Source organism: Peromyscus eremicus, chromosome X, assembly GCF_949786415.1.
Source record: "Peromyscus eremicus chromosome X, PerEre_H2_v1, whole genome shotgun sequence".
Lineage (NCBI taxonomy): Eukaryota > Metazoa > Chordata > Mammalia > Rodentia > Cricetidae > Peromyscus > Peromyscus eremicus.
The window spans coordinates 19027775-19097511 of NC_081439.1; the positions used below are offsets into that span (position 1 = coordinate 19027775).

Genomic DNA, 69737 nt, shown 5'->3' on the forward strand with positions numbered 1-69737 from the left:
AATTGTCCTCCAAAGGTCCTGGCATGACACTCTGACAGGGAAAGAGGAGAAATACAAACAGTGTAAGATCGTAGCCACCATGACCCTTAAAGATAGCTAAGTGATAACTTATTGCAAATAAAAACTACTCTTGTTTATCTTCTGACATAAAGTTATTCATCATTAAAAAAAGGTACTGGGGCCGAGCGGTGGTGGCGCACGCCTTTAATCCCAGCACTCGGGAGGCAGATCCAGGCAGATCTCTGTGAGTTCGAGGCCAGCCTGGGCTACCAAGTGAGTTCCAGGAGAGGCACAAAGCTACACAGAGAAACCCTGTCTCAAAAACAAAACAAAACAAAACAACAACAAAAAAGGTACTAGGATGATTATCTGTGGAGAAGGCATAGAGGGCCTTCAACCTTGAAGTTTCTCAGTCAGTAAATACAGAAGACTAATTTTAATTAGAATTATTTGTTGTTACTTTCTCCAGGAGGTTATAGGCATAGATTAAAGGAGGTTTTGCTATGTATCTGCTAAATCTCTATTTTTGCTGCTCATACTCATTCAAAACCAAGCACAAGGCTAATGTACATCTTCCACTCTACAAACTGTAAAACAAAGGGAAAAGGTACCAGAATTGAGCCCCTGAGGAATCTAATTGTGAAGAGTGATGGGGGTAAAAATATGACAAGTCTAACTATGCATTCAGCTCCTTTATGGGTCCCAGAGAGGAAAAGTGTAATGTAAAAGCAGAATAGAGATTGATGATCTCAAGAGTGGATAAAAGGCCTCTTGGTGAAAGGCCTACTTTTGTTAGTCTTGAGTTACTTACCAGGGAAGGGTAGAGGAGAAAATATACCCGAGTTCTGAATAAATTCAGCCTGTACAAACATCCACTCTCCTAGACTGTCAAGCAATTGAGGGCTTTCCTTATGGTGATGGTTTCTTCAGAATCTGGAGTCCTAGATTTTCAGAACTGGTAGTCCCCTCTACCGACATCTTTTAAATAACAATAAATGTTCTCCCAGTCACTCTGGAATGGGAGCAGAGCCTTAAATTTCTTCATATCGACTCACAAAAGTACTCACTCAGGCACCTTCCCTGCATTGGGGCTGCCAATTCAACCTCAATTTTTGTTCATGGAATTCAGAGTATAGTGCTTGATGTTCGTTGTCCTAACACAAACAATAGGGTCAACACCACAGTTGATGAGACATTTTGTCAAAGAGCTACATTTGACATCTTAGTGTAGATAAAATACTGGAATGGAATTGCAGCAGCAGGAAATCTGATCTTTGAAGCATACACATTGATTCTAGGAAAGCATTTGAATGTTTAACTTCTCCATGATATCAATCGTGTGGGCGTATGTTCATCTATGGAAATTTATAGCTGTCAGACAACAGGATGAATAAAATTTCAACTTGACTTGGGAGATGAGGAGGTTTTTACCTCTTGAATCAAACCCGTGCTCTCTTCCTCATGCACATCTTGAAACAGATGAAATCCACAAGGAAATCTTCAAAGTCATCATTGATTTCTGTGAAACATTTGGAGCAGTGGCTCTAAACCTCTAAACCTATTTTAACCTTCCTAACACTATGACCCTTTAATAAATTTTTTCATATTCTGGTGACCACCATCCATAAAATTATGCCATTGCTACTTCATCACTGTCATTGTTCTACTTTTATGAATCATAACATAAATATCTGATATGCAGCACCCAAGGGGTGTCACAACTCCCAGGTTGTGAACCACTGCTGTAGAGGGTTTTGGATGATTTTCTAGCCTGTATTCTTCCTCTAATGAAGATAAAACTGGTTTTTTTTTGTAATCACGGAACTTATAGTTATTCTAATGCTTGTACTATTTCTAGGTGAGAACTGTTACATAAATCAAATAAGGCACTGTCATCAAATGATTATCTGGTGCCATGGATCTATGCAAACCGGAGAACTTTACTGTATCCCTCTGGATTGTAAATAAGAACTATCGTTGGAGGGCCTTCCTTTCTCTGGTCTATGCTTTAAACTTCATCTCCTATCAGGAGGAAATATCTAGAAAAGCATTGCCCCCATAATGACACTCAATCTTCATGTCTAACAGAGATGTTATGAGAGGGTTCAGGGGAACTTGTGATGGTTAAAAAAGGAGAAAGATTCCATTAATAAGGGCTGTTGCTTGCCCTTGATGTTGTTCTCCTTCCACAGGAGGCTTTCACACTCAGAAAGTGCTAGTGGATAACAAAGGGGGAAAACAGCTTCTTTGTTCTTCCAGGAGAAGGACCAACCCTGGAGGAGGTGACTTCCTGAGGAGAAGAGCCTGGAGAGCCTATAAAAAGTCTTATCCAGAGCCTTAGGGCAGCCTTCAACCCCTGGGGTGACTTCCTATCCCCTTGATTGAAGCTGTTTGTCTGTTCTTATAAAGTTTGTGCTATTGTAATTTATCTTTGTGATTACTGCTTCTCTGCTCCTATATCAATCTGTCATTTACTTTCACTCTCAGCTGCCCTTAGGGTCTTCCACTGTCAGGTTCTGTCAGAGAGCCTTAGGATATCCCTCTTCTCTCTCCTGTGGCTGTTGTATTCCCGTTCTCAATCTCATATCTTCAACTCTGCCTGTCAATGGCCATGTCAGCCAATACCTGTCTGAGTGTGTCTTCTTCCAATATGTACATCTTTTTGTATGTCTCATGAAACAACTTTGTTGGTAGCTCTGGACTACTGCTCCTCCAAAAAAACCCATAACAACAGTCTGTGCCCTCTTTGAGGAAGAGGCCATTAGAAGATTCACATACGCTCTCTGTGTTCTTCACTACCTTAATGTGTGGTTGTATGGATGCTCCCTGGAAAGAGAGACTAACAAATGAGAAAATGGCTCCATAAGACTGAACTGTAAGGAAGACTGTGGGGCATTATCTTAAGTAAGGATGGATATAGAAGTGTCCAAATCATTGTGCATAATTTTACCCCTTGGCAGGTGGTCCTGGTGTGTATAATGCAGCAGGATAAGCAAGTCATGAGGCACAATCCAGTAGCAGCTTTAGTCCATGGCTTCTGTTTCTGCTGCTGCCTCTAGGTTTCTGCCCTTCTTGAGTTCCTGCTCAGATTTCCAACAGTGATAGACTGTTAGCCAGACATGTAATATCAAACAAATCCTGTAATCTCAAAGTTTCTTTTGTTTATGGTTTTATATCACTACAGCAATTGATATCCAAACAAAGACAGAAAATGGTACCAGCACACTGTGTTGCTGAGGTAGACCACACTGTTTCTATTTGGGAAGACTATGGTGACCTTTGAATTTGGTGCTGAAAAGGTGTTCAATGCTAAGAGTTCAGTGGGCTGTTTTATGGGATCTTGGAAGATTATCTTGGTAAGAGCAACACAGATAATGGAGGCCTGGCCTTTGATGTTTAGCCAGGAAGGAAAGATTCTAACAGGACAATTTGAACAATTTTTGAGTTAGCATTCTGTTTCTACTTGGCTGGGGCTAAGTAATCATCTGTAATTGAAAGAGATCAGCATCTCTGAAGGAAAATCTCCTGGGAAGTGTTTTCTGAGGATAATCACACATGTGCTATGTTCAAGAGGGGGGCATCGCTATACCTTGTGCTGGCAAACAAACTTAAAAATATATATTATCCTCCTAGAATGTGCTGTTTTGGAAAGCATGAAGGGGACATGTATAGCATCAGAGGCTTACAACTGTGCGGGGCATAAGAATCCTTTGTTGAATGTGGAGACTTAATGAAGGTACAAATTCCAGGATTAAATGAGTATTAAGAAGATTGCAATCTAGGCACAATCTGGCAGCGTGAAAGTCTCTGAAAAGGGCCCAAGAGAGGCTATTGGTAAAAGTGCAGCCCACTTGCATTGGAGACCTCAAATTAGTGGACATGCCACTACAATGGTATGACCAGCAAATACAAAAACAGGTGTGCGGTAGAGCCAGCCTGAGCCTACGAGATATAAGGTACATGCTATGGATTGCAAATCTGGAGAACAGGAACTTACTAGGTCCTTTGGAGCCCAGGAGTTCCTGGATGAATACCAGATGCAGGGTATTCAGCTATTTGTTTGGCTTTGATTTTATTATAACTGTATCCTAATGCCCTCCCTCCATTTGGGAAAAGAAATTATTCAACTTACTTTTTTTTTAATTTTACAGAAACCCATAGTTATGAGACACTGAATATTTTATAAAGATTTTGAACAAAGATTTTGGATGTTTTCTAGAGCCTTTTGTTACTTAGAGAGAATCTAGTCTTTCCATATCAAGTGTCAACAATCATGAAGTTCTAGTCTATCAGTGTCCATTGGAGGATCTTTATTAGAGCCCTGACTTGCTTCCTGGGAACTTCAGTTCCAATTCTTCCACATGGTCAGCTTCTACGTGTATGATTTCACATGGATATTTTTCTCTCAGTGTATCATGCTCTTCCACCCTCGTAACCAAGATCCACCATGTTAGATACTTGACACATCTCTGGGACAAAAGTCCTGACATAAGCAACTCAGGAAGGACAGGTTTATTTTGGCTGTCAGTGTGAGGGAATATGCCATCATGCCCAAGAAGTCATGAGGATAAGAGCACGAAGTTGCTTGTAGTAAGTATTATATCAGCAGTTAGGAAGCAGCAAGCAATGACTGCTGGTGCTCAGCTTTCTTCTTTATATGCAGTCTGGGTTCATAGTCCATGGAATGATGCCATCTACATTTAGAGCTGATTTTCTCACACCAAATCTAAAAAACTTTGACATTAACCAGAAGCTCTTATCTTTTCATCATTCAGTATTAACCGTCTTAAGCCCACTTCTTGCCAATTTCACTTCATAATATTACAACATTATATTCATTTACTTGTGTGCAAGTATTTGGAGTGTTGATGTGTTATCTTCTAACATGAGACCATGTGCACCTGCATTCATATGGAGGTCAAGAGTCAAGTTTTAGGTGTGTTACATGGGTCTTGAGTGAGGGGTCAAAGCTTGAAGGTATCATCCAGTTACAATGAGGTTAAGAACTTAGGTCCTGGAATGAAAACTCAGAAAGACAGGAAAGGGAAATAACAATTGAGTAGAGAAGGGTACTAGACAGTGCAGGACAATTCCAGACCTGAGGTAGGAAAAGCATGCACTAGCTGCCTGCCAAAAGTGACATTGACAGAGATGTGAAGGCTTCTGATAGAAAGTAATAGGTATGGATTTGAGAAAGACACAAAGAGAGCTCCCCACAGGATTGAACAATTGTGAGAGTCCCTAACAGTTGCAAATTGACAGAGAAATAGATAGTCTCTGGGCATAGGGAAAGAAAAAGTAGCAAAACCACATAAACTTTATTAAAACCGTCACACAGTATCCTATAGACTAGTGTTTCTCAATCTTTCTAATGCTGCAACCATCTAATAGAATTCCTCATGTGGTAGTGTCCCCTAACTGTAGCTAGATTTTTCCTGCCTGGCCCACAATCAGGACAAATCTCTATCACTCACCAGTCCCACAGCCGCTCAGACCCAACCAAGTAAACACAGAGACTTGTATTGCTTACAAACTGTATGGACGTACCAGGCTTCTTGCTAACTGTTCTTATATCTTAAATTAATCCATTTCTATAAATCTATACCTTGCCAGTGTCTCATGGCTTACCGGGATCTTCCCATGCTGTTTGTCATGGCAGCGGCTGGCAGTGTCTCTGCATCAGCATTCCACTTCCCAGAATTCTTCTCCTCTTTGTCCTGCCTATACTTCCTCCTGCCTGACTACTGGCCAATCAGTGTTTTAGTTACTAACCAATCAGAGCAACACATTTGCCATACAGAAAATCCCACAGCACCTAACCATAAAATTTTACATGGCTACTTCATCACTGTAATATTGTTAATTTAATGAATTGTATTGTAAATATTTTTGGAGATAGAGGGTTGTCAAACGGGTCTCAAACCACAGGTTGTGAACTAGTGCACAAGGGGATGGGAGGTGCACTCTAGATGGGAATCTGCTCTGAAGCTGAGGTCATATTGTTTTGACAGGCAACGCCACCTCCTGAGTCCCTCTCCTTCAAGATTGGTCCTAAGCAAGTGTTCCTTGAACAGTTTCTGTTGTCTCTGGTTCCTGCCTGTTAGCAGATTTTATCAGTTCCAATCTCCTGGTTGGTGTGAGAAATGAGCATCTTTTCTTAAAGGAGACAGGCGTAATTTTTTAGTATAAACAATTTTACTCACCTTCCCTCCATTGCCCTTTCTCAGAGATTAACATTGGATGGCACCAGACTGTGTGCAAATGGAGTTCTGGCTAATTCTTGCTGAGAAGACATGATGTTTCCAGGTATTGACCAGAAAGAAAGGAGCCCTTGGTTGGAAAGCAGAGTCTTCATGCCAGTCAAGAAGGCTGCATTAGGACACACTTGTCTGTGTTAATATAGGATCTGGAACAGCCAGTTGATAACTGTGTTGTGCTGGTGAGGTACCATCTATCATAGAGTGAATCTATGAAAACAATTACAACCCCAAATGATCATGTGATTTAAGAAAAATCATAAAAGCCACATTGTGATAGTTTTGAGCTTTGTACTTATGAGAGGAGGAATACAGGCAAGAAACACCCCAAACCCCTCTGCAGGCATTAGAGTAACCATAAGTGAGGGTAATGAGTTCCTTGTAGATTTTCTTTATGGCAGCTTCTGTGTGCTGACCACAGGGAGGTACATCCCTAGGTGAGTGAATCCCTGCTGTGGGATGTATGGCAAATGTGTTGTTGATTAATCAATAAAACACTGATTGGCCGTTGGCTAGGCAGGAAGTATAGGCGGGACAAGGAGGAGAATAAAGCTGGGAAGTGGAAGGCTGAGTCAGAGTGACACTGCCAGCCACCACGATGAGAAACAGAGTGTGAAGATGCCGGTAAGCCATGAGCCATGTGGCAACGTATAGATTAATGGAAATGGATTAATTTAAGCTGTAAGAACAGTTAGCAAGAGGCCTGCCATGGCCATACAGTTTGTAACCAATATAAGTCTCTGTGTTTACTTGGTCGGGTCTGAGGCTGTGGGACTGGCAGGTGATAGAGATTTGTCCTGACTGTGGGCCAGGCAGGAAAACTCTAGCCAGAAATCCCAGCTGCAAAGAACTTTTCAAACAGGGTTTCAATTAGGACTCTTTGTTTTCAAATGACTGTGGTTTTAGTCCCAATTGCTAATTTTTTTTATATTATAAACGTGTGTAAGTATCCTGATCATTTCCTGTGCCACAACCTGAAGGCAATCCTGCTTTGTAATGTCCTCCACAAGACAAATTATTCTACAAATTTAAGTTCAGCCATATTCAGGTTTTCAAGACACAGGTACAATGAAGCCAGCTTTGTGCCAGCATAGAACATGAATGAAAACCGGCCCCTTTCACATTACAATCCTTGATCCTCTTTGAATACTCATGAGCAGCTTCCAACTCTCCACATCCTTCTAGAATTGGACACTCCCCATGGAATGGCCAATTAAACTCTTTTATATCTGAGTGCATTTCAAGGCATAGGTCCAAATATTTCCACATTACCCAAGTACTGATTCCAAAAGATTAATAAGTTCGTGGTTACGTTTATAACATTAACTTGAACAATTCTATTCCAAGGACCACTATTCTACATTACTTACCTGTCTCATTGTTGTGAAAATATCTGACATGATGAAAGAAAGGAAAGAGTGGATATTTGAACATTATTTTCTCACAGTTTGAGGGCACTGTAACAGCAGAGAGTGTATAGTGTAGGAATTATAATGCTTCTGGTCACTCTGTGCCTGTCACCAGGGAACAGAGAGCTATGAATGTTTCTGATCTTCTAGATGTCTTCTTTTTTATGCAGTCTGAGTCCACTGCTCATGAAATGATGCCACCCATAATTATCATATATCATCCACCTCACTTATCCTAGCCTAAATAATCTCACATACATGTTTAGAAGTCTTTTTGTTCTATGATTCTATATCCTGTCATCAGCCACACATTGCTCATAATCAAAACAATTATTGACATTCGATCTTTCTTCTGCCCTCAGTTGAGTCTGGGTATATTGAGTTTATAATAGTTACTTTCTATCAGGAACACTCATATCTCTGTTACTTTCAATCCCAGTGGCTTCCAGTTTAAAATTCCTTGACACAGATCTATATTTGTGAATCTACCATCTTCACCCATCACTCTATTTCTGTCCTGTGTGGGTTTAATTTCCAACACACACATAATTTGTCCACTTGAATTAATGAGATTTATATACCCCTAGATGGCTACAGCTTACCAAGTCCCCTATAACGTCTCCACAAGCCATGGAACAAAGGTTTCTGTACAACACACACACACACACACACACACACACACACACACACACACACAAACACAGACACACACACACACACAACTACAACAACAACAACAAAAACAACAACAAATTAATGTAATAAAAATGATATATTTGGACCATAAATTGTCAAGAAGAGGATTAGGAATGGTTAATATTGAATGTTGAGTGAACAGTATCTAAAATCAAGAAATACAGAAGCCTATGGTAATGTCTCAAAGAGATTAAGATGAGGTTAATTGGGCTCGGAAGAACCATCTGAAATGGAGTAGCATTATTCCTTGGACTGTGGTCCCTGACTGTATAACAAGGAGAGAGCTAGGTGAGCATATGCAGCGCACTAACTGCTCTCCCTGCTCTCTAACTACTAATGCAATGTAGCAAGCATCTTGGGACTCTTGCCCCCATGATCTCTCAGTCATGATGTGTATTTTCTCAAATTAAGAGCCAATATAAACTTTTCTTCCTTTCCTTGCCCATGTTATGTATTTTGTCAGAGAAATGAATCAGGTATGTGATATGGTGGGTGATGGTGATGGAGATGGAAGATCTAGGTGAGTTGTTCTCAAACTTCCTAATGCTGTGGTCCTCTAATACACTTCCCCATGTTGGAGTGATCCCCAACCATAAAATTATTTTCATTACTACTTTATAACTGCAATTTTCTATTGTTATTAATCATTATATAAATATCTGTGTTTTCCAATGGTCTTAGGCAATCCCGGTGAAAGGGTCATTTAACTCCGAAAAGGGGCCACAGACTACAGGTTGAGAACCACTGATCTAGATCCATTGAGAGAAATTATTCACACAGTATAACACACACTCAGGAAGCTGACCTGATAAAGAATAGGGACTAATGTTCCCAGAAAGAAAACTAGGATTTTTTTAAGGTCCTGAGGGAGGGCTGATAGATTAGAATGGCCCTGTGCTACCCACCACATGGACCATCAGAGCACACTGGAAATGCCTGGGCATTTGTGGCATTTATTCACAACTGGGGAAATAGGAGATGGCTACTGCCTTCTAATAGCAACAGAAGACAGATGGCACTAGCATACTCATTGAACAGCATTGCCTTCTTTCTCCAAGAGAGCATCCTACTCTCCCAGCAGTGCCAAGGCTAAAACATCCTGCTCTACCTCTCAGAGATATGAATACTTAAGTGTCTCCACACAAGAATGTGGTTTCTTTTTTATGTTGAGGTGTCTGCTTTCTTGCAAACCATATTTCTCATGGGATTCACTAGGTTTACTTAGGAAACATGCCTTTATACTGTACTGTTTCTTGCTATTGCTTGATGGCAGTATCAAATGAGATCATGAACTACAGTTTAGTATGTGAAAACATTTAAAGAATGGAATGCATTTGACAGCAAGGAAGGAATAAAACTTAGACACACTCCCAGAAATCAAGTTGATATTTTATATAGAATGAATTGGTGATTACACAGTACTGTGTACAAATGGGCAATTTCTTCAAGGATTCTCCTGACAGATGTTAAAATACGAGTGCCCTCACTTCAGACCTTTTGCGCAGCCAGGTTGGAAGCACACTGGGCCTTCACCTGACTCTGCACTCTCAAAGAGATCATCTCATAGAGAAACATAATCACTCCAAAGAGTGACATTGTGGCTATCAGGACACCCATTGGGAACACACTTGTGCAGTGTTTCTTTATAATGTCTTCCTTTTTAACGGGAAAGTCAGGTGAAAAGTCAAGAGTGATTTGCCCATAGATATCTACCAGGTGGTTCAAGGTCACAGTAACAAGCGTGAAAAGGCTGCTCACAGCCAAAGTTATGGCAGACATCTTGTAGCAAAACAGCTGGATCTCAATGAGTGGATCTTCCAGACAGCTGATCTTAATGGCCACTGAAGTGAAAATCACGACTAGGAGTTTCATCAAAATGGCCCAAGCTATCAGGACTTGTAAATACTGAAATTCCGATGACTTGTTCCAGGTTGAATTGAGAGGGGTGTGAACCAACATCCTGGTCATAGACCCAGAGATGTTAAATTCCTGAGCGTAATAAGCTTTTCAGAGTCCAATTGACACAAATTGCACACCCTCGTTGTTAAACTCCCACAGGCGCCAGCATTGGCTGTTTGCAAGGATGATTTCGAACACCAAAGCTGCTGTACTGCAAATCAGGCCACTGAACTTGAAGATGAACTCCCTCATTTTGGCAAATCTGAAGAAGGCATCAAAGAAGAATAGAGTCAGTGGGACTACAAGGGAAGGCAGGAAAACAGAGGGAGTCATGGCTTGTACAGCACTGAGCTCTCATACCTTGTCCCTGTTGTCACATAGAGATGTTTCAGTTGTCTATGTACAGATTATTATTCTTCACAGAGTAAATAATAATATTTGTTGACTAGGAATTTCAGTGCTTAGAACTGACAATGAGAAGAGAGTTTGCAATATCATATGTAATGACATGCTTATTTTACCTGTATTTGCAATTTGTAAATATTTTAATACTATAAAGAGAGGAAAAAGCAGGGGAATGCTCAAATTTATTGTCATTTCTAAAATATAGTACTATAACATTTCATGACTGTTACAAACTGAAATCATCTATGAAAGAAAATGAAAATAATTCACATAGTAAACTCATTTATGTAAAAATAATAACACACTTGACATAAATTTTTGTATACATATATGTGTATACAAATTGATCTGTACATAATGATACACCTCATAAATGATAGTGTGCAATACTATTCCTCCTTGTGAATTTTACAGAAATGTACACTTCTCTAAAGAAGGCTATACCTATTTTATAATTGAAACCAGAAGAGTATGCTCATCAACGTCTATCTGTAATATAGCCGGGGATAGAGCTCAGTGGTAAAGTGATTATCTAACATGCACAAAACCCTGAATTCTTCTTTGGTATCTGTAAAGCAAAATCTATGTGTAAAATTGTCCAGAGAGTGAGTCAGAGGAATAGGGGAAATGGATAATTAACACATAAATTCATATAAATCCATAAAAGTGGATATTTCCAATTATAGCCCATCTCTTACTTAGAATTTCATCTTTAGATAATTAGCTTCATTTCAGTGAAACAAAAAGAATCCTGACATATTTTTTGTGAGCAAATATCTTCTTTCACAGAAAATTTACACTCTGTATTATAACTTTGATCTAACTTCTTTGCACCCTTTCTCAATTCCAATCTTAGGATGAAGGAAGGAGGTGAGTCATTTACTCACTAGGCATTTGGATAATGTCACTGCTAACTGTGCATGCAGAAGGTTGAAGGGGCCTACACACTGAATCTCCTTGCCAGGAAACCTTCCCTAAACAGCTACCCCCTGCTCTAAAGTCTCTGTAGAATGGGCTTCCTGACTGAGAGAAGGCAGGAGCTTTTCTACTAGGAAGGTTTCATCAGCAAGATGAGTTCACAATTCATGGTGGCTTGGGTAACACCTTGCCCACATCATCTTCCTTTCCAAGGCAGGCCCGAGGCAATGGACTACAAGAACAGTGTGCTGTGAGGTAGTACTGAAAACACAATGAAGATTGCTGTTGTTCCAGAAAAAAAAATGAGCTAGCTTGGCAGTATCTGTTTCTTCCTGTGTTTGAAACACATGGAGTAGATGCATTTGATTCATAAGACCATATTTGCAAGCTCCCATATATAATATAAAGGTTTTATACCTTTGTGTATTATGGATAAGAAGATTCATTTAGAAGGTGGCAGGATCACAGACGTTCTTCCTATTAACAGTAAATGCCCATATCTCCAGTCAGAAGAAGAATGGGAAAACCTTCAGGACAAGAAATTCTATTAGGCAGACATTTCAGCTCAGAGCAGTGTCTCTCCAACCCCTAGATCCCACAATCCTTTCCATTCACTCTTGTCCTTGGCTTAAGAAGAACCTCATTTAAACACTTCAGGAGTATTCATACATCTGACTATCTAAGGACATCCATCTAGTCATTTCCCAAATTTTGTAGGTAAGGATACAACAGAGAGAGGTTAATTCATAAACTCAACATCAGGGACCTACATAATTAAAACCTGCAGCGCAGCTCAATGATTACCTGCAGTCCCACGTGGGGCTTCTAGATACGATATTCAGTAGCATTTACATACACTTACCCACATGTCAATGGCCCTTTCTGGCATTCTTTGTCCTGTGAAAAAGAATGTGATTAATAAAAACACCCGGGAATGTAAAATACTTGCCTCTTTTTCCCTTGTAGTAAGACGAAATGTTAGTGACTTGCAGTAGACAGAGTATTCACTCACTTTAAAAATTCTTGTTTCCATGGCTACTAAGGCTGAATGGTGGATTATGAGCAAAGAACACAACTTCCTAGCCATATTTGGCCGTAAAGGACCAGTGTGCTTAACTTCCTTTTGTATGTGAATAGTCTTCAAAAGAGGAATTTACTTTTTGAAATCACGCATCAAATAAGTACTGCAATGCCTGATGGGCATAGCAGATATAGTTATTTGAAAAAAAATAAGCTCTCATCCCCCATTCCTTGTCCTTCAGTGTGTTTGTATTGGAAGGATAGACATTTCACTTTGAGCAAAGTGTCTTCATTGGAGAGAGACTTTGTGAACATCTTACCTTCTAGAAACATCTTAGATAGAGACACAAAGTAAATATTGTCAGTAATAACAGATTATATGTAAATAAAATCATGGGGTTTTTTGTTTGGAATAGAAAAATGTCCTCCTTTTCTCTTTCTGTGTTTTACCTCAAACTCTGTTACTTTGATGATACTAGTTAGGGTTTCTATTGCTGTGATAAAAGCACCATGACCAAATTCAACTTGGAGAGGCAATGGTTCATGTGGCTCACATTGCCACATCATAGTGCATCATCTCAACAGACTAGGGCAGGCACTCAAGGAAGAAACCAAAGACAGAAAATGAATCAAGCAGGAGCCATGGAAAAACACTGCTTACTGAGTTGACCCCCATAGCTTGTTCAATGTGCATTTTTATATCATCCCTTACCAGAGGCCCAGGTTTTGTACTGCCCACCTTCTGCCAGGACATCCTACATAAGATACTAATCAAGACAATTACTAACCAAGAAAATGTCCTATAGACTTGACTATAGGCAATTTGATGGAAAGGATCCCTTAATTGAGCTTCTTCTTTCCAGGTAACTCTTAAGTTCTTACAAACTGATATAAAGCTATGTAAATTACACAATGTTATTTCTTACTGTGGTCACATCTTGAGAACATACCATACTGTAAGCATATAGTTAAAAATATCCAAAGTGTGTAAATGAGTGGTAAAAAGAGAAGGAAAGTTTGACTTTCTTTTTAAACCTTATCTCTTTGTACTTCATCATGTATCTGTGGTATAGTAAGCAATGAAGAAAACCTGCACTTTCTGCTACATGACAGTTTCCAAAACATACTAATATCAAAATCAGGATGAATTTCTTAGAGTGAGCTGTGGAGATCAATGGGAAGTGCATAAACATCCTGTTACAGGAAATGGGAAGACAAGAATGTTTCATAAAAAGCATGGTGTAGCCTTACTGTATAAATGTGCATGTTGTTGTTTTTATGTATGAGCCCAACATGGAAGATTGCACAGCGTTCCATCTTAGACAGAAGAATTCAAACAGCATTTTCTAGCAAGTGATATACCCCAGATTCTGCTGGAAATAAATATGGCCTGAAAAGCATCATCCAGGTGCTCAAGAGCTTGGCAAAAATGTCAGCTGATCATCTGGGTGTGGTGAACCATAACTTTAATCTCAGCAACGGGAGGGAGACGCAGCCCGATGTCTGTGAGTTCTAGGTGTGATTGTCTACATAGTGAGCTCCCAGAAAGCCAGAGGTACTCTGAAACCAGGTGTCATGAAAATAAAGAAAAGAAGAATTTTGATGACATGCACAACATGCCTTTGTTTGAGACCTCTGCTACAACCTCCATTTGATGATTGTGCCCTCTACTCTTGATCAACTTGAAACACAGAGTTTCTTTGAAAGATGGAAGCTCAAATGAGGGATTACCTCCAACAGACTGGATTAATGATTGATGTGATATAGACCAGCCTTGCATAATGGTTTCCTTTAACAGAACACTTAGTTCTGATAGGTTGACCTTCTGAACTCTAATTGTCACTGCTTTATACTCCCATGGACTTTTGCTACCAGTGGCTCTCAATACCAAGGAGTGAAAAAATATACTACTTAGAACACACTTGCTGTTAGGTAAGTCAGAGCTGAAGGTGAAGGTAATACTTAATGTGGTGTCTTATATTTACTGTGTTATCATTAAGGACTAAACTAATTGAAAAAATCCATGAATTGAAAATTGGAAGAATTTATTTTAACTAGGACTTTTATTTTAAATATGTGATGTTTTAAAAAATTTTAGAGACTACTGAAGGAAACTACTCCCTAGTCTGAACCAGTTATTAAGCATATGTTCCTACTGTCCCTAGTTTTCTCCTCATTCCCAGTCATGTTTTAGACTCAATGTTACATTAAATCTGCACCCACGTGGCTTAAAGCTCTGAAGGCATGCCTCACCCTCACAATGTTGAAAGATTACACGGATATCTGTAATGCCATTATTTAGCCATTTTTTTTCAAATGCTTGGATTTTATTGCCACCACAGACTATTCTTTTTCAGGAGGAAAGATAAGTAAAGTGTATAAAACCATCTTATCTGCTCCTTCTTGAAGAAAGGAATATTTTTTAAATTACCCAAAATATGTCATCATGAATTTCAGATTTTCCATAAAGAAAATAGCACCCTTTCATATGAAGTTAATTACAGAAATGGAATGTAAGCCATGTTCTTCAGCTAAAGTGTCCATATTGAGCATTACCTACAGCTTACAATCCTTGGCAGGCTTAAAGGAAATCAATCCAAAAGACATTTTATGTAAATATTTTCAGAATGTGGGAAACATGTGTAATCTAACTCAAATTAGCATTATTGCTACTGAGGGAAATTAATCTGTTTTTCTTCCTCTTAAACTAAAGACTAAATTGTTTTGTTACTGTTTTATAGTAAACACATGACTGTCCTTGGATGGTTTGTTTGTTTGGTTTGTTGAGTGGTTGGTTGGTTAGTTTGAATCATAGTCTCATAGTATAACTTTGGACTGAACATTACTATGTATATGAGATTGGCCTCAAACTCACAGATATCGGCATGCTTTTTGAGTGTGGAGATTAAATGCATGTATTACTATGCCTCTCGAGTGTAACAGTTTCTCAAAGAATGGAATTTGTCATTTTTCAAAGCATTTTACAACGTGGGAAATTAATACCTGCCAAGCACAAGTATTTTTTCACTGCTATTATTAACTTTTTTCAAAAGCAATGGAAACATTTATTGTTTTGGTCTTATTAGTATGTTTGTTTTGTTTGGGGAGTTTTTATTTGTTTGTTTTTTTGTTCTCCTTTCTCTATACTCTGAGTTACGTTTATTCCTCTCGTTTTTTTTTTGTAAGAAATTTTCTATTCATTTTACATACCAACCACAGATTCCCCTCTCCTCCCTCCTCCCACCAACCCGTTTTCCTCTCTCCCCCATTCCTTCTTCCTCCCATGGGAGGCAATGTCTCCCATGGGGAGAAGGCAGTGCCTGGTATATTCAGTTGAGGCAGGTCCAAACCCCTTCTCCCTGCACCAAGGTTGTGCAAAGTGTCTCACCAATGGCCCTAGACTCTACAAAGCCGGCTAATGCACTAGGGACAGGTCCCGATCCCACTGCCTGGGGGCCCCCTAAACAGTTCAATCTAAACTACTGTCTCGATTACCCAGAGCGACTAGTCCAGTACCATGGGGGCTCCTCAGCTGTTGGTCCACAGTTCATGTGTTTCCACTAGTTTGGCTAATTGTCTCTGTACATTTTCTAATCATGATCTCAATATCTCTTGCTCATAGCATCCATCCTCTCTTTCTCTCTGATTGGAATCCTGGAGCTGCACCTGGGACGTGGCTGTGGATCTCTCCATCTGCTTCCATCAGTCACTGGATGAGGATTCTATCAAGACAGGATATTCAGCCATCCCATCACCAGAGTAGGTCACCTCAGGCACCCTCTCGACTATTGCCAGTAGTCTATGGTGGAGTCCTGGGAATTACTGGGAATCTCCCTAGCACTCTGCTTCTCCCAATTCCCATGGTCTCTTCAATTATCATGGTATCTCTTTCCTTGCTCTCCCAATCTGTTCCAATTCCAGGTCGAACCTCTCTATCCCCTAAGTTCTCATTTCCCATCCCTTGTCCTCCATTACCTCTCCTCATCCCATTTGCTCATGTAGATCTCATCCATTTCTTCATTGCTGGTTGATCCATACTTCCTTCCTAGGGTCATCCATACTATCTAGCCTCCCTGGAGCTGTGGGTTGCAGTCTGGTTATCCTTTGCTTTACATCTAGTATCCACTTATGAGTGAGTACATACCATGTTTGTCTTTCTGAGTCTGGGTTACCTCACTCACGATGACATTTTCTAGTTCCCTTCATTTGCCTGCAAACCTCATGATGCCATGTTTTTCTCTGCTGTGAAGTACTCCATTGTGATGTGTACCACATTTTCTTTATCCATTCTTCGGTTGAGGGGCACGTAGGTAGAACAGGCTTGCCTCAGACTTACAGAGATCCACCTGCCTCTGCCCCCTGAACCTGGGATTAAAGGCATGTGCCACCACTGCCCGGCTTGTAGCCTCTTTCTTGAGCTCTCTACAACATATACATGTAGCTTTCTATGGCAAGCACATCAAGGTCCTGTCTTCCCACATTCTACTGTCTCCATTGAAGCATCAAGTTCATATGCCGTTTCACAAAGGTGTCTTCTAGACTTCCTAGACGGAATTCATGGGTCTCAGGCATGATATACATTACATGATCTTAAGGGATTTGAAACTGTGCATCAAGAATCTATTTACCATATAATCGTGTGTTTGTGCTTACTGAAAATTCAGTACCCCATGGAATATGCTCCCCAGCTCTTTGGCAGGTTGTGATGGAATGTGATGGAACCTGGCTATGCCAGATAGGTTTTTTATTTTTTCTGTCATCTTGATGCAATCTTGATTCATCTGAAAGAGTAAACTTTAGTTGAGTAAATGCCTTCAGGAAACTGGCCTTTAAGAGAGTGTGTAGAAGCACAATGTGGTGGTGCATGCCTTTGATCTCAGCACTTAGAAGGCAGAGGCAGGTGGTTCTCTCTGGATTCAAGTCCAGCTTATTCTACAGAGTGCGTTCCATGACAGGCAGGGTACACAGAGAAAACCTTTCTCAAAAAGCAAAACAAAGCAAAATAGAAATTGTGTGGATCATTCTCTTGAGTAATGATTAACCTGCGAGGATCTAGTACACTGTGTGTGATACAGGTGTTTGTGAGTTGCATAAGGAAGCAAGCTTAGGTAGCCATGGAGAGCAAGGCAGTGTTCCTTCATGGTCTGTGCTTCAGTTCCTTGTCTCCAAGTTTCTGCCTTGATTCCTTACCTATGTGTTCTGTCAGTGATGTACTATGAAGCACTTGTTCTGGCTTTCTCTAAGGTGAACTTCCCCAGAATCAAGTCCAACCGCAGTATCTCTGCCCTCAAAGGCCTAGTCACATGGATCCTTCATTTAACTGTAGCTGGTGAATTCCCTAAGAGCCAGTGCCACCCCCACACTCTAGATGAAGCCTATACATCAGCTTTGCTCATAGAATTTTCCTCTACTTCTCCTGCCGGCACCATCTATGAAATTCCAGGCCTAAGTCCCAAAATGTAGCTCCTGCACTTGCTATATTTGTTTAGTTCCCCTACATCCCAGCCTGCCTATGCCATCTATACACACCAGGCCTATCTCCTGTGCACAGATCTTGTACCAACTTTGCTTGAAAGGTCCACAGATATTCCCCTGCTTGTGCAATGTTTACCCTTTAAGCCTGGTCCTAATCAGACAGCTCTTTCACCAAATTTCCTGGTGAGTTCCCCCAGTAGTAAGCCCAGATGTGCAATATGCCTACTAAGAGGCCTAGATAGCTAAGTATGTGTAGATCAAGCGAAGTCTTTCCTTTGAGAGAAAATCTGAGCCTCCCCTGTCAGCACTATACCCAACTCCCCAGACCTTGAACAGGTCACACTGGATATTCCCTATTGTACTCCCAGAACCAAGCTCACTCCTACTGTCTGCCCTCTCCTAGGCCTAACTCTGCATGTCAACACTGTGCACCTCCTTTTTCTGGTCATCTCCCCATAGCCTGTCCTGCAATCAACATCACTTCATGTCCAGGACCAGCTCTGGCCAAACAAATGCCATACCAGATTTCACTGGTGAGTTCTCTCTTGAGCAAGCCCATGTGTGAATTCTTGATTTGAACATACAGGTCTTACACTGACCTTACCTGGTAAAGTCACTGGAACCATCCACCAGTGATATCACCAAACTCCAGTGGCTATCTCTGATGTTATAGTTCCTGAACCATCTTTTCCTGGTTGGTTCTTCAAGAAGCATGCCAACCTGAGTGATGACCATACTCCTGGCCAAGGTCTGTATGCACCCAGATTTGGCTTTTTGAGTTCTCCAATATCTCACCTCCCAGAGACATCTACTTTTTCCAATATCTACCTTGTGTCATGAAGCTCTGGTAATAGCTTTCCCTGATAGTTATTTCACAACCAAGCACTCATACACCATCTGCAGATTGTTAAGGCATAGATCTGGTTGCATAGATCAAAGATTGGGTGTGCCTGGTGGCATTCCCTGGAAGCTTGCTTAACAGAGTCATCTGCTCACTCAGCTAGCTCAGGTCATGCGGCTCTTGCAACAGCTCTCTGTGGTGATGTTTTATTTGTGCTCTAATAAATAAAGCTTACATGGAGATCAGAGGAAAAAGCCAGCCACTATATTAAACATAGAAGTCTGGCCTTTAAGCCTAGCATTTGGAAGGCAGAGAGTCATCCAGATCTCTGTGAGTTCAAGGCCACACTAGGAGCAGAGCCAGGCATGGTGGCACACACCTTTAAATTCCAAAGCTTGTTAGCTATAAAGTTGTGGAGGTCTATACAGACAGGAAGTGACAGAGCTGGGCAGAAAGAGGAAGTGATGTAGCTTGGTGGAGAGAGGCAGTAAGATGGCAGGGACACAAAGGATATAGGCATGAGTAAACAGGAATTGGCTCTCTCTGGAAGTTGGTGAGATGAGGTTGGCTGTGGCTTGTACTATTCCTCTGTTTTTTTGGTTTTTTGTTTTGTTTTTTTCCGTTTTTCGAGACAGGGTTTCTCTGTGTAGCTTTGTGACTTTCCTGGAACTCACTTGGTAGCCCAGGCTGGCCTCAAACTCACAAAGATCCGCCTGCCTCTGCATCCCAAGTGCTGGGATTAAAGGCATGCGCCACCACACCCCGGCTGTACTATTCCTCTGATCTCAGTTTTCCCCCCACTGTCTGGCCACAGGCTTTTTTATTAATAAGACCAGTTAGCAATTCATGTTAAACATCTTTCCCAAGTGAGTTCTCCCAGAACCAAGAACACTGGCACAATCTCTACTATCCAAGGCCAAGAGCTGGATTCAAAGATTGCACAGCAGTGTTGGCTGATGATGCTACCCAGATCCTCTTCCTCAGGCTTCACGCTGGCACACCCAGGTTTAGTGATCTAGTTACAGATGGGCAGATCTCATATCAGCTTTGCCTTGGTAGGTTCAAAGAACCTCTCCCATCAGCACCATCCATCCAGTTCCTAGCCTAGCTGTTTTTGTAGATTTCCCTCACTTCTCTGTTCTATTGAATACCAACTGAACTGAACAGGCCTGTACCATTTCTTTATTCCCCAGACCTATTTATGGATGTTCATATTGCTTGTCAGATTTGCCACGTGAATTTAAAAGCACATGGCCAGAGCCTTCTCCACACTCACAGACCTAGTCCAGGTCACAGTCAAACAGTTAATGAAGCTTCATTTCCTGGAGAGTTCACCCAGAACCAAGAATACCTGCATCATTTCCACAGTTCAGTGTTAACTCTGAATGCGCACATGTACATCAGCTTTGCCCGATGACCACAAGTTTGCCCACCAGCTCCATTTCCACTTATCCTGCAAGTAGCTCCTATAGAAGAATTTCCTGTTGAATTCCACTGAACCAAGCCTGCCAGAACCACCTGCACGCTCCCAAACCTAGTTCTGGGTGTGCAGGTAGCACACAGGTTTTGACTGCTATGCTCACTAGAGACACACCCACAAGAACTACCCCCTCATTCTAGTCCTAGTTAAAGGCTCAGGATACTTGCCTCCTGCTTGGGTTACCTTCGTGAGTTTCTTTGGAACCTCTGGAATCATGGACCCACATTCTTAGCTCTGTATGTACTGGCTTGTCTGATGAAACACCACAGGACCTTGCAAGGCCTCTACATCACCACACTTCTAAGTCAAGCTTCTTCTGTCTCACAGTCATTGCACTGGATTTCCTTGAAAAGGATTCTGGGAATCAAGGCTGCCTGTGCCATTTTCATAGCATCTCCTGATGTCCTGATTGCAGTTTTGCCTGGTGTGCTCCTCATAGGTTTCATCCCAGTGCCTTATGCACACTCGGAGGCTTAGCACCCATAACTGAGCTCCTGCATTAACATTCCCTGGTCAACTGGAGCCAGGCCTGTCTATGCTATTAATACACTACCAAGGCCCGCGACCCCATCCCTGGGCACCAGCCACTCCCGGGAAGACCTGCCCAACTTGGCCCCAGGTTCTGGTCACCGGGCAGGTTCCCTTCTAGCCCCACCGGGAAGGATCCCCTTCTCCAAGACCCCTGGCAGACCCTGCAGTCTCCACGCCCTGCCCCCACGCCCATCTGCCTGAGCCCCAAGCCTCTTCCTGAGACTTAGAGGCCAGCCCCCAGCTCCCAGCTCCCATCTTGCCCCGGACTTCCCTTCTGAAGCACAGGTGAGTGCCCTAACTTGCCCCCAACCCCATCCTTGGGCACCAGCCACTCTGGGGAAGACCTGCCCAACTTGGTCCCAGATTCTGGTCACAGGGCAGGTTCCCTTCTAGCCCCACCGGGAAGGATCCCCTTCTCTAAGACCCCTGGCAGACCCTGCAGTCTCCACGCCCTGCCCCCACGCCCATCCGCCTGAGTCCCAAGCCTCTTCCTGAGACTTAGAGGCCGGCCCCCAGCTCCCATCTTGCCCCAGACTTCCCTTCTGAAGCACAGGTGAGTGCCCTAGCTTGACCCCAACCCTATCCCTGGGCACCAGCCACTCTGGGGAAGATCTGCCCAACTTGGCCCCAGGTTCTGGTCACCGGGCAGGTTCCCTTCTAGCCCCAACGGGAAGGATCCCCTTCTCCAAGACCCCTGGCAGACCTTGCAGTCTCCACGCCCTGTCCCCACGCCCATCCTCCTGAGCCCCAAGCCTCTTCCTGAGACTTAGAGGCTGGCCCCCAGCTCCCATCTTGCCCCGGACTTCCCTTCTGAAGCACAGGTGAGTGCCCTAGCTTCCCCCCACCCCATCCCTGGGCACCAGCCACTCTGGGGAAGACCTGCCAAACTTGGCCCCAGGTTCTGGTCACCGGGCAGGTTCCCTTCTAGCCCCACCGGGAAGGATCCCCTTCTCTAAGACCCCTGGCAGACCCTGCAGTCTCCACGCCCTGCCCCCACGCCCATCCGCCTGAGTCCCAAGCCTCTTCCTGAGACTTAGAGGCCGGCCCCCAGCAACCATCTTGCCCCAGACTTCCCTTCTGAAGCACAGGTGAGTGCCCTAGCTTGACCCCAACCCTATCCCTGGGCACCAGCCACTCTGGGGAAGATCTGCCCAACTTGGCCCCAGGTTCTGGTCACCGGGCAGGTTCCCTTCTAGTCCCAACGGGAAGGATCCCCTTCTCCAAGACCCATGGCAGACCTTGCAGTCTCCACGCCCTGTCCCCACGCCCATCCTCCTGAGCCCCAAGCCTCTTCCTGAGACTTAGAGGCTGGCCCCCAGCTCCCATCTTGCCCCGGACTTCCCTTCTGAAGCACAGGTGAGTGCCCTAGCTTCCCCCCACCCCATCCCTGGGCACCAGCCACTCTGGGGAAGACCTGCCAAACTTGGCCCCAGGTTCTGGTCACCGGGCAGGTTCCCTTCTAGCCCCACCGGGAAGGATCCCCTTCTCTAAGACCCCTGGCAGACCCTGCAGTCTCCACGCCCTGCCCCCACGCCCATCCGCCTGAGTCCCAAGCCTCTTCCTGAGACTTAGAGGCCGGCCCCCAGCTCCCATCTTGCCCCAGACTTCCCTTCTGAAGCACAGGTGAGTGCCCTTGCTTGACCCCAACCCTATCCCTGGGCACCAGCCACTCTGGGGAAGATCTGCCCAACTTGGCCCCAGGTTCTGGTCACCGGGCAGGTTCCCTTCTAGCCCCACCGGGAAGGATCCCCTTCTCCAAGACCCCTGGCAGACCTTGCAGTCTCCACGCCCTGTCCCCACGCCCATCCGCCTGAGCCCCAAGCCTCTTCCTGAGACTTAGAGGCTGGCCCCCAGCTCCCATCTTGCCCCGGACTTCCCTTCTGAAGCACAGGTGAGTGCCCTAGCTTGCCCCCACCCCATCCCTGGGCACCAGCCACTCTGGGGAAGACCTGCCAAACTTGGCCCCAGGTTCTGGTCACCGGGCAGGTTCCCTTCTAGCCCCACCGGGAAGGATCCCCTTCTCCAAGACCCCTGGCAGACCCTGCAGTCTCCACGCCCTGCCTCCATCCCCATCTGCCTGAGCCCCAAGCCTCTTCCTGAGACTTAGAGGCCGGCCCCCAGCTCCCAGCTCCCATCTTGCCCCGGACTTCCCTTCTGAAGCACAGGTGAGTCCCCTAACTTGCCCCCAACCCCATACCTGGGCACCAGCCACTCGGAAGACCTGTCCAACTTGGCCCCAGGTTCTGGTCACTGGGCAAGTTCCCTTCTAGCCCCACCGGGAAGGATCCCCTTCTCCAAGACCCCTGGCAGACCCTGCAGTCTCCACGCCCTGACCCCACGCCCATCTGCCCGAGCCCCAAGCCTCTTCTTGAGACTTAGAGGCTGGCCCCCAGCTCCCATATTGCCCCGGATTTCCCATCTGGAGGAGAGAGAGAGAGAGAGAGAGAGAGAGAGAGAGAGAGAGAGAGAGGAGAGCACCCATCCTCCCCCGGACTTCCCTTCTGAACAAGAGCTCCCATCCTGCCCCGGACTTCCAATTTGGACAAGAGAGCTCCCATCTGGACAAGAGAGAGAGACTTCCTGAATCTGTCAGCTCTGTCTGAACCAAGTGTGCGGATAAGGCCAAGAACGAACCACAAGGAGATGGGCAGAAGTCAAGGCAGAAACACATACAACAAATGAATAGCAATACACCATCACCAGGCCCTAGCCCTCCTCCAACACCTAAACCTGAACATCAGAAATTGGAAGAAGCAGAAGAAAATAGCCTTATGAATGTCATCATGAAGAAGCTAGAGGCTCATGTAGAGGAAAAGACAAAAAAATGTGAAGAAGGCTGTAAACAACTAGAGGAAAGGGCAAACAAATTAGAAGAAATCAAAAAAGTCCTGGAAGAGAACAATAAAATACTGAAAGAAAATCAAGAAAAATCAATGAAACAAATGAAGGAAACAGTCCAAGACCTGAAAAGGGAAATAGAAAAAATGAAGAAGACACAAACAGAGGGAATGCTGGAAATAGAAAATCTGAGAAAACGATTGGGAACTTCAGATGCAAGTATAATCAACAGAATGCAAGAGATGGAAGAGAGAATCTCTAGCGTTGAAGATACAATAGAAGAAATAGATTCATCAGTCAAAGAAAACACTAAAGTCAACAAAGTCATGAACCAAAATGTCCAAGAAATTTGGGACACCATGAAAAGACCAAACCTACGAATAATAGGGGTAGAAGAAGGAGAAGAATACCAACTCAAGGGCACAGAAAATATATTCAACAACATCATAGAAAAAAACTTTCCCAACTTAAAGAAGGAAATGCCTATGAAGATACAGGAAGCCTATAGAACACCAAACAGACTAGACCCCCAAAAAAGTCCCCTCGCCACATAATAATTAAACAATTAAATGTACAGAATAAAGAAAGAATATTAAGAGCAGCAAAGGAAAAAGGCCAAGTGACATATAAAGGCAAACCTATCAGAATAACACCCGATTTCTCAATGGAGACTTTGAAAGCCAGAAGGGCCTAGACAGATGTAATGCAGACACTAAGAGACCATGGATGTCAGCCTAGACTAATATACCCAGCAAAACTTTCAATCATCATAGATGGAGTGAACAAGACATTCCATGACAAAGCCAGATTTAAACAATATTTATCCACAAACCCAGGCCAACAGAAAGCACTAGAAGGAAAATTCCAACCTAAGTAAGTCAGATACACCCTCAAAAACGCAGGCAATAGATAAAGCCACTGCAGTAAACCCCAACGAAGAAAAGTACACACACATCACCACCAAAAAATAACAGGAATGAACAATCACTGGACATTAATATCCCTCAATATCAATGGACTTAATTCACCTATAAAAAGACATAGGCTTACAGAATGGATACGAAAGCAGGACCCATCTTTCTGCTGCATACAAGAAACACATCTCAAATTCAAAGATAGACACTACCTAAAAATAAAAGGCTGGGAAAAGACTTTCCAATCAAACGGTCTTAAGAAACAAGCGGGTGTAGCCATCCTGATATCCAGCAAAATAGACTTCAAACTAAAATCAATGAAAAGAGATCAAGAAGGGCATTACATACTCATCACAGGAAAGATCCACCAAGATGAAGTCTCAATTCTGAACATTTATGCCCCAAACACAAGGGCACCCACATATGTAAAAGAAACATTATTAAAGCTTAAATCACATATAAAACCCCACACATTAATAGTGGGAGACCTCAACACCCCACTTTTACCACTGGACAGATCCCCCAAATCAAAACTTAACAGAGAAATAAAGGACTTAACTGATGTCATGACTCAAATGGACTTAATCGACATCTACAGAACATTCCATCCTAACAAAAAAGAATATACCTTCTTCTCAGCACCCCATGGAACCTTCTCTAAAATCGACCACATACTTGGTCACAAAACAAATCTAAACAGATACAAAACAATTGGAATAACCTCCTGTGTTCTATCAGACCACCATGGTCTACAGTTGGATTTCAACAACAACAAAAACTACAGAAAAACTACAATCTCATGGAGACTGAACAATACCCAACTGAATCACCAATGGGTTAAGGAAGAAATAAAGAAAGAAATTAAAGACTTCCTAGAGATCAACAAAAATGAAGACACCACATATCCAAACCTATGGGACACTATGAAAGCAGTACTAAGAGGGAAATTCATAGCACTAAATGCCCACATAAATAAGCTGGAGAAATCTCACACTAGTGACTAGTGACTAGTCCAATTGGATCAAGGACCTCAACATAAATTCAGCTACTCTGAACCTGCTAGAAGAGAAAGTAGGAAGTAGTCTTGAACGCATTGGCATAGGAGACCACTTTCTAAATAGAACACCAGTAGCACAGACACAGAGAAAAACAATCAATCAATGGGACCTCTTGAAACTGAGAAGCTTTTGTAGGGCAAAGGATACGGTCAACAAAGCAAAGCGACAGCCTACAGAATGGGAAAAGATATTCACCAATCCCACATCTGACAGAGGACTGATATCCAGAATATATAAGGAACTCAAGAAATTAGACATCAAAATGCCCAACAGTCCAATTAAGAAATGGGCTATAGAACTAAAAAGAGAATTCTCAACAGAGGAAACTCAAATGGCTGAAAGACATTTAAGGAATTGCACAACATCCCTAATCATCAGGGAAATGCAAATCAAAACAACTCTGAGATACCACCTTACGCCTGTCAGAATGGCTAAGATCAAAAACACTGAAGACACCTTATGCTGGAGAGGATGTGGAGCTAGAGGAACTCTCCTCCACTGCTGGTGGGAATGCAAGCTTGTACAACCACTTTGGAAATCAATATGGCGATTTCTTAGAAAATTGGGAATCCATCTCCCCCAAGATCCAGCTATACCACTCTTGGGCATATACCCAAGGAATGCACAACCATACCACAAGAGCACTTGTTCAGCTATGTTCATATCAGCATTGTTTGTAATAGCCAGAACATGGAAACAACCTAGATGCCCTTCAACTGAAGAATGGATAAACAAAATGTGGTACATATACACAATGGAATACTACTCAGCAGAGAAAAACAATGACATCATGAGGTTTGCAGACAAATGGATGGACCTAGAAAAAATCATCCTGAGTGAGGTATCCCAGACTCAGAAAGACAAACATGGTATGTACTCACTCATAACAGGATACTAGATGTGGAACAAGGATGACTGGACTGCTAGTCACATCACCAGGCAGGCTACCTGGAAAACAGGACCCCAAGAAAGACACAGGGATCGCCCAATGACAGAGAAATGGAATGAGATCTACATGAACAGCCTGGACATGAGTGGGGGTAGTGAAGGGCGAGGGTCGAGGGAAAGAGAGCTTGGGTGAGTGGGAGATCCCAGCTGGATCAACAACAGAGAGGGAGAACAAGGAATAGGAGACCATGGTAAATGAAGACCACATGAGAATAGGAAGAAACAAAGTGCTAGAGAGGCCCACAGAAATCCACAAAGATACCCCCACAACAGACTGCTGGCAATGGTCGAGAGACAGTCCGAACTGACCTACTCTGGTGATGGGATGGCCAAACACCCTAATTGTCGTGCTAGAAACCTCATCCAACTACTGAGGGATCTGGATGCAGAGATCCATGACTAGGCCCCAGGTGGATCTCTGGGAGTCCAATTAGCGAGAATGAGGAGAGTTTATATGAGAGAGAATTGTTGAGACCAAGGTCGGATAAAGCACAGAGACAAATAGCCAAACAAATGGAAACACATGAAATATGAACCAATGGCTGAGGGGTCACCAACTGGATCAGGCCATCTGAGTGGGTGAGACAGTTGATTGGCCTGATCTGTTTGGTAGGCATCCAGTCAGTGGCACCGAGTCCTGTGCTCATTGCATGAGTCGGCTGTTTGAAACCTGGGGCCTATGCAGGGTCCCTTGCCTCGGCCTGGGAGGAGGGGACTGGACCTACCTGGACTGAGTCCACCAGGTTGATCTCACTCTGTGGGGAAGGCTTTGCCCTGGAGGAGATTGGAATGGGGGGCGGGTTGGGGGGAAATTGAGGGGGGCGGGAGGGGGGAGAACAAGGGAATCTGTGCCTGTATGTAGAACTTAATTGTATTGCAAAATAAAAATTTAAAAAAAAATACACTACCAAGTTCTAGATGCACCAATCCTGCACTCATTTACATGGTGATGTTCTACAGAACCTTTCCTGCCTGGGCTATGCATATACACATTGACCTTGCTCTGAAGGCCAGTTAAGACTCAGTTACTTCACTTGCTTTCTCTGCTGAGTACTCTGAGAACTGATATGGTGCCTTGGCCTGCATAATCTACTCCTTGCATAGCAGACTTGCCTGGTGAGCTACAAAGATGCTCTGCTGTCAGCATATAAACTTCACTCTGGAATCAAGCTGTGTTCAAGCAGTATGTGCACCAACTTTATCTGGCAAGTGCCACCAGAACGCCCTTCAGCCCCAGGTTTTGTTCTGAATGCAGAGACCACACACTGGCTTTCCCTACGACATTCCAATGAAACTTGAAATGTATCACAATTCTCTTCTCCCAGCCATTGCTCCCTTTCAAGGAGCCAATGAAGGAATTCTGAGGTGAGTTCTCCAAGAAGCACAGCAATCTGCCCCATTCTACCTCATATGGCCTGGCTCTAGACATATACCTCCTGGACTGAGTTTTCCTAATGAGATCCTCTAGAACCAGTTTTCCCTGTACCATCTTGCACACTACCCAGCCCTGTTTTGAGTGTACAGAACATATACTGTAGGAGGCTTTCTTGCAATGCCAGCCCCAAATCATAACACAGAGATCATTATTTCTTAATTATGAATGTGCAGCCTTAGCTTAGGCCTATTTCTAGCTAGCTTTTTTTTTAAAACTTAAATTAACCTATTTCTATTAATCTATGTGCTGCCCTGAGGCTCATTTACCTCATCTGTGTACTATCCATCCTGTTTTCCTGCTTCCTCTGTATCTGATTCGCTGGGGACTGGCTGGCCCTGGTGTCTCTTTTTCTTTCTTTCAACCAGCCCTGCCTATCCCTCCTCTGCTCAGCTATTGGCCATTCAGGGTTTTTTTATCTTTCTATTTTACTTTTTATGTATTAATTAAAGTTTTTCATTTTTCTTTACTAAGAAATTTTCTACTCACTCTACATACCACCCTCAGATCCCATTTCCTCCGTCCTCCCACCACCAGCCCTTCCTCCCAAGCCACCCCATATCCCCACAACCCCCAAATCAGGGTCTCCCATGGGGAATCCGCAGAGCCTGGCATACTGAGCCTAGCCAAGTCCAAGCCCCGCCCCACTGCATCAAGGCTGGGCAAGGTGTCACACCACAGACACTGGGCTCTCAAAAGCCTGCCCGTGCACCAGGGACAGATCCCAACCCCCTTCTGGATAACCCCCAAACAGGTTGAGCCAAACAACTTTCCTCTGTGTCTAGAGGGCCTAGTCCAGTCCCATGGGGGCTCCACAGCCACCAATCTACAATTCATGTGCTTCCACCAGTGTGGCCAGTCATCTCTGCATGTCTTCCCATCATGATCTCAATGTCACCTGCATGCAGAATCCCTCCTTTCTCTTATTGATTAGATTCCCAGAGCTCAGCCATGTGCCTGTCCATGGATGTCTGCATCTGCCTCCACCAGTCACTGGACAAAGGCTCTATGATGACTGTTAGGGTATTCACCAGAATAGACCAGTCCACGCACCCTCTAGACCACTGCCAGCCTCCCAAGCAGGGTCATCCTTGTGGATTCCTGAGAGCCTCCCCAGAACCCTGCTCTTCCTATTCCCATGATGTCTTCATCTATCATGGTATCTTCCTCCCTGCCCTCCCACTCTGTCCCTGTTCCAGCTTGACCCTCCCATTTCCCTGTGTTCTCATCCCCCACTCCTTGCCCTCTGGCACCCCCCCATCCAGTTCACTCATGTAGATCTCATCCATTTCTCCTTCACAGGATCATCCATGTGTCCTTCCTAGGGTCTTTTTCTTTTAGCTAGCCTCTCCTGAGTTGTGGGTTGTAGTCTGGCCATTCCTTCCCTCACATCTAGTTTCCACTTATGAGTGAGTACATACTATGTTTGTCCTTCTGAGTCTGGGTTACCTCACTCAAGATGATATTTTGTAGATCTATCAATTTGCCTGCAAATTTCATGATATTATTGTTTTTTACTGCTGAGTTGTACACCATTGTGTATATATGCCATACTTTCTTTATCCATTCTTCAGTTGAAGGGCATCTAGGTTGTTTCTAGGTTCTTGCTATTATGAATAATGCTTATATGAACATAGTAAAGCATGTGCTTTTGTGGTAAGATTGAGCATTCCTTGGGTATATGCTCAAGAGTGCTATAACTGGGTCTTTAGGAAGACTTATTCCCAATTTTCTGGGAAACCACCATACTGATTTCCAGAGTGGTTGCATAACCTAACTGTCATCATAAAGCCTTTGTTTAGTGCCTGATGGAGTCAGATACCGAGATCCACATCCAGGCACCAGGGTGAGCCCCAAGAATCCAATTGATGAGAGAGAGGAGAGATACTACAGGCGAGGGACATTGAGATCATGACGGGAGGATGTGCAGAGATGACTGGCCACACGAGTGGGAAGCCCATGAACTATGGACTGGTGTCTGTGGAGCACCCATGGGACTGGCCTAGGCCCTCTGGAAATGGAAGATGTTTGTTTGGCTCAAACTGTTTGGGGGGCACCCAGACAGGGGGATCGGGATCTGTCCCTGGTTTATGGGCAGGCTTCTGGAACCGGGTGCTGTGGTGTGACACCTTGCACAACCTTGGTGCAATGGGAAGGGACTGGACCTGCCTAGGCTCAGTGTGCTGGGCTCTGCTGACTCTGCATAGGAGACCTCGATTTTGGGGATGTGGGTATGCGAGGTTGCTTGTGAAAGAGGGCTGGGGATGTGAGGAGGGAGGAGGAGGGGTCTGTGGATAATATGTGGAGTGAGTAGAAAATTTCTTAATAAAGATAAATGAAAGAAAAAGAGACCATTTGATTGGAAAGACTTTTCCCACCCTTTGATTCTGAGGTAGTGTCTAAATTTGAAATTGAGGTGTGTTTCTTGTATGCAGCAGAAAGATGAGTCCTGCTTTCATATCCATTCTGTCAGCCTCTGTCTTTTTTATGGGTGAATTAAGACCATTGATATTAAGGGATATTAATGACCAATGATTGTTAGTTGCTGTTATATTTTGTTTGTATTGTGTGTGTGTGTGTGTGTGTGTGTGTGTGTGTGTGTGTGTGTGAACTTCTCTTCTTTGTGGTTTACTCCTGTCGTGTTATCTATTGCCTTTTTTTTGGTGGATGCATCTGACTTCCTTAGATTGGAATTTTCCTTGTAGTGCTTTCTGTAGGGCTGGATTTGTAGATAGATATGGTTTAAATCTGGCTTTGTCTTGGAATGTCTTGTTTACTCCATTATGATGATTGAATGTTTTGCTGGGTATATTAGTCTAGGCTGGCATCCATGGACTCTTAGTGTCTGCATTACATCTGTCCAGGTACTTCTGGCTTTCAAAGTCTCCATTGAGAAACTGGGTGTTATTCTGATGGGTTTGCCTTTATAATTCACTTGGCCTTTTTCCTTTGCTGCTCTTATTATTCTTTCTTTATTCTCTATGTTTAGTTGTTTAATTATTATGTGGCCAGGGGTTTTTTGGGGGGTCTATTCGGTTTGCTCTTCTATAGGCTTCTTGTATCTTCATAGGTATTTACGTCTTTAAGTTGGGAAGATATTCTTCTTTGATCTTGTTGAATATATTTTGTGTGCCTTTGAGTTAGTATTCTCTTTCCTCTATCTCTATTATTCTTAGGTTTGGTCTTTTCGTGGTATCCCAGATATCTTGGACATTTTGTGTTATGTCTTTTTTGGCTTTGGTATTTTCTTTGACTGATGAATCTATTTCCTCTATTGTATCTTCTATACCAGAGATCCTCTCTTCCATCTCTTGTGTTCTGTTGGTTATGCTTGTATCTGTGTTTCCTGTTCATTTACTCAGATTTTCTATTTCCAGCATTCCCTCTGTTTGTGTCTTCTTCATTGTTTCTATTTCCCTTTTCTGGTCTTGAACTGTTTCCCTCACCTGTTTAATTGCGTTTTCATGGTTTTCCTTAAGAGATTTATTGCTTTCTTCCAATTTTTATTTGTATTTTCCTCTTTTTCTTTATAGACTTCTTCTACTTTTTTGTTTGTCTTTTCCTCAATTTCATTTTTCATTTTTTTTCTTGAAAGACCTTTAGCATCTTCATGATGCTATTCTTAAGGTTGCTTTCTTCTGCTTCTTCTACATTGTGATATTCAGGTCTTACTGTTGGAGGAGGGCTAGGTTCTGTTGATTCTGTATTGCTCTTTGTGTTGTTTTATGTACTTCTGCTTTGACGTCTGCCCTTCTCCTTGTCTAATAGGTATAAGAGTTGCCTGTGTCTGAGCGAGCTGCTGTTGGTCCCCTCTGTGCTTTTGTGTCTGTTTCTCAGGGGGCCCTTCTGAGCCTAATCTTAGCTCTTGGTCTAATTGGAACAGGCAGATTCTGTGTCTTAGGGAGCTGCTCTTGGGTTGACCCAAGGTAGCTGATTCTGTGACTCATGGATCCATTATTGGTCTTATCAGGGCTCTTGGTCCAATCAGAGCCAATAGATTCTGTCTTTCAGGAAGGCTCTCTTGGTCCAATGAGAGGTGGCAGATACTACTTCTCAGAAAGCCACTCTTGGTCTAATGAGGGCTGGCAGATTCCCTGTCTCCTGAGGTTACTTTTGGTCCACTGACAGCTCTTTGACTAATGAGAGCTCTCTCACTAAACCTTATGAGAGGTGGGGGTTGGTTTCTAAGCCTCAGGAAGTGTCTGGGGTCTGGGGCAGATGGGTATGTGAGCAGAGTGTTAGATTGCAGGGTCTGCTGATGGGTCTTGGAGAATTGGGAGCCTTCCCACAAGAGCCCTGCCTGCTGGCTGTTAACCGCCCTTCACTAATCCTATATAACACAAAATTGTGAAAGGGGCACTAGCACATTTGAAGTTTGTTGTCTTTATTTTTCTTATGCCAGACAGTTAGGGTTGGAGACTCTGCTGCTCAGTTGGATGAATTAAATGTAATGGGATTTTGGGCACCAGAATAGATGGGACCAGGCGGCAGTACTGAATTGCCAAAGCAAAGTGATTACATATTGTATTGGGCAGTATAGCCAAAGCAATGTTCATAACTGCCTGAACCATAATTGTGAGCAAAGGAAAGGTGAATTTTAAGGTGGCATGATTGGTCTGGACCTTTATTGCTGGCTAGTCCATCATGCTATTTCCAGACATGATATAGATATGAAGCTACTAAATGGTTGTTTAATCTGTGGAAGCAAAAAGAAATGTATCAAATAAATGAAAGAAAGGCTCTGCCCAGGGAGCCTAAATTATAACACCATCCTGAAACTAAAAAGGGAAAGGAAAGATGTTAGAGGTGTCTTGTGTGCCATCTACCTCAAGGATCACTCTGAATGAACCAAGATATGCCAGTTAGATGCTGATGTCCTAGATTTTGTCTGTGAGATGAGACTTTCTTGTGAAAAGGCTGAGCATCTTTCCCTATCACAACCCTGATTTCCTCTTCTGATTACTTCCCCAGAATGCCAAGCACACATTGATTTAAGAACTTCAAATGGATAAGATTTTGACCTATTGAGGTAAAAATGTTGCATTCCTTGAAGCATTGTAGAAGGGAAGGAAAAGTTGTCTACCTCTTGTCTGCCTCCTTTATCAGTGCCCGGTCTTACAGATAATCCTGTATGTAATTCTAGGCAGGAAAGTCATAAGGAAGAGATGCACTTTGAGTTCAGCCAGTTGTCACCATAATCAACATCCAGTTCCCTGTTTCTAGTACATTTTGGAGTTTTGATTTATAGAGAAGCAAATGCCTTTGGACATGGGAAATGAAATGTTAGTGAATTGTCCGATGCTAATTAATCTCAGAGAGAAGATGGCTCTGGAAATGGGAGTTGACATTCCCACTTCAGGTCCAAACATATCTGTCACAAAATGTCCTGTAAAGTTCCTGGCATGACACTCTGCCAAGGAGAGAGGAGAACTAAAAACAGTGTAAGATCCTAGAAACCATGACCCTTAAAGATATCTAAGGGAAAACTTATTGCAAATAAAAACTACTCTTGTTTATCTTCTGACATAAAATTATTCATCATTAAAAAAAGGTACTGGGATGATTATCTGTGGTGAAGGCATAGAGGGCCTTCAACCTAGAAGTTTCTCAGTTAGTAAATACAGAAGACTAATTTTAATTAGAATTATTTGTTGTTACTTTCTCCAGGAGGTTATAAGTATAGATTAAAGGAGGTTTCGCTATGTATCTGCCACATCTCTATTTTTGCTGCTCATACTCATTCAAAACCAAGCACAAAGCTAATGTAAATCTTCCACTCTACAAACTGTAAAACAAAGGGAAAAGATACCAGAATTGAGCCCCCGAGGAATCTAATTGTGAAGAGTGATGGGGGTAAAAATACGACAAGTCTAACTGTGCATTCAGCTCCTTTATGGGTCTCAGAGAGGAAAAGTGTAATGTAAAAGCAGAATACAGATTGATGATCTCAAGAGTGTATAAAAGGCCTCTTGGTGAAAGGCCCACCTCTGTTAGTCTTGAGTTACTTACTAGGGAAGGGTAGAGGAGAAAATATACCCAAGTTCTGAATAAATTCAGCCTGTACTAACATCCACTCTCCTAGACTGCCAAGCACCTGAGGGCTTTCCTTATGGTGATGGTTTCTTCAGAATCTGGAGTCCTAGATTTTCAGAACTGGTAGTCCCCTCTACCGACATCTTTTAAATAACAATAAATGTTCTCCCAGTCACTCTGGAATGGGAGCAGAGCCTTGAATTTCTTCATATCGACTCACAAAAGTACTCACTCAGGCACCTTCCCTGCTTTGGGGCTGCCAATTCAACCTCAATTTTTGTTCATGGAATTCAAAGTACAGTGCTTGATCTTGGTTGTCCTAACACAAACAATAGGATCAACACCACAGTTGATGAGACATTTTGTCCAAGAGCTACATTTAACATCTTAATGTAGACAAAATACTGGAATGGAATTGCAGCAGCAGGAAATCTGATCCTTGAAGCATACACATTGATTCTAGGAAAGCATTTGAATGTTTAACTTCTCCATGACATCAATTGTGATGTGGGCATATGTTCGTCTATGGAAATTTATAGCTGCCAGACAACAGGTTGGATGAAATTTCAACTTGACTTGGGAGATGAGGAGGTTTTTACCTCTTGAATCAAACCTGTGCTCTCTTCCTCATGCACATCTTGCAACAGATGAAATCCACAAGGAAATCTTCAAAGTCATCATTGATTTCTGTGAAACCGTTGGAGCAATGGCTCTAAACCTCTAAACCTACATTCACCTTCCTAACACTATGACTCTTGAATAAACTTCTTCATATTCTGGTGACCACCATCCATAAAAATATGCCATTGCTACTTCATAACTGTCATTGTTCTACTTTTATGAATCATAACATAAATATCTGATATGCAGCCCCCAAGGGGGTCACAAATCCCATGTTGAGAACCACTGCTGTAGAGGGTTTTGGATGATTTTCTAGCCTGTATTCTTCCTCTAATGAAGATAAAACTGTTTTTTTTGTAATCACGGGACTTATAGTTATTCTAATGCTTGTATTATTTCTTGGTGAGTACTGTTACATAAATCAAATAAGGCACTGTCATCAAATGACTATCTGGTGCCATGGATGTATGCAAACCAGAGAATTTTACTGTATCCCTCTGGATTGTAACTAAGAACTATCGTTGGAGGGCCTTCCTTTCTCTGGTCTATGCTTAAAACTTCATCTCCTATCAGGAGGAAATACCTAGAAAAGCATCGCCCCCATAATGACACTCAATCTTCATCTCTAACAGGGATGTTATGAGAGGGTTCAGGGGAACTTGTGATGGTTAGAAAAGGAGAAAGATCCCATTAATAAGGGCTGTTGCTTGCCCTTGATGTTGTTCCCCTTCCACAGGAGGCTGTCATACTCAGAAAGTGCTAGTGGATAACAAAGGAGGAAAACAGCCTCTTTGTTCTTCCAGGGGAAGGACCAAACATGGAAGAGGTGACTTCCTGAGGAGAAGAGCCTGGAGAGCCTATAAAAAGTCTTATCCAGAGCCCTTGGGCAGCCTTCAACCTCTGGGGTGCCTTCCCATCCCCTTGATGGCAGCTGTTTGTCTGTTCTTATAAAATTCGTGCTTTTGTTATTTATATCTGTGATTACTGCTTCTTTGCTCCTATATCAATCTGTCATTTACTTTCACTCTCAGCTTCCCTTAGGATCTTCCATTGTCATGTTCTGTCAGAGAGCCTTAGGATGTCCCTCTTGTCTCTCCTGTGGCTGTTGTATTCCCGTTCTCAATCTCATATCTTCAACTCTGCCTGTCAATAGCCATGTCAGCCAATACCTGTCTGAGCGTGTCTTCTTCCATCCTATATGTACAGCTTTTTGTCTGTCTCATGAAACAACTTTGGTGGTAGCTCCTGACTACTGCTCCTCCAAAAAACAACCAATAACAATAGTCTGTGCCCTCTTTGAGGAAGAGGCCACAGAAATTGGGTTATGGGGTTAATGAGTAAGAATGATTAGTGTTTATTAATGATGTGAAAACTTGAGGGAAAATGGTTGGAAATGATAACTCTGTTCTGTCATAGTTTATTAATGATGACTAAAAGATGAGCAAAAGGAAGTGAAACTCATGTCCAAAACCAAAAATGATATAATCTATGCTTTGGAACATCATGAATGTATCCATGCTAACTAAATTCTGTATAAATAAAGAAACACTCTGGCTGCTAGTCAGTCAGGCTGCAAGATTCTCCCGACCACCATGGACTGGCTCACTTCTTTCCCTGCCGACTCCTTACACCCTCTGCAGGACCCATCCACCGCCGGAGAATGGCTCCTGGAAGCTATGTGCTGAGGAAACTTTCTGACAACCATTACCAGGAAAGCCTTTCCATCAACTCTGCAAGCGAGAATGTTAGAAGCTGGAGTATGGAGATGTTCCAGGTGGCGTTGGCTCGGTGAGAAGTGACTAAGCAAGGCCAGTGCTGCAGCCTCAATACTAGGCAAGACTTCAAAGTGTAGGGATGGCACTGGCAGTAAAGCTTAAGAAAAGCTCAACAGGCAAAGTTGGTGAGCAATGTAAGCATGGGCACCTAGGTCTGAGTGTCCCGAGAGACCTCAAGAGGACTGGATTCAGGGAGAACTCACTAGGAAATGTGGGTCCAGGAACCAAATGTCCAGAGCTACTTATGGGAGTGTGGGAATGGTAAAAGCAGGTGAGGTTATATGGAGATCAGGCAAACTTGTTGCATGATAGGTGCAATTAGAGAGAGCCTTTGGACTGTTCAGATGTTTGAAGGAGGTTTGGTTCTGAGGGGGTGCTGCAGGGGAAGCAACTGTAAGATCTTCTAGAGAGGAGCTAGGTAGGGGAGCATGTGGATGGTGCTGGCAGACAAGATTATTTGGAGAACACAAGGAAAACTTGATATGAGCTCTGAGCTTCTGGATATAGACTGCCATATATGGGAGTATGGGGATGACACTGCTGAGGGAGGTGCTGAAGACTATGATAATGCAAATCAGTGTGTGATCTCTGCTTCCAATGTTAATTTTAGGAAGTGTGAAGATGGCACAAGACAGCCTGTTTCTGAAGAAAAGACCAAGGAAATCTGGTATAGGAACTAGCAGAGCAAGGTGGGCTTAGTGTCACTACTATTAGATAGGGTTTTGGTGATTGTCAATGCACACAAGAGCATAACTCAGTGGTTGATGGTAGAGAGAAGCTTCTTTGCAGGAACTGACCAGGAAAAGCCACTGAGGGAACTGTATGACCAAAACTAGGCCCAGGACTATGGGGCTGATGTTGGAGGGCAAGGGTCTTTGGAGATCAAAGGCAAAGCTATTATGGGATCTGTGTGTTATGAGCTAGACATCTAGAAAAAGGAATATGAGGATGACACTGGAAGGTGAAGTTCAGGGAAGCATCTTCAGGCAAGCCTAAAGTGTGGTCTTTTCATCCTAATCTAGTCCTTGGAGTGTGCAGATGGCACAGGTGTAATTGGTTCTAGGATATATTACTTGAGAAAGCTGCTGCAGAAGATGCATGACCTGAGATAGTATTGGCAGTGAACGAATGGAACGTGCAAGCTAGTTTCATGGGAATTTCATTAGTCAAGAACGATCTTCAATCTATATTGAGATATAGCCCTTAGACTATGGAGATTTTATATGTGTGCTTTTATAGGTAGTCTGGCATAACTACCACGTAAAGTTGTAACCAGAGCAGCATGGAGGAAGTAGGCATAGGTGAGAGTAGATTATTCTTGCAGGCAAGATTCAGTGGTGATGAACAAGAAAAGCAGGGTACATATCTTCATTGGCCTGGAGAAAGGTCATGGCAAATGGTGGCCTCGTTTCTTGGGGGAATTTACCGGGAAAAGTTGGTGCAGGAGCTACATCTCCAGAGCTACCCATTGAAGTGTGGTGAAATCTCTGGAAGCCAAGGTTCAGGGGAGTTCAACAGGTGTCTCAGTTAAGGTTTCTATTTCTGTGAGGAGACACCATGACCATTGTAGTGGGTAGCCATTCTAGCTCTGACCTGGTAGTTCCAACCACCATTGAGGCTTCAGTAATGGTCATGCCTACAAGGCGGGGCTGAGGGAGGATGCTGAAGACCCAAGATGGGCACTCTTGGTTCCTGGACCCTGGATGCTGGAGCTAGACCCAGCAGAGTTCTCCAGAGAACACCGCCGGATTGTGTCACACCTTTCCCAGACCCTGTAGCCTATCCCTTCACTTGTAAGTTACCCCACAAAATAAACCTCCCCTTTAACTATGTGGAGTGGCCTTAATAGTTTCACCAATAGACCATGGCTACTTTTAAAAAGGAAAACATTTAACTGGGGCTTGCTTACAGAGGTTTCAGAAGTTTCATTCATTATGGTGATGGCAAGAAGCATGGCAACATGCATGCAGACATGGCAATGGAGAAGGAGCTGAGAGTTCTCTGTCTTGGTCCACAGACAATAGGAAGTAAACTGTCACATTGAGTGAACTGACCATGTATGAGGAACTCAACGACACACTTCCTAAAACAAGGGCATACCTACTTTAAAACAATGCCATACCTCCTAATAGTGCCACTCCCTTTGGGCCAACATTCAAACACATGAATCTATGGGGGCCATACCTATGCAACTGACCACAATGTTCAAGTCCAGTGCATGAATTATGAGTCCAGAGCAAGACCATGGAGTGTGACATTAGCACAGGCAGGCTTGATCATGGTGGGGAAATCAGGTGTTGTACATGTGTGACTGGAATTAGGCTTATCTGTGAAGATGGTGCCACTGGCAAACAAGGATATGGGGAGATGTCAATGACAATCTGGACATCCAGAGCTAGGCCTGGTAGTGTGCAAACAGCAGGAATGGGCTTGGAACTATCAAAAAGGGAATTCTAGCAGATACTCTTATCTGAGCAGGGCCTGTGAGCAGTGTATGGCCCTGGAGGGCAAGGTTCAGGCTTCCTCAAAAAGTATACCCTTTGCCTGATCTGCACACACTTAGCTAGACCTCTTAGCATGGAAATTACAAATGCGGAATTATCAATATGGCTACTCTCAAGGAAATCCAGTGAAGGAGCTGTGTGACTAGAGTCAGGCATGAAAGGGTAACCATTACAGTTGCGGGCAAATGTCTGTGGATCTCATCATGCAAAGTTGGTAGATGATATGTCCAATAGAGACACACCTGGAAATATAAGGATGGTATAGGAAAACTGGGGTTTGATGTAACTAAACTGTGAAAATATGTGCAGGAGCTGTATGATGGATGCTAGGCCTGAAAATGTGTGCATGATGTTAACAGAAGTGATTCAAGGATGATCTCCAGGAAAAGATAGTGAGCAGTCTGTATCCAAAATTATGATTGGGGAGCAGGGATGACACAGGTAGGTTAGTTCAGGTGGAATTCAACAGAGGTAGCCAGTGGAGTATCTGTGTGACCAGATTTAGGCAGGCTCAATAGGCATAGCTATGGCAGGAAAGGTTCTGGGGAGCTCACCCTGCAAAAACTATGTGCAAGCTGTACATCTCATTCTACTCCTTTTAAAGTGGATATGCCACAGGTGCATTTGATTCTGGGGAGTGGATTGCTCACCAGAGAAAGCCAGAACAGAAATTTACCAGTCCATCACTGAAGGAACTTAGGTCAGCAATCAAGGAAGGAACCTAAAGCAAAAATGGATGTATAGACCATGAAGAAACTCTACTTACTTGCTCATCCACTGAGAGTAACCCAGCATGTTTATTTTACAACCTAGGATGACCTATCCAAGCATGGCACCACACACAGTGCCCTTGGCCCTCAAAGATCAATCATTAATCAAGAAAATGCTCTGTAGGCTTTCCTACAACCAATTTCATGAAGGCATTTTCTCAACTGAGATTCCCTCTTCCCCGAGGACTCTAGATGGATAATTTTAGAAGTGTGTAAAACTAACAAAAATATTACCAGAACGACCAGGCTCCACTCTTCTCAGATGACTCTAGATTTTGTTAAGCTAAAAACAACAATGAAATAACCAAGCACAACCAAGACTATATCAAGCTGGACAAAGAATATGACAGCATGATCTTCATGGTGCTGAATTTGCAGAAAGAGAAGATTCAATATTATTGGGTACTAGAACTTTGAATGACAATTTTAGACAATGTGTGTCAGAGCTAAAGTCCCTGCAAGGGGGTTAAAAAGTCTTTTGCATGAAGATATAAAAGAGAAGCCCGTGCTGCAGTGGGTACGCAGGATGATCGGCATCCCAGAATCATGAGGTACCTCATGTAGAAAGCTGAACGTGTGTAGTACAGACATGAAATATGCTTGATAAGGCCAACATTGATGGAAGGCCAGGGAACCTAAAAGCCCTTTGAAGCCAGAATCACTGCTTTATATTACTAGATGACAGATATGGAGCTGCTGGATTCAGTGTTTACCCTCAAGGGTTTACGTCTTTTTCTGTCACTTCTTCCCTTGCTTTAGCTCCTTTCCGCTCTTTTATATCGATAATATTTCCTTCATATCCTTTTATGTTAGAAGTATGTGAGCTGATTTATGATTGCCAAAGGTCTCACAGTTGAAAAACTCCCAGAGTGCCAAAGGAGACTTTGGACAACTGGACAATCTTGTGACTGTTAAATATGATAGATAATTTTAGAGATGGTATCAACTAATTATTCTTTTTTTAATAGCCTTTATTTTATGGGGACAAAGGATTGAAAGTGCCATGTTTTGTGTTAGTGGGATTGGCCAGTAGGAATTTATGTTTTCCATCATGTTAATGTGAGTTTGAATGCATTGATTCAGAATCAAAGCAAATCAAGTTGGGTAAACTGTCCTCTGATTACTATACCACATTTTCCATCAAAGGACACTGGAAATGCCTGGGCATTTGTGATTTTCACAAACATAAAGAAAGGAGGTTCCCACTGCTCATTGTACAGGATAGCCTTCTTACTCCTTGAAATTAATACAAACTGTCTTCAGAGCTAACACTATGAAGTCCTGCTCTGCTGCAATAGACATAAGGATTTACCTGTCATCACACAAGAATGTTTGCTCTTATGTGTTTCAGCTTCCTTAAAAAATGATTTCACCTGGTATTTATTGTGTTTATTTTTGTAACATATATTTCATGAGTATTTTTACCTGCTACTGCTCATTGACAATATCTGAAAACATGATCATGACCTTCAGAGTTTAGGATGTGAAAATATTTAAAGTAAGGAACACAGATAGAGGAGGAATTAATTCAGACAGACCCAGAGGCCCAAGTTGGTGCTTTATTTAGAACAAGTTGATGATTATACAACTTTTGGCTGAGAAGAGGAAATTTCTTCAAGGAGCATTCTGGCTGAGGTTGCAAACGCAGGAGCCCTTGCTTCAGACCTCTTGTTAGGTAAATTTGAAAGCACGCTTGGACTTCATATAACTTTGTAGTTTCAAAGAGCTTATCTCACAGAGAAACGTCGTCACTCCAAAGAGTGGCATGGTGTCTGTCAGGACCTCTAATGGGAACACAAAAGTATAATGTTTGCTTATCAAGGCTTCCTTTTTCACAGGAAAGTCTGGTGGAAAGTCAAGAGTGGTTTGGCCATAACACTCTATGAAGTGGTTCCAGCTCATGGAAACAAATGTGAACAGGCTGCTAACACACAAAACTAAGACAGAGACCTTGTAGCAATATATCTCCATCTCCACGAATGGGTCTTCCATGCAGCTGATCTTAATGGCAGCTGCACCAAAAATCAAAACTACAAGCTTCATCAGAATGGCCCACACTATCATGGTCTGTGCATACTGAAATTCAGGTGAAATTGTCCAGGTGGAATTGATAGGAGTATGCACCAGCATCTTGATTACAGTCCCTGAGACATTAAACTCTTGAGGGTAATAAGCCTCCCAGAGTCCAAAGGACACAAATTTTACAACCTTATTGTTGAATTTCCACAGGCACCAGGATTGGCAATTTGCAATGACTATTTCAAACACCAAAGCTGACAGGCTGTAAAGGAGGCCACTCAGCTTGAAGATGCATTTCTTTCCATTGGCAAATCTGAAGATGAGATTGAATAAATATATAGTCAAGCCAGGAACACAAGGGAGGGTGGGAAATCTAAATGAATCATGATTTACAGAGCACCAAGCTCTTATCCTTTATCAGTGCTGTATCAATATTGTTTTTAAGTAGTCTATCTATGTATTAGGGTTCAATATACTATAGGTAAGAGTATAAGAAGCCCTCAACTCCATAACTACAGCAGATGTTCCCTCTACATATGTGAAGCATGTATATTTGTGTGTATGTACACACACACAAACACACACATGAACACATACAGAAACGTGAATGTAAAATTATAACTGAAAAAGTTACTCTCAGCCCATCAGACTAACAATGTATAATATCTTACCTGTACATTTTTATGAAATATGCAGATTTTTAAAAAGCTATACTAATTTCATATTAAAGCCTCAGTAAGAATGACTTTCAAAATATATAAATATCTGGGCTAAGAATATTCCTCAGTGAAATAGTGAATGCTTAACATTTGAGAGATGCTATATCCATTCCTTAGTGCCAAAAGTCCAAAATCTACATGTAAAACATGAAGACTCCTGGATATTTCCATCATTTACTCACAACTTACTCAAATGTAGATTTTCAGGTAACCAGCTTCATTTGATTGTTGCATATCCTGACTATCTGTGTGAACCACCATCTTCTTTAACAATAACAACAACAAAGCTATTGCTCCACATTTACTATATGCACCATCTTATTTAAATCACTTCAAATATTTGGATGTAGTGTTAATGTTCATGAAAAACCATGTCCTGGGGGATATCACAAGTTATTGAGAAGAAAGGAAGCAAAATTTTGTAGCCACCAAGTCTGTGGATACTGTCATTTCCATCCCAAATACCAACTTGTACTACTAAGTGATAGTAATAAAAGGCAGCATGGTATTAGCATAAAAACAGGGACATTGACCCTTGGAGTCAAATGGAAAACCCAGACATAAATTCACAGAAACATGGATCCTTGATCTTTCACAATAGGCCAAAAACATACACTGCAGAAAACACAATATCTTTAACCAATGTTGTTGGAAATACAGGACTGCTAAGTGTGGACTAGTGCAAATAGTTATATGTTTTTATCCTACACAAAACTCAACTGCAAATGGAGCAAAGTCTTCAACATAAGACCAGATATTATGAACCTAATAGAAGAGAAAGTGTAGAACAAGTTTGAACTTATGGGCAGAGGAAGAGAATTTCTGAGTAGAACAGTCTTAGCACAGGAACTAAGACCAATAGTTTTTAAACAGGACACCATGAAACTGAAAATATTCTATAAAGGAAGAACACCATCATTCGGGGAAAGTGATTCCCTAAAGAATGTGAAAAACATTACTCTTCTGACATGTGGCAGCATTAGTGAGAGAAGGAATCCTTCCCCTCACCCATCAATGTCTGAGGAAGATGGGAGAGCTGGCCCCAAGGGCATGTGAGCAGGAGAGCTACTCCTGTCCCCCACCAGCTGCAACAGTCGGGAGAGCAGGCCCTCACCTCACCTGGGCAGAACAATAGAGCTATTCCTGTTGGAAGAGGTATGGGTGAACCAGTCCCAAAGTTGTTAGCATAAGAGAGCTGTCCCCATTCTACATCTGTCATGTAGCAACATGGGCTGGAGAGAGATGTCCTCCCCCCATTCATTAAGACCTGAGGCAGGTGGGAGAGCTGGCCCCAAAGTAGTAGAGCAGAAGAGCTGACTCTGTCCACCACCAGCTGCAACACTCAGTAGAGAAGGCCTTGCATCTTGCCTGGGCAATGCAATAGTGCCAACCCTGTTGACAGAGGTATGAGTAAGCCAGCCCGCAAGTTGTGAGCATGAGAGGTCTGTCTCCATTACTCATCTGTTATGTGGCAGCATGGGCAAAGAAGAGATGCCTTCCCCATCCCCAACTGTAGATAGAGTTTTTCTTCAGAACCACCGGTCAGCTCTGTCCCCCAAGCCTTCTCCCAAATAATCACTCAGAGACTTATTATTAATTATAAATGCTTGGCCAATACCTCAGGCTTATTACTAGCTAGTTCTTACAACTTAAATTAACCAATTTCTATTAATATATTGCTGCCACAAGACTCGTTTACCTCATCTATGAACTTCTCACGTTGCTTTTTCTGGATTTGGCTTTTGAGGCCTCTGACTCCACTCTTCTTCCCAGAATTCTCTCTGCCATCAAACTCCTGCCTAGCTCTCAGCCAAATAGCTTTTCATCAACATTGGAAGCAACACATATAGACAGTGTACAAAGATTGTTCCACAGCATTTCTACATTTTTGTCTAATTCAAAAGTAATGTTTTAACCTTAACATAGTAAGATTATATACAACAAAACAGTTATCAAGTAAGAGTTACAGTTGCAATATCCAGTTCATTTGTATTTGGCAAAATTAAAGAAAATATTTTATTATCTCTCTTTTTAAAATTTTTTTCATTAAGAAAAAGTTTTAAAATTAATTTTACATGCCAAAGATTCCCCTCTTCCTTCTTCCTGCTCCTGTAGCCTCCCCCTCCCAACCCACTCCACATTCCCTCCTACAAGAAGGTAAGGCCTCCCATGGGGAGGTACACTTAGTAGAAGCAGGTCCAAGCCCCTCCCTGTGCCTCAAGGCCGTGCAAGGTGTCACATCACAGAAGTGGGCTCCAAAAAGGCCTGATCATGCACCAGGGACAGATTCTGATCCTACTGCCAGGGGACCCCTTAAGCAGATCATGTCATGCAACTGTCTCACTATGCAGAGGGCCCAGTCCAGTCCTATGCAGGCTCCACAGTTGTTGATCCAAATTTTCTGAATTCCCACCAGCTTGGTTTGGCTGTGACTTTACAGTTGTTTGCACAATTTCAGATTGTGAAAACCAAATAAATTCTTTTCATCTTTTGGGAGGTGACCCTTTTGTACTTATGGTTTTTTTGTCCTACAGTCATCTTTGAATATATCGAGCATGACATTGTATGTGGTGTACTTGGAAGATAATGAGTAAGATTATTTCTTAATCAAATACTATTATTAGGATAAACTTTCTCATATAGCCAATTATTATTCCCATTATGTGCTCCTCAGTTGTAATGTTGACAATCTTTCAAATAAATTCTATTAATGAGCTATATAATAAACATGTTCTTTATAGATTGGTGGTGTTTTCCATTGCTCATAAAGACTTTTTAAATTTTTAATTAAATATTTCTTTATTTATTGTAATATTTGTTGAAAATATATTTTGCACAACATGTTCTGATTATAATTTCCACTGTCATCCTCTCTCCCAGTTTGTGCCCACTTTCCTACCCACCAAAATCCAAACACTTACATACTTTCTTTCTCTTTTTCATTAAAAACAAACAGGAAACTAAAAAACAAACAGGGAGAAAGAATAGGAAAAAACAGAAAAAAAAGCAACCAAAGAGAAAGGAAAAGAAACACATGCAGATGGAATCACATACACATGGACACACAGAAATCACATAAAACACAAAATCAGAAACCATAATATATAAGCAAAAAGGCTAAAATGCAAAAAAGAAAGAAAAAAATGCCTTGACAAAGCTTTATAAGACAAAAAAACTCTAATATAACTTTGAGTACATTTTGTCCTGGCCATTTGCTGCTGGGAATGGGGCACCATTGAGTGCGATTTGTGCACCCAGTGACACTCCACTGGTGAAAATTAGTTTTTCCTTTGTGAGTGGCTGTCAATTGGAGAGAGTTTCTGGGTTAAGGATGAGGGCTTGTGTCCAATTCCCCTTTCATCACTGGGAGCCCATCTGGCTTAGACTGTGACAGGGCCCCAGACTTTATACAAAAAAATCTTGGCCTCCTAAAGATTACTTGCTTTCCTCTACAAATTGTTGTCCTCCACACTGTTGGGCTTCTGACGTGGCTGCCAGACAATGGGAACTAATACCAGTGGGGCTTTTGAAATTCTGATGACATACCACAATCCAGTGCTACCTGAGACCACATGGTAAAGAAGAAATGAACAACTCAAATCCACAGGTTGATGGAGGACACCAGAAGGAAAGATCATTCTCTCATAAACAACAGATAGGACTCTGGTAACTGATCTAAGATCCACAAAAGATTTGAGTTACTCAGACCAAGGTATGTTATGCCTAGACTGAGCATCCTAGTGCTGAATGTCTCAGCCAGATGCCAGGTTTGTACTCAAGTGAATCCAAAACAAAGAATCCATACCCAGGAAGGGGACAGTATGAGAGACTAACACCCTACCAAACTCTGGAAAAACTGGATTCACCTAGATCCAACCTGCTTAGTACTTGCTAGTTTCTATAGATAGCTGTTCTGGATGGGTAAGAAGTGTTCTTCACTGTGACTGAAACTGTTCAAATAGTAACTAAAAAGATCCCCCATGGTCTCCTGATTTGACCTCTTGCTAGCAATGGAGTCCAACAATGGCCTAGTTTTCATAGGAAAAAAAAAACCCTCTCAATAGCTAAAGCTTTAGATACAGTTTAAAAACTTCATTGTGCATATAGACCTCAGAGTTCTTGCCAGGTAAAGGAATAAGCAAGACATGAGAAGAAACTAATAAAGCTCTCATGAGAGTCCAGCGAGAGATGGATATGCTTCATTCCTTTGCTATGCTTCAGTCTGCTGCACAACATAAGGGAGAGATTTATCCCCATATTATATTATGTTTGGAAGTCGTCCCATTTTAAGTGTCTGGCTGTACTGGAGAAAGTGAGGGTGTAAAAGTTTATATTTTGAGGTAGGAACACAAAGTTTGCAACTCTACGCATGCCCCAGCAGCTTGACCTCCTGTTTACCAGAAACAAGGGAATTTCCACTGCAAAAATTGGGGTTGTAAAACTGAAGCTTCCTGAAAAATTCCTTAAGAAATATTCTGGCCTTTGGAAAGCAGGGAAAACCTGGGAATTCTGACTCTGCCACAGGAAGGGAACCAGGTAATAGAGTTAATCATTTCCTGCCAAAAATCAGCCAGGATTGCTGGTAAAACTGTCAACACACTGACTGACAAAAATCACTGTGTCTGGGGCACAACCCAAATTAAACTTAAATGACTTACAAATGACTGGAACTTGTCTAATATTCAAAACCTTTAACGTAGGCACTTCCCCTTATTCTGATGCCTGCTATTCTGCCTTGTGGTTTCATTCATCTGGATAACAATAATAATACTGATCCCCTGAGAATAGTTGGTGTGTATGTCTCAATTGTTTGACTAAATATGCCTTTTCTGATACATTCTAAACTAAGTCCGCAGATTGATCAGGACTCAGAGGTATTAAAACAATGGCTATATTCCCTTACAGGAATGATCCTAGAAAATTACTTAGACTTACTTCCCATGGGATAAAGAAAACTATGTCTGGCTTTAGGAATAAAAACATGTTGTTTCTATACTAATTAATTAGGAGTAATTAAAAAAAATCTTGCTATGATTGAAAAAAACTGAAAAAGAAAAAGAAACAAAGATATATCTATATAACTGAACCAGTTTCTGTTCCCTTAATCTCCCTGGTTAACTACTCTGCTATAAACACTAACTGGGACTTGAATTCTCATTTTGATTGGATTAACATTGGTCTTCTGCATCTTAAACTATTTGTTCAATTATGTATGAGTTCAGTCAAATTAATGGTCCTTAGGATACCTCTTTAGGGCAGAATGAGTCCACAGTTTGACTCATTCTCTAAGACCAGTGTGGAACGTAACAGGACCCCAGATCTTAGTAGGGCTTGAGACCTTAGCACAACTGACTCCATGATGGAAGTGCTATTCAGGCTGTAAAACTCATCACATAGACAGTACCTCTTGACAAAAACAGAAACAATGATATAATCCATCAAAGTCTATGGTTCTGTGAAGTCCCTCAGTGTTCTAACTTTGCTTTTTGCCCTCTGTAGTTCTGGCTAAGGGTTCTTGATCACCAGAGTCAACCCAGAACATGATTCTTATATTTAAAATCTCACCCCGAGAAAGGCTTGGGCTACATTAGGATTCCAAACACACAGTGTAACCCCTGGGTGGCCAATAAAAGACTTTATATTGGCTTAAGTCCAAGTAGGTTTAAATCTGAGTGGTCTTCTCTGGTGAATATCCTACAACAATATCTATGCAGACTCTGTGCATGCTGTCATAGTTTCTCTGAGTTCATGTGTCCCAGTCATTTTGTTTCTAGAATGCACTCTTTCCTTAGTGTAGTCTATCCATACTAGTTCTCAAAATCTTTTTACCTCCTCTTCCTCAAAGGTCCCTGAGCCCTAAGAGGAGGGAATTATGGAGACATCCTATTTAGGACTGAGTGTTCCAAAGTTTCTCACTCTCTGCACATTGTCCAGTTCTGGGTCTCTGTATTTGTTCCCTTATACTTAAGGCATAAGCTTCTCTGATGGTGGCTGAGTAAGACTCTGAACTATGAGTATAGCAGAATGTCATTACTACTAGTAGAACAGCAGTTTTCTATCCAGACCATGTCCTATTTAGTCTCAGGTTCTTGGCTACCAAATTAGTGTCAAGCATGAGATACATCTCATAGATAGACCTTAAATCCAAACAGATAGTTGTAGGATACTTCTGCAACTTTTGTACAACGCTTGAAGCAGTGTATAATGCAGGCAGATCACAATTGAAGTTTTAAGATTTTGTAGCCTGTTGTTTATATTTCTCCTCCAATATTGTGTAGAGTACCCTATGAACACTACTCAGTAAGGGTGAAGGCTCTAGGTAGGCATGAACTTGACTTCTCTCTATTCAAAGTAATATGTAGGTGTTCTTCTCAACAGAAGAGCCTGACCTTCAGTTTGTAAAGAGCAACCAATAGAGTTGACAATAGCCTAGGGGTTTCCATGAGGCCCCTTTGACCAACAACTCAATTAGATGTAACCCATTCCTGGCACTGGATGTTCCATGGTGATGAGAGATGTCTAGTTGGGTCTTTGTCTCCCTTGTTATTTGGTGATTCCATTTGGATTTCTTTAATATATGTGTATACTGTCAGAAGCCCCTACTGTATTAGGTTTCCATTCAACCCTTCAAGTGACACTTAGTTTTAGCTCTTCCTCCTCATATTTCCTCTAATATCCCTAGTTTCCTTCTTCCTTTCCATTTAATCAGCTTCTTTGAAGTTGGTGCTCACCCTCATCTATCCATACCTATATATTCTATTTTCCCTTTCTTGGTTCTTTCCCTCAGCAAATCCTTTACTTCATATCTTGCCTTTGTGTGTATACATATTAGAATCTACTTATGAAATACTTAAAAGCTAATATCCACGTATAAGTAAACACATACCATATTTGTCCTTTGGGGTTTAGATGACCTCACTCAGGATGCGTGGTGGCTCCTCTTTGTAGTCTACTTGACTACAGCTAGAATTAACTAAAACCCCAAATTGGACTCTTACACCTGCTAGGTAATTTTTGCTTAATTCGATCATTTGAAGTGGGAAGATCCACTTCAGACTCAGACCTTTGAGAAAGGAAGACACACCTTTAATCTAGATATTTAAACTCTAATCAGGGACACACTTTCAACTGGAAGCCTATATAAAGGACATGGAGCTCTACAAACCAATCAGCCCCAGTGGCACCAAGGACAACCAGAGCCATACAACCATCATGCACTGATTGGGAACAGGTAAGTCTCCAATCTCTGGACTGGTCATCCCAGTTCTCTAGCCCCTAGGCCCCATGGGCATATTCTGTGCCCCTCACCCAAGCCAGTGCAGCTCCAGAAACCAGGCAGTAGCCTCCTCCCACCCTTACCCACTTGCCAACCATACCCTGCACCACCAGTGACCACCAGAGCCATATGCCCCCTCCTGGACCAATTGGGAAGAAGAACAACCACAGGAACCAGAGGCCCTACTTGCACCAATTGGAAGAAGAGTGATATGGAGTTCCACCTGTTCAGATTAAGGGAAGAAATTGGTAGATGGCAGTGTAAGAACACATTAAACAGCATAAAGAGCAATATGGTACCACCAGAACCTAGTGATCCTACAACAGCAAGACCTGAACATCCCAAAGGAGATGATCCAGAAGAAAATGACCTTAAAAACAACTTTATGAAGATGATAGAGGCCCTAAAAAAATGAAATGAAAAATTACCTTAAAGAAATGGAGGTAAAAACAAACAAAAATTGGAGGAAATAAAGAAATCTCTTAAAGAAAGTCAAGAAACCCAAGTAAAAACAATCAAATAGGTAAAGGAAACTGTTTGAGACTTGAAAATTGAAATAGAGGCAATAAAGAAAACATAAAGTGAGGGAATTCAGGAACAGGAAAATCTGAGTAAATGAACAGAAACTATAGAAGCAAGCATAACCAAAAGAATAAAAGAGATGGAAAAGAGAATCTCAGGTGTTGAGGATATGATAGAGGAAATAGATTCATCGGTCAAGGGAAATGTTAAATCCAGCAATGTTTAACAAAAACATCCAGGAAATCTGAGACACCATGTAAAGACCAAACCTAAGAATAATAGGGATAGAAGAAGGAGAAGAATTCCAGCTCAAAGGCACAGAAAATATACTCAACAAAATTATAGAAGAAAAATTTCGCAACCTAAAGAAAGACATGCCAATGAAGGTACAAGAAGCATACAGAACACCAAATAGACTGGACCACAAAAATTCCCCTCACCACATAATAGTCAAAACACTAAACATACAAAATAAAGAAAGAATATTAAGAGCAGAAAAGGAAAAGGGTCAAGTAACATATAAAGGCAGACCTATCAGTATTACACCTAACTTCTCAGTGGAAATTCTGACAGCTAAAAGGTCCTGGACAGATGTGCTGTAAACACCAAGAGACCATGGATGCCAGCCCAGACTACAATACCCAGAAAAGCTTTCAATCACCATAGATGGAGAAAACAAGATATTACATGACAAAATCTGATTTCAGCATTACATATCAACAAATCCAGTCCTACAGAAAGCAATAGAAGGAAAACTCCAATCCAAGAAAGTTAGCTGCAGCCACCAAAACATAAGGAAAAGATAGTCTCACACCAGCAAATCTCAAAGAAGGGAAACACACACTACCACCAAAAGTAACAGAAATTAACAATCACTGGTCATTAATGTTCCTTAATATTAATGGACTCAATTCACCTATAAAAGACACAGGCTAAGAGAATGGATACAAAAACAGGATTCATCCTTCTGCTGTATACAAGAAACACACCTCAACCTCAAAGACCAAAATTACCTCAGAGTAAAGGGTTGGGAAAAAACTTTCCAATCAAATGGACCTAAGAAACAAGTTAGTTTAGCTATCCTAATATCTAACAAAATAGACTTCAAACTAAAATCAATCAAAAGAGATGAAGAAGAGCATTTCATATTTATCACAGGGAAAATCCATCAAGATGAAGTCTCAATTCTGAACATGTATTCCCCAAATACAAGGGCAACCATATTTGTAAAAGAAACATTACTAAAGCTTATATCACATATCAAACCCCACACACTAATAGTGAGAGACTTCAACACACCACTCTGAACAATGGACAGGTCTGCCAGACAGAAACTTAACAGAGAAATAAGGGAACTAACAGAAGTTATGACTCAAATGAACTTAATATATATCTACAGAATATTCCACCCTATCACAAAAGAATATACCTTCTTCTCAGCACCCCATGAAACCTTCTCCAAAATTGACCACATACTTGGTAACAAAACAAATCTCAACAGTTACGAATAATTAGAATAACCCACTGTACCTTATTGGACCACCAGGTCTCAAAGTTAGATTTCAACAACAACAAAAATTACAGAAAGCCTACAGACTCTTGGAAACTGAACAATGCTCAACTGAATCACCCCTGGGTCAAGGAAGAAATAAAGTAATTAAAGACTTCCCAGAATTCAACAAAAATGAATGCACAACATACTCAAACTTATGGGACACTATGAAAGCTGTGCTAAGAGGAAAGTTCATAGCACTAAGTGCCTACATAAAGAAGTTGGAGAAATCACAGCACAACTGAAAGCTCTAGAACAAAAAGAAGCAAACTCACCCAGGAGGAATTGATGCCAGGAAATAATCAAATTCAGGACAGAAATTAATGAAATAGGAACAAAGAGAACAACACAAAGAATCAATGAAACAAAGAGTTGATTCTTTGAGAAAATCAACAAGATAGACAAACCCTTATCCAAACTAACCAAAAAGCAGAGAGAGAATATCCAAATTCACAAAATCAGAAATGAAAAGGGGGACAAAATAACAGACACTGAGGAAATCCAGAGAATCATTAGGTCATACTTTGAAAACTTGTACTCCACGAAATTGGAAAATGTAAAAGAAATGGACAGTTTATTTTTCATAGGTACCATATGCCAAAATTAAATCAGGATCAGATAAACAACTTAAATAGAATTATAACCACTAAGAAAATAGAAGGAATCATCAAAAGGCTCTTAATAAAAAAAAGCCCAGGGCCAACTGGTTTCAGTGCAGAATTCTACCAGAATTTCAAAGGAGAGCTAATTCCAATTTTTCTGAAATTGTTCCGAACAATAGAAACAGAAGGAACGTTGCCAAACTCTTTTTACGAGGTTACAGTTACCCTGATACCCACACAACATAAAGACACAACTATGAAAGAGAATTACAGACCAATCTCCCTCATGAACATTGATGCAAAAATTCTCAATATAATATTGGCAAACTGATTCCAAGAAAACATAAAAACATCATCCACCACGATCAAGTAGGCTTCATCCCAGAGATTCAGGGATGGATCAACATATGAAAATCTGTCAGTGTAATCCACCATATAAACAAACTGAAAGAAAAAAAAACACATGATCATCTCATTAGATGCTGAAAAAGCCCTTGACAAAATCCAACATCCCTTCATGATAAAAGTCTTGGAGAGATCAGTGATACAAGGAACATACCTAAACATAATAAAGGCAATATACAGTAAGCTAACAGCCAACAGCAAACTAAACAGCAAGAAACTCAAAGCGGTTCCACTAAAATCAGGAACAAGACAAGCTGTCCACTCTCCCGATATCTATTCAATTCAGTACTCAAAGTTCTAGCTAGATCAATAAGACAACAAAAGGAGATTAAGGGGATACAAAGTGTAAAGGAAGAAGTCGAACTTTCACTATTCGCAGATGATATGATAGTACACATAATTGACCCCAAAAATTCGACCATTACTGATAAACACCTTAAGTAATGTGGCAGGATACAAGATTAACCAAAAAAAAAAAAAAAACAATCAGTAGCCCTCCTATACACAAATGATAGATGGGCCAATAAAGAAATCAGAGAAACATCACCCTTTACAATAGCCACAAATTATTTAAAATATCTTGGGTACCCCTTACCATACAAGTGAAAAGCCTATATGACAAGAACTTTAAGTCCTTGAAGAAAGAAATTGAAGAAGGTATCAGAAAATGGAAAGATCTCCCATGCTCATGGATAGGTAGTATTAACATAATAAAAATGACAATCTTACCAAAAGCAATCTACAGATTCAATGCAGTCACCATCATAATCCCAACAAAATTCTTCAGACTTGGAAAGAACAATACTCAACTTCATATGGAGAAACAAAAAACTAAGATTTCTGAAACAATCCTTCACAATAAAGCAATTTCTGTAGGCATCACCATCCCTGACTTCAAGATCTACTATAGAGCTCTAGTAATAAAAACAGCTTGGTATTGGCATAAAAACAGACATGTGGACCAATGGAATTGAATTGAAGCTTCTGATATTAATCCATACACATGAACATATGATTTTTGACAAAGAAGCCAAAACTGTACAATGGAAAAAAGAAAGCATCTTCAACAAATAGTGCTGGCATAACTGGATGTCAACATGTAGAAGATTGCAAATAGATCCGTATCTAACACCATGCACAAAACTCAAGTCCAAGTGGATCAAAGACCTAAACATAAATCCAGATACACTGATCTTGATAGAATAGAAAGGAAGTAGCCTAGATAACATTGACATAGGAGACCACTTCCTAAATATAACAACAGTAGCATAGACATCGAGAGCAACAATTAATACAGGGGACCTCCTGAAACTGAGAAGCTTCTATAAAGCAAAATACACAGTAAATAAGACAAAACGACAGCCTACAGAGTGGGAAAAGATCTTTACCAACCCCACATCTGACAGAGGGCTGATCTCCAAAATATATAAAGAACTCAAGAAATTAAATAGCAAAATAACAAACAATCCAATTAAAAAATTGGCTACAGAGCTAAACAGAGAATTCTCAGCAGAAGAATCTCAAATGGCTGAAAGACATTTAAGGAATTGCTGGACATCCTTAGTCATCAGGGAAATGCAAATCAAAATGACTCTGAGATACCATCTTACACCTGTCAGAATGGCTAAGGTCAAAAACACTGACGACAGCTTATGTTAGAGAGAATGTGGAACAAGTGTGACACTCCTCCACTGTTGTGGGAGTCCAAACTTGTACAGCCACTTTGGAAATCAGTATGGAAGTTTCTCAGAAAATTAGGAATCAGTCTACTTCAAGACCCAATGATACCACTCTTAGGCATACTCAAGGGATGCTCAAGCATACCACAGGGACACTTGCTCAACTATGTTCATAGCAGCATTATTTGTAATAAGCAGAAACTGGAAACAACCTAGATTCCCCTCAAGGAAATAGTGAATAGATAAAATATGGTACATTCACACAATAGAGTATTACTCAGCTATAAAAAAAAAAAAAAAAAAAACTATGACATCATGAAATTTGTAGGCAAATGCATGAAACTAGAAAGTATCATCCTGAGTGAGGTAATCCAAACTCAGAAAGAGAAGCATAGCATGTAGTCACTCATAAGTGGATAGTAGATGTAAAGCAAAGAATATTCATACTACAACCCATGCCTCCAGCGAAGTTAGGAAACAAGGAGAACCCTAAGAATGATGTATGGATCACATTGGAAAGGGGAAACAGAGGAAATCTTGATGAGAAAACTGGGGATGGAGGGGAAATAGAGGGGAGGGGATGGGGGTTGGGAACATGAGGAAACAGGATGGTCGAACTAGGGGAGGGATGGAGTTGGAGAGCAATGAAATAGAGATCTTGATAGAGGGAGACATTATGGGGTAAGGGAGAAACTTGTTTCTAGGGGAATTCCCAGGACCACAAGGACAAGCCCAGATTAGACTACTAGCAATAGTGGTGAGGGTGCCTGAACTGGCTTACCCCAGTAATCAGATTGATGAATACCCTAACTGTTATCATAGAACTTTCATCCAGTAACTGATGGAAGCAGGTGCAGAGATTCACAACTAAGCACCAGGCCGAGCTCTGGGAGTCCAGTGGAAAAGAGGGAAGGGGATTATATGAGCAAGGGGTATCAAGATCACGATGGGGGAAATCTACAGAGACAATTGACCCAAGCTCAAAGAAACTCATGAACTTTAGACCTACAGCTGTGGAACCTGCATGGGACCAGACTAGACCCTCTGCATATGGGAGACAGTTGTGTAGCTTAGTCTGTTTGAAGGGCTCCTGGCAGTATGATCAGGATCTATCCCAGGTGCATGAGCTGGCTTTTTGAATCCCATTACCTATGGTCAGACACCTTGCTCACCCTTCAAAAGCTGGGGAGGGGCTTGGTCCTGTCTCAACTGAATATACCAGGCTTAGCTGTCCCTTCATAGGAGAACTTACCCTGTTGGAGAATGGGAAGAGGGGTGGGAGGAGCAGGAGGAGGGATGAAAGGGAGATATGTGGTCGGTATGTAAAATGAATAATAAATTAAAAAGAACATTAGCATGCAGCAACAATTTGTACCACTGACAAATTGACGAGCACGGCTACCTCAGTTAGTTTACATAGATGTCTACCTTGTCTTTCTCATTAGGAACCTTAATTGGTCCTTTCTCTTCTTCTTCTACCAAAGTCTCATCATACACATCATTCTGGAAGAAGGGACCAAAGGGAGAGGACCAAGTAAAAATAAAGCTATTCAGTGGAACACTGGCTGTAGTCACTACGTCCAGGGGTTGAGCTGCCCATTAGGGAAACACTGTTTTCTGATTAAACCCAGAGAAGACATAATGATTCAGAAGCTCTCCTTGGAAATATAGACACTATTTTCCAGAAACCAGCTCCCTCCCCCATTTCTCCAGTTTGGAGATGGCATTTCATTGTTTCAGTGAGAGCACCAAAGAGGTTCTTCTTTGGGATGGAGTGGGTTCAGGGCATTATTAGTGGCTTAACCATATTCAGTAGAATCCTCTAACCCTCAGAGATCTTCCACACAGCTGAATCATGCCCATATCCAACCAAGTTGTTCCACACAGTGATCCCTTTACCTAGCAGAGTAGACTGCAGGTGCCTGCGAATTTCAGATAGTCCCATCATGGGAAAGACTTCAGAGGCAGTATATATTTGGGCTTAAAAGTGTTTCTTTAATATACATTAATGCTTAAAGGTCTCCACCCTGACACATACTTAATTCCTTGTGTTGTATTTCACTTTAATAACAAACCACTCACCTTAGGGTTGGTCTTTTGATTTATGCCAGTTTCATTTCACCAACACATTTGTCTGCCATAAGGAGTTGGCACTATCTGAACACATCATCTTTGCATGCAGAGCTTAGGATGTGAACACCTTTAAGGAAGGGAAGACATTAGACAGATAGAGGAAGATACAAGCTTCAGACACAGCCTGATAATCAAAGGAATATTTTATTTTAAATGAGTAGAATACTACAAGAATATTGTGTAATGTTAGTAAATTTGAGCAAGGAGTCTTCTGGCACATTTTGCAAACACCAGAGCTCATACTTCAGGCATTTTGATTGGCGTGCTTGGAAGTACCCTGGGCATTCAGGTTACTCTGTAATTTCAATGACCTGATCTCAAAGAGGAACATAATCATAGCAAAGAGTGACAGGGTGGCTGTCAGGACCCCTATGGGGAACACATGAGTGTAGTGTTTTTTGATCAGGTCTTCTTTCCTAACAGGAAAGGTGGGTGGAAAATCAAGAGTGGTCTCACCATAAAGATCTACTACATGGTTCCAGGTCACAGAAAGAGTTGTGCAAAGGCTGCTGAGAAGCAGAATTAAGACACAACACTTGTAGCAGAGTATCTGAATCTCAGGGACTGAGGCTCTGATAATGCTAACCCTAATAGCCGCTGAGCTAAAAATCACCACCACGGGTTTTATAAACATAGCCAGTAAGATCAGGATCTGTGCACATCTAAATTCAGGTGAAATGGTCCAGGTCGAGTTGACAGGGCTGTGCACCAGAATCCTGGTCACAGAACCAGAGATGTTAAACTCCTGATGGTAATAAGCTCCCCAGTGTCCGATGTACACAAGCTGAACAACCTTGTCGTCAAATTCCCAGAGGCGCCAGTATCGGCTGCTTTGGAGGATTATTCCAAACCCCAACGACAAGAGGCTGCAAAGGAAGCCAGTCAGTCTGAAGATCCATTCCTTCACCCGTGAAAATCTGTAGATAAGATTGAACAAGTATAGAGTAAATCCAGAAACACAAATGCAGAGTGATAAACAGAGTGAATGAATCATGGTTTACAGAGTACTAAATACTCATACCTTGCCCTTGCTGTCTCAATGTTGTACTTATGTATAAGAAGCCTTTAAATCTATGACTGTGGCAGGAGTTCCCATTGTAAGATGTTTTGGACAATAATTTCACAATATCCTTCAAGTGCTGCTATATTCCTGTTTGTTGACTTGGAATTTCAATACTTGGAGTTAAAGGTGAAATACTAGTTTTCAGTGTCATTTAAGGTAATTCTAACTGCACTCCTCTTTGCATAACAGAACAATTGTAAATAACTTTAATGAGTGTTCTGGGGAGAAGAATGCTCAAGTTATTGTAGTGGATTGTTGCATGATCCTTACACAAGCATTTTAATGTGTATAACCCTTGAGAAGAAAGAAGCAAAAAGGAAAATGATACAGATGGTATGCCCATTTATGTCAAACCAAAACATATCTGACTTCTTTTTACTTATTTATTTATTTATTTATTTATTTATTTATTTATTTATTTATTTATTTATTTACTTATTTACTTATTTATTTATTTATTTACTTATTTACTTATTTATTTATTTTTGAGACAAGGTTTTTCTGTGTAACAGGTCTGGCTGTTTTGGACCTCACTCTGTATGCCAGGCTGGCCTTGAAATCTCAGGTTTGTCTGCCTTTACCTCTGGATTGTATACCTGACTTCTTTCAATATCCAAAGATATATGAACATAAAAGATGAACAAAAAAGGAATGCTAAGTAGATCAAGAGTGTTAGAACAGATACTGTCATAATTCTTTACATATTTTCCTAAATGGTATTCAATTCTATAGAAAGGTATGTGTAATATTTTGTAATTAAAACCAGCATGAACACAAACTTTAACTTCTTTGTGTAACTGGATGTAGATATAGCTTTTGGTAGATTACTCATTATCCAGTATGTGTGAGGTGCTGAGTTCATTTTCCATAATCACAAAACTATAATATGTATGTAGAAGATGAGGAATCATGGATATGCAAATTTTTGTATCTGCTAATATATTCAATATTGCACTTTGAGAATATTGACTTCATTTGGGTGCAACATATAAAGTATCCTGAGGTATTTTGGTTGAGCCAATGTCATCTTTGACACAAAACTTACACTTCACATTAACACTTTGAAGGAACTTATTTGCATCTTCTCTAAACTCAGATCTTTGAGTGTAGCAATAAGGAAAATGAGAAAATCATGATGAGTGGTCCTGAAGAGTTATTCAACAAAAGGAAAGAAGCAATGTCCTTCAGTGATTCCAGTATGTGCATATGTCATTGCCATTGCACATGCAGAAGGTTAAGGTATTTTTTGTGTATTTTTTATTAAAGAAAATTTTTTAATTCATTTTACATACCAACCACAGATCCCCCTCTCATCCTTTCTCCTGCTCCCCCTAAGCCTTCCCCCCCCCAACCCACCCTTCATCTCCTCCTCCAAAAATGTAAGGCCTCCCGTGGTGTGTCAGCAAAGCCTGGTACATTCAGTTGGGGCAGTACCAAGCCACTCCCCCCTGCATCAAGGCTGAGCAAGACATCCCACCATAAATAATGGGCCCCAAAAAGCCAGCTCAGGCACCAGGGATCCTGATTCCACTGTCAGGGGCCCCTCAGACAAACCAAGCTACACAACTGTGTCCTGTATGCAGAGTGCCTAGTCTGGTCCCATGCAGGCTTCACAGCTGTCAGTCTAAAGTTCATGAGTTTCCAGGAGCTTGGTTCAGTTGTAGCTGTAGATTTCCCCATTATATTAACCCCCCCTTGCTCATATAATCCCTCATCTCTCTCTTCAACTGGACTCCCTGTTTCTCTTCAGATGGTATAAATCTTTCACCTTTTACTAAGGGTCTTATAAATGGAATCTCCTTGCCGGAAAGCATTATCCACGAGCTACCTGCTGTTCCATAATCTCCTATGGAATGTGCTTCTTAAAATGGTGAAGATTGTAGACTTACTGCTTGGGAAATTACATCAACAAGATCAGTTTGCAATTGATGGTGGCTTGGGTATCACCATGAGCTCTTTCTTGCCAAGAGAGATCTGAGGCAGTGACTGCAGGAGCAGTATGCGTCAAAGCAAAAATGAAAGCAGGAGGGAGAATGATTTTGTGCCAAATGAGCTAGCTTGGCAGGATGTGGTACTGCCCTTGTCTGAACCCCCAAGAGTAGACACAAGTGTTTTGTAAAGAAACAAGTAGAAATCCTTCATGTAGCATATGTTATGTTTTTACCTTTTTGTGTTAGGGGCGAAGTGATCCATTTGGAAGATGACAATATCACAAGTCTTCTTCTAATTCACAGGAAATACTAATTAGAGAGGGAGTCACATGAAGTGGTGAAGCACCTGAGTAAAAGAAGTCCTGTTAGGCACATGTTTCTGCTCAGAACAACGCCTTGTTGATGGTTGGGCTCTCAGAAACTTTTGAATTCACAGCACATGTTTTACTTAATTAGGACCTATGTTAAACACTTCAGGATATTAGTGACCCTTGAATGATACCCAGACAATTGTTATTCTCATTTTATACATAGGGAAATACCAGAGACACTAATTCCCATTCACAAACTTCAGTGAGGTACACAGATAAATGGGCAGTGTAAACACTGGAGAGTTATTATTCCCTTGGGTCTTCCTGTCACTTATGATGTTCAGAAGGATTTACTCAAATGGAAAACATGTACAAAAATACCCTAATCAATATGTCAGAGACCTTCTTTGGCATCTTATGTCTTAAGATCTTGAAGCTGATTAATGAAAACAACATGGAAAATATAAAATTCTTACCTTTTTATCTCTCTTCTAGGAAATTCAAGTGTTACTGACTGCCAAACTTAAGTGAATTATACGCATTCTTATGTTTCCATGACTACAAGTGCTATGTGGTTGGTCATGGGCAACAAATGGGTTCCAATGGGGACCCATGAAATGTCAGAGTGAAGTCTTTAAAATTGATTTCTTATTAAGTGACGCATCAAATAGCCAAAAACTATTCTTGATTGTCTACTTGATAATATCTGGAATTAACTAAAACTCTAATTACTGGGCACACATGGGAGGGATTTTTTTTTTCTTAATTATATCCTCTGAAATGCAAAGACCTACTTATAGTCCAGATCTTTCACGTGGGAATATTCACCTTTACTACATATCTTTCAAGATGATAAGATTGACCTTTAATATGGACCACAAATTTGCATGTTCATATTTGTTTTTTTTTTTACTTCTTGTTCTCATTCTCACTATAAAGCCCATTCCTTCACTGCTATAAGAACTTACACTCTTCATGATTCCAACATATACTGAAGACCAACTGGGATACTCAGCCTTGTTGACTGAACTATTGCTGGATTCTTTGACCTTCTGTTGGCAGACAGCCACTTTTGGACTAGTTGCAGAACAGCCTGTAAACCATTATAATAAATCACCTTCATAGATAGATATATAGACAGGTTTATTGATTGATACACAAATACAGATATAGATAAAGATATATTTTATAAGAACAGAACCTCTAGAGAACCTTGGACAATAAACATCTTAGTAATAGAAGTTGTCCTAGAGCAACAGAAATATAAGGGTGAATTTTTTGAGTATCTGGAATAGGCTTTCCAATTTGTCAAAACCTATAGTTACTGAAACCTCTGAAGTTACTGACCTTTCAAGGAAGCTCAGAGGGAACCAAAAACCCATGGTGTGAACATAAAGAGACAAATGCATTTGATTATCTTGGTTCACCAATTGTGAGGGGCATGCAGTTTGGTGACTGCATATAAAACTTTCCAAAAATTGTGAAAAAATAAGGAAAATGATGATGCTGGTCAGAGACTTACATTGTAATAAACTGTATGGCCATGACTATCTAGTTCTTGTATCTTTTTTTTATATGAGAGATTTTCTAGACATGTTACATATCAGCCATGGATAGCCCTGTACTGCCTCCTCCCACCTCCCAGACTTCCTCACCCCAATCCACCCCTCACTCCCACCTCCTCCAAGGCAAGATCTCCCCCAGGGAGTCAGCAGAGCCCAGTACATTCAGTTGAGGCAGGTCCAATCCCCTCCTCCTTGCACCAAGGCTGGGCAAATTTTCTCACCATAGGCCCTAGGTTCCAAAATGCCAGCTCATGCACCAAGGACAGGTTCCAATCTCACTGCCTGGGGGCTTCCTAAACAGTTCAAGCTAATCGACTGTCTCAACTATCCAGAGGGCCTAGTCCAGTTCCATGGGGGCTCCTCAGCTATTGGTTCACAGTTCATATGTTTCTACTAGTTTGGCTATTTGTCCCTGTGCTTTTTCCAATCATGATCTCAATATCTTTTGCTCATATAATTGCTCCTCTCTCTCACCGATTGGACTCCTGGAGCTCCACCTGGGGCGTGACTGTGGATCCCTGCATCTGCTTCCACCAGTCACTAAATGAGAGTTATATTGTAACAGTTAGGGTCTTAGGCCATCCTATCAGCAGAGTATGTCAGCTCAGTCACTCTCTCGACTATTGCCAGTAGTCTATAGTGGAGTCATCTTTGTGGATCTCTGGGGACCTCTTTAGCCCTCTGCTTCTTCCTATTCCCATGGGGTCTTCATTTATTATGGTATCTCTTTCCATGTTCTCCCTTTCTGTTCCTGATTCAGCTAGGAAGTCCTGCTTGCCTAAGTTCTCATACCCCCAACACTTGCCCTCCAATATCACCCCTAACCCCCAGTTTGCTCATGTAGATCTCATCCATTTCTCTGTCACTGTGTGATCCCTTTGTATTTCTCTAGGGTCATCCTTACTAGCTAGCCTCCCTGGAGCTGTGGGTTGCAGTCTGGTTATCCTTTGCTTTACTTCTAGTATCCACTTATGAGTGAGTACATAGCATGTTTGTCTTTCTGAGTCTGGGTTGCCTCACTCACAATGATATTTTCTAGTTCCATTCATTTGCCTGAAAACCTCATGATGTCATTGATTTTCTTGACTGAGTAGTACTTCATTGTGTATATGTACCACATTTTATTTACCCATTCTTCAATTGAATGGCATCTGGGTTGTTTCCAGGTTCTGACTATTACAAAAAAACTGCTATGAACATAGCTGAGCATGTGTCCTTGTGGTATGATTGAACATTCCTTGAGTATATGCCCAAGAGTGGTATACCTGGGTCTTGAGGAAGATTGATTTCCAATTTTTTTGAGAAAGCACCATATTCATTTCCAAAGTGGCTGGATAAGTTTGCATTCCCACCAACAGTGTAGAGGTGTTCCACTTGCTCCACATCCACTCCAACATAAGCTGTCTTCAGTGTTTTTTATCTTAACCATTCTGATGGGTGTAAGATGGTATCAGTGTTGTTTTGATTTACATTTCCCTGGTGATTAAGGAAGTTGAGCAATCCCTTAAATGTTTTTCAGCCATTTGAGCTTCTTCTGTTGAGAATTCTCTTTTTAGCTCTATAGCCCATTTTTAATTTGGCTATTAGATATTTGGATGTCTAACTTCTTGAGTTCTTTATATATTCTGGATATCAGTCCTCTGTCAGATGTTGGGTTGGTGAAGATATTTTCCCATTCTGTAGGCTGTAGTCCTTCCCATTCTGAAGGACTGTGTCCTTCGCCCTACAAATCTTCTCAGTTTCAAGAGGTCCCATTTATTAATTGTTTCTCTCAGTGTCTGTGCTGCTGGTGTTATATTTAGGATGTGATCTCTGGTGCCAATATGTTCAAGACTACTTCCTACTTTCTCTTCTATCAGGTTCAGAGTAACTGGATTTATGTTGAGGTCTTTGATCCACTTGGACTTAAGTTTTGTTCATGGTGACAGATATGGATCTATTTGTAGTCTTCTACATGTTGACATCTAGTTATGCCAGCAACATTTGTTGAAGATGCTTTTTTTTTCCATTGTAACGTTTTGGTTTCTTTGTCAAAAATTAGGTGTTCATATATGTTGGGATTACTGCCAGGGTCTTCAGTTGGATTCCATTGGTCCACATGTTGATTTTTATGCCAGTACCAAGCTGTTTTTATTACTGTAGCTCTATAGTAGAGCTTGAAGTCAGGGATCGTGATGCCTCAAGTGGTTGTTTTTATTATACAGAAATTTTTTCGCTATCCTTGGTTTTTTGCTTTTCCATATGAATTTGAGTGTTGTTCTTTCTGGGTCTGTGAAGAATTGTGTTTGGATTTTGATGGGGATTACACTGAATCTGCAGATTACTTTTTGTAAGATTGTCATTTTCACTATGTTAATACTGCCTATCCATGAGCATGGGAGATCTTTCCATTTTCCGATATCTTCTTCAATTTTTTCTTCAGAGATTTAAAGTTCTTGTCACACAGGTCCTTTGCTTGCTTAGTTAGAGTTACTCCAAGGTATTTTATATTATTTGTGGCTATTGAAATGGATGATGTGTCTCTGATTTCCTTCTCAGCCTGTTTGTCAATTGTATATAGGAGGGCTACTGATTTTTTGAGTTAATCTTGTGTCCTACCACGTTAATGAAGGTGTTTATCAGCTGCATGAGGTCCTTGGTCGAATTTTTGGGGTCCCTCATGTATACTATCATGTCATCTGCAAGTAGTGAAAGCTTGACTTCTTCCTTTCCAATTTGAATCTTCTTCATCTGCCTATGTTGTCTTATTGCTCTGGCTAGAACTTCAAGTACTATATTGAATACATATGGGGAGTGCAGACAGCCTTGTCTAACTCCTAATTTTAGTGGAATCACTTCAGTTTCTCATCATTTACTTTGATGTTGGCTGTTGGCTTCCTGTAAATTGCCTTTAATATGTTTATGTGTGTTCCCTGTATTTCTGATCTCTCCAAGACCTTTATCATGAAGGGTTGTTGGATTTTGTCAAAGGCCTTTTCAGCCTCTACTGAGATGATCATGTGGTTTTTTTTTCAGTTTGTATATATGGTGGATTACATTGACAGACTTTTATATGTAGAACCACCCTTACATCTCTGGGATGAAGCCTACTTGATCATGGTCGATAATTGTTTGGATGTGTTCTTGGAGTCTGTTTGCCAATATTTTATTGAGTATTTTTGCATCAATGTTCATGAGTGTGATGGGTCTGTAATTCACTTTCTTTGTTGTATCTTTTTTTGGCTTGGGTATCAGGGTAATTGTAGCCTCATAGAAGGAGTTTGGTAAAATTCCTTCGGTTTCTATTGTGTGGAACAATTTAAAGAGTATTGGTATTATCTCTTCTTTGAAGATCTGGTAGACTTCTGCATTGAAACTATCTGGTCCTGGGCTTTTTTTGGTTGGGAGACTTTTAATGATTGATTTTAATTCCTTAGGGGTTATTGGTCTATTTAAGTCATTTATCTGGTCTTTATTTTATTTGCTATGTGGTACCTATCCAGAAAAATGTCCATTTCTTTCAAATTTTCCAATTTGGTGGAGTACAGGTTTTTGAAGTATGACCTGATGATTCTTTGGATTTCCTCAGTGTTAGTTATTATGTCTCTGTTTTCATTTTTCATTTTCCTAATTTAGATGCTCTCTCTCTGCCTTTTGGTTTGTTTGGGTAAGGGCTTGTCTATCTTGTTGATTTTCTCAAAGAACCAACTCTTTGTTTCATTAATTCTTTGTATTGTTCTCTTTGTTTCTATTTTATTGATTTCAGCTCTCACTTTGATAATTTCCTGGCATCTATTCTTCCTGGGAGACTTTGCTTCTTCTTGTTCTAGAGCTTTCAGGTGTGCTGTTAAGTCACTAGTGTGAGATTTCTCCAACTTCTTTATGTGGGCATTTAGTGTTATGAATTTTCCGCTTAGCACTGCTTTCATAGTGTCCTATAGTTTTGCGTATGTGGTGTCTTCATTTTCATTGATCTCCAGGAAGCCTTTAATTTATTTCTTTATTTCTTCCTTGACCCATTGGTGATTCAGTTGAGCACAATTCGGTTTCCATGAGATTGTAGGTTTTCTGTAGTTTTTGTTGGTGTGGAAATCTAACTTTAAATCATGGTGGTCTGATAGAAAACAGGAGGTTATTTCAATATTTTTGTATCTGTAGAGATTTGCTTTGTGGCTAAGCATGTGGTCAATTTTAGAGAAGGTTCCATGCAGTGTTGAGAAGAAGGTATATTCTTTTTTGTTAGAATGAAATGTTCCGTATATATATATATACATATACATATATATGTGTGTGTGTGTATATATATATATATATATATATATATATATATATATATATATATAGTCCATTTAAGTCATAACATCAGTTAAGTCCCTTATTTCTCTGTTAATTTTCAATTTGGAAAATCTGTCCAGTGGTGAATGTGGGGTGTTGAGGTCTCCCTCTATTAATGTGTGGGGTTTTATTTGTGATTTAAGCTTTAGTAATGTTTCTTTTACATATGTGTGTACCCTTGTGTTTGGGGAATAAATGTTCACAATTGAAACTTCATCTTGGTGGATCTTTCCTGTGATGAGTATGTAATGTCCTTTTTGATCTCTATTGATTGATTTTAGTTTAAAGTCTATTTTGCTAGATATTGGGATGGCAACACAAGCTTGCTTCTTAAGACTATTTCATTGGAAAGACTTTTCCCAGCCTTTTGTTCTGAGGTAGTGTCTATCTTTGAAATTGAGGTGTGTTTTTTGTATACAGTAGAAAGATGGGTACTGCTTTCATATCCACTCTGTTAGGCTGTGTCTTTTTATAGGTGAATTCAGTCCATTGATATTAAGGGATATTAAGGACCAGTGATTATTCATTCCTGTTATCTTTTGGTGGTAGTGTGTGTGTACTTCTCTTCTTTGGGGTTTACTGCTGTGGTGTTATCTACTGCCTGTGTTTTCGTGGGTGTATATGACTTTCTTAGGTTGTAATATTCCTTCTAGTGCTTTCTGTAGGGCTGGATTTGTAGATCAGTATTGTTTAAATCTTGTTTTATCTTGGAATGTCTTGTTCACTCTGTCTATGATGATTGCAAGTTTTGCTGGGTATATCAGTTTAGGATGGCATTCATGGTCTCTTAGCATGTGCATTACATCTGTCCAGGTCCTTCTGGCTTGCAAAGTCTCCATTGAGAAACTGGGAGTTATTCTGATGGGTTATCCTTTATAAGTCCCTTTGCCTTCTTCCTTTGTTGCTCTTATTATTCTTTCTTTATTCTGTAGGTTTAGTAGTTTAATTATTATGTGGCCAGGGGACTCTTTGGGGGGGGTGTCTATTTGGTTTGCTGTTCTATAGGCTTCTTGTATTTTCATATGTATTTCCTTCTTTAAGTTGGGAAAGTTTTCTTCTATGATTTCATTGAATATTTTTTCTGTGCCTTTGAGTTGGTATTCTTCTCCTTCCTCTATCATTATTCTTAGGTTTTGTCTTTTCATGGTATCCCAGGTTTCTTAGACATTTTGTGTTATGTTTTTTGGCTTTGGTATTCTCTTTGACTGATGAATCCATTTCCTCTTTTGTATACTCTACACCAGAGATCCTCTCTTCCATCTCTTGTATTCTGTTGGTTATGCTTGCATCTATGTTTCCTGTTCGTTTACTCATATTTTCTCTTTCCAGCTTTCCCTCTGTTTGTGTCTTCTTCATTGTTTCTGATTCCCTTTTCTGGTCTTGAACTGTTTCCCTCACCTCTCTAATTGCTTTTTCATGGTTTTCTTTAAGGGATTTATTGCTTTCTTCCAATTTTTCTTTGTCTTTTCCTCTATTTCTTTACAGATTTCTTGCAATGTTTTTGTTTGTCTTTTTCTCAACTTCTTTATTGATTTCTTTGACTTTTTTGTTTGTCTTTTCCTCAATTTCATTTTTCATTTTTTTCTTGAAAGGCCCTTAGCATCATGATATTATTCTAAAGGTTGCTTTCTTTTGCTTCTTCTACCTTGTGATATTCAGGTCCTGCTGTTGGAGGAGGGCTATGTTCTGGGGATGCTGTATTGCTCTTTGTGTTGTTTTATGTACTTGTGCTTTGACATCTGCCCTTCTCCTCATCTAATAGGTATAAGAGGTGCCTGTGTCTGAGTGAGTTGCTGTTGGTCCCCTCTGTGCTTATTGTGTCTGTTTCTCAGGGGGCCCTTCTGAGTCTAATCTTAGCTCTTGGTCTAATTGGAACAGGCAGATTCCATGTCTTAGAGAGCTGCTCTTGGATTGACTCAAGCTAGTTGAATCTGTGACTCATGGATCCATTCTTGGTCTTATCAGGGCTCTTGGTCTAGCCAGAGCTGATAGATTCTGTCTTTAGGAAGCCTCACTTGGTCCAATGAGAGGTGGCATATACTACTTCTCAGAAAGCCACTCTTGGTCTAATGAAGGCTTGCAGATTCCCTGTCTCCTAAGGTTACTCTTGGTTCAATGACAGCTCTTTGACTAATGAGAGCTCTCTCACTAAGCCTGATGAAGGCTGGGGGTTGGTTTCTAAGCCTCAGGAAGTGGCTGGGGTCTGGAGAAGATGGGTATGAGGGCAGAGTGTTAGATTGCAGGGTCTGCTGATGGGTCTTGGTGAATTGGGAGCCTTCCCACAGGATCCCTGCCTGCTGGCTGTTAACCGCCCTTCACTAATCCTATATAACACAAAATTGTGAGAGGGGCACTAGCACATTTGAAGTTTGTTGTCTTTATTTTGCTTATGCCAGACAGTTAGGGTTTGAGACTCTGCTGCTCAGTTGGATGAATTAAATGTAATGGGTTTTTGGGCACCAGAGTAGATGGAACCAGGCGGCAGTACTGAATTGCCAAAGGCAAAGTGATTGTACATATTGTATTGGGCAGTATAACCAAGGCAATGTTCATAACTGCCTGAACCATAATTGTCAGCAAAGGAAAGGTGAATTTTAAGGTGGCATGTTTGGTCTGGACCTTTGGTGCTGGCTAATCCATCATGGTATTTCCAGACATGATATAGATATGAAGCTACTGTTTAATCTGTGGAAGCAAAAAGAAATGTATCAAATAAATGAAAGAAAGGCTCTACCCAGGGAGCCTAAATTATAATACCATCCTGAAACTAAAAAGGGAAAGGAAAGATGTTAGAGGTGTCTTGTGTGCCATCTACCTCAAGGATCACTCTGAATGAACCAAGATGTGCCAGTTAGATGCTGATGTCCTAGATTTTGTCTGTGAGATGAGACTTTCTTGTGAAAAGGCTGAGCATTTTTCCCTATCACACCTCTGATTTCCTCTTCTGATTACTTCCCCAGAATGCCAAGCACACATTGATTTAAGAACTTTGAATGGATAAGATTTTGATCTATTGAGGTAAAAATGTTGCGTTCCTTGAAGTATTGTAGAAGGGAAGGAAAAGTTGTCTACCTCTTGTCTGCCTCCTTTATCAATGCCTGGTCATACAAATAATCCTGTATATAATTCTAGGCAGGAAAGTCACAAGGAAGAGATGCACTTTGAGTTCAGCCAGTTGTCACCATAATCAACATCCAGTTCCCTATTTTAATACATTTTGGAGTTCTGATTTAAAGAGAAGCAAATGCCTTTGGACATGGGAAATGTTAGTGAATTGTCTGATGCTAATTAATCTCAGAGAGAAGATGGCTCTGGAAATGGGAATTGACATTCCCACTTCAGGTCTAAACATGTCTGTCTCAAAATGTCCTCCAAAGTTCCTGGCATGACACTGTGACAGGGAAAGAGGAGAACTAAAAACAGTGTAAGATCGTAGCCACCATGACCCTTAAAGATAGCTAAGAGATAACTTATTGCAAATAAAAACTACTCTTGTTTATCTTCTGACATAAAATTATTCATCATTAAAAAAAGGTACTGGGGCCGGGCGGTGGTGGTGCACGCCTTTAATCCCAGCACTCGGGAGACAGAGCCAGGAGGATCTCTGTGAGTTCGAGGCCAGCCTGGGCTACCAAGTGAGTTCCAGGAGAAGCACAAAGCTACACAGAGAAACCCTGTTTCAAAAAACAAAACAAAACAAAACAAAACAAAACACAAAAAAGGTACTGGGATGATTATCTGTGGAGAAGGCATAGAGGGCCTTCACCCTAGAAGTTTCTCAGTCAGTAAATACAGAAGACTAATTTTAATTAGAATTATTTA

General features: G+C 41.3%; 2 protein-coding genes across 2 annotated transcripts; both read right to left on the bottom strand.

Moving 5' to 3' along the window:
* Window positions 1–41495: 41495 nt before the first annotated feature.
* Window positions 41496–42522, bottom strand: LOC131899718 (uncharacterized). Its single transcript, XM_059251199.1, has 2 exons — window positions 42515–42522; window positions 41496–42156 (listed from the first exon to the last, which is right to left on the bottom strand). Exons 1-2 carry the CDS (start codon window positions 42520–42522, stop codon window positions 41496–41498), a joined length of 669 nt encoding a protein of 222 aa, XP_059107182.1.
* A 14334-nt stretch (window positions 42523–56856) lies between these two features.
* LOC131899137 (uncharacterized) lies at window positions 56857–60591 on the bottom strand. Its single transcript, XM_059250526.1, has 3 exons — window positions 60513–60591; window positions 59959–60071; window positions 56857–57648 (listed from the first exon to the last, which is right to left on the bottom strand). The coding sequence occupies exons 2-3, from the start codon at window positions 59985–59987 to the stop codon at window positions 56976–56978; spliced, it is 702 nt and encodes a 233-aa protein (XP_059106509.1). The 5' UTR covers window positions 59988–60071; window positions 60513–60591; the 3' UTR covers window positions 56857–56975.
* Window positions 60592–69737: the final 9146 nt, after the last annotated feature.

Bases quoted from the DNA above. Each gene is read 5' to 3' on its own strand.
- LOC131899137 (XM_059250526.1), bottom strand. From the start codon at position 59,987: ATGGATCACTTCGCCCCTAACACAAAAAG. The intron at 57,649-59,958 runs GTAAAAACATAA...TCTTATCTACAG, and splicing joins TTCGCCCCTAACACAAAAAG to ATTTTCACGGGTGAAGGAAT.